General features: G+C 42.5%; 5 protein-coding genes across 8 annotated transcripts in view; 3 read left to right on the forward strand and 2 right to left on the reverse strand.

Annotated features, from left to right (window-relative positions):
• Nucleotides 1–21,105: 21,105 nt before the first annotated feature.
• On the forward strand, nt 21,106–22,053 carry LOC308655958 (olfactory receptor 2A5-like; the record flags this gene model as incomplete). Its single annotated transcript, XM_081306456.1, has 1 exon — nt 21,106–22,053. One exon carries the CDS (start codon nt 21,106–21,108, stop codon nt 22,051–22,053), a length of 948 nt encoding a protein of 315 aa, XP_081162582.1.
• An 18,380-nt stretch (nt 22,054–40,433) lies between these two features.
• Nucleotides 40,434–41,381, forward strand: LOC308655957 (olfactory receptor 2A12-like; the record flags this gene model as incomplete). The annotated part of the gene is made up of 1 exon (XM_081306455.1): nt 40,434–41,381. The coding sequence occupies one exon, from the start codon at nt 40,434–40,436 to the stop codon at nt 41,379–41,381; it is 948 nt and encodes a 315-aa protein (XP_081162581.1).
• Nucleotides 41,382–46,933: 5,552 nt separating this feature from the next.
• On the reverse strand, nt 46,934–49,032 carry LOC308655956 (olfactory receptor 2A12-like). The gene has a single exon (XM_081306454.1). It carries the CDS (start codon nt 48,017–48,019, stop codon nt 47,072–47,074), a length of 948 nt encoding a protein of 315 aa, XP_081162580.1. The 5' UTR covers nt 48,020–49,032; the 3' UTR covers nt 46,934–47,071.
• A 3,257-nt stretch (nt 49,033–52,289) lies between these two features.
• Nucleotides 52,290–57,556, reverse strand: LOC308655559 (L-amino-acid oxidase-like; the record flags this gene model as incomplete). Its single annotated transcript, XM_081305628.1, has 7 exons — nt 52,290–53,142; nt 53,726–53,862; nt 54,084–54,152; nt 54,727–54,928; nt 55,994–56,106; nt 56,446–56,660; nt 57,541–57,556. 7 exons carry the CDS (start codon nt 57,554–57,556, stop codon nt 52,290–52,292), a joined length of 1,605 nt encoding a protein of 534 aa, XP_081161754.1.
• Nucleotides 57,557–65,637: 8,081 nt separating this feature from the next.
• Nucleotides 65,638–72,089, forward strand: part of LOC308655955 (olfactory receptor 2A12-like) — a 10,322-nt gene continuing 3,870 nt past the window's right edge. The window contains exons 1-2 of one of the 4 annotated variants that reach the window (XM_081306451.1): nt 65,638–65,942; nt 67,927–68,037. The gene's annotated coding sequence lies outside the window, so the exon portion shown is untranslated. Of the gene's footprint in view, nt 68,038–69,003; nt 69,066–72,089 lie in introns of all 4 variants that reach the window. The other 3 variants (XM_081306452.1, XM_081306453.1, XM_081306450.1) reach the window with 3 other exon arrangements.

Consider the following 72,089-nt stretch of genomic DNA (forward strand, 5'->3'; position numbering starts at 1 on the left):
ACCAAAGTGTTCCCAGTGGCCCTGACATTGCATTCATTCGCTCATCAGACATTTCGATGGCATAAGCAGAGAGTCTGGGTCATACTGAGTGCACACTCTGGTTCTGCCACTCATTCATTGGGTGACTTTGTTCAGGGATTTACCCTCTCTGAGCCTACTCCCTAGGGTTGCTAGGAGAGTTAAGTAAAATACTGCAAGTGCTCAGGACAGGGTCTGGTGCATGGGCTCCTGAAATGGTAGCTGTGACTACTGTTGGCATTCTTACCATGTGGTGTCATCATGATGGGGCTGGGTATGGGGACCTCACAGCTTCATGAGAGACAAACAAGCAGTCTTGTGAGGACATAGACAAGTGAACAGGGGATGGGGCTGGTGTGACAGCAGCATAGAACACAGGCACTTCCAAGGACAAGCACAGGCACAAGTGCTGGTGCCAAATCCTGACTCCTGCCTAACTCAGGCTGCATCCCTGCCAGGTTTCTGAATCTCACTCTTCATGCTGCTCTAGGACCAAGGATGAAACACCCAGAGAGACGGGGTGAAAGTCAAGAAATGGAGGGGATGCAGAGGTGTTGATGAGTGTGGCTCCCACACTTAATAAACACTAGGAAGCACCAAGGCAATAGAGGTGGTAGCTAAGAGGGCAGAGTAGGGAGCCAGGTGGCCTGGGCTCTGCTTCCCAGGTGTGTGACCTCAGGTATAATGTTACCACGTGATTTTTAAACTCAGTTCCCCAGTCATGGAACGGAGACATTATTTGGTTATATAAGTGGTAAAGGAGGTAGTGGTTTTGGTGGACCCAGAACTAGGTCCACCCATGCCCGATACACATGGGCAGGCTACTCTGATGCAAACCAGGAAGAACAGAAAGGAGGAGGGTAAGAGGCCAATCTCAGACCCAGCCAATGCTGCTCCTGTCTACTTGGCTTCATCCCAGGTATCTTTATCCACTGAGTGATTCCAGGGTGGGCTTCCTTCCCAGGAGCTCTCTGCACCCTGCACTTCTGCAGCTCCCACTCCGGGGGCCTGGCCTTGTCTCCCCTTACTCATCTCTAGCCTCGGGCACGTGGCTCTGCAACAGGCTGCTTCATGGAGATTTGAATTCAAAACTCCTTTAGTCCAGGTTGAACCACTGAGCAGGGCAGTAATAGAGCTGCTCATTTGCACCAGCTCCTCTTCAGACATGGGGCATCGCCTCTGAGACCGGAAACTGCAGGATTCAGGCAGAAGGTTCCTGTGGGAGCCTCCACCACTTACATAAAGAAGGGGTGAGTACAGAAGGGAAAGATATGGCTAGAGGCTGGAGAAGAGATGGACAGTCAAAGGAGAAGGAACAGAGTAGGGGGTTTAAGTTTTGGTGAATCAGGGAGGAACTCAAGAAGAAATTATTCTGAACTGGGCATAGTGTCACAGGCTGGTAATCCCAGAGACTGAGGAAGCTAAGGCAGTAGGATTCCAAATTCAAGGCTCAGAAACTTCACAAGACCCTGTCCCAACAAAATAAAAAATGAGAAGGGCTGGGGATGTAGTTCAGTGGTAAAGCCCTCCAATTACAGCTAGAGTGTTAGAGTGATGTGTTTGGAGTCAGAAGAGACTTGATTGGTCCCACACGGGATCCCTGGTTTAGGGTTCAATCCCCAGTACAAAAAGAAGCATGAGGAGGATTGTGGGACAAGAAAGAGGAGGTAAAGGATAAGAAATTATTCAGACAGTTGTTGAGAATGCATAATGAATCAATTATTCAGTGATTGTCCAAGAACATAAGGAAGGAGAACCAGTCAAGGTGGGGAGAACCATTGCTGTAGGTTTGGGCACAGGATGGGGTTTTCAAAGGAGAAGAAACTTGGGGTTCAACTATGAAAACAGCATGGACAAGTGGGAGTTTGTGGCTAAGACTCAAGCTCTGGGGTCAAAAGATGAGAAATCACTAAGAGGAAGCATTAGGGGCCCAGGAGGAATGTGGCTGAACCACCTAACAGGACTCTCGTTGAAGGCAGCCAGGGAGATCTCACACCACCAGTGTGGTGGTGGAAAACAAGGAACCAAATGCCAAGGGTGATCAGATACCGAGGGTGGGACTTTCTGGTTAAACTGACTTAGTAGGATTTTTGTAAAAGTGGACAATGTGGAGATGAATATGGGAGTCTAATCAGGTCTAGTTGAAAAGGCCACAGGACAAGCCGAGGGCTGGCTGAGCAGATGTTGGTCAATGAAAGAATCTTTGTCAAGTGAGAGGAGGTTGGGGAAAATAAAAATCACAAAAATAGAAATCACGACGTTGGATAATTGGGCAATTTAATAGTATTTCGGAGCACACGTTTCTTAACATCCTTCTTCTGTCTTACAGTCTTGGGTCCCCTGGTGCAAAGTGCGTGTGGAAATGTCGCATCGCTGACCTTCCAGGACACTTTCTGAGAAGCTCAGTGAGCGTGAGATGAAGGACAAGTGAGGCTGGCCAGCCAGGGCCACCCTGCTCTAACTCCTGGGCCTTGCAAGGAGTCTCCAAATACTGCTCATTGTTATAAACTTGGGGACATTGGTGGTGATAGTGTAAGTGGCAGAGGAAGAAAATGTATCATAATGTTAGATCCATATGTTGTGGAACCACAAGGTAAAATTTTTAGCTGGAGTTTTTTGTTTTTGTTTTATTGTAGTCTAGGGATTGAACCCAGGGCCTGTGCCTTCGAGACAAGCACTCTACCAACATATCTATATCCACAACCCTCAGCTGGAGTTTTAGAGTGACATGTTTGGGGGCAGAAGAGACTTGATTGATCCCAACATGGGCTTCCTGGCCCATGGTAGAACCATAACCTCTCTAGCAGATTACCCCAAATCTCCATATTGGGACACTAGGGAAGTCACATATAATGAGCGCCTCTTAGTTTTATGTCTCCTGGGAATATCTGCTAAAATTACACCCCTTAAGTTTATTGCACAGTGCAGGTTTTTAAAGATTTGTGTATCACAGAGCTCACTTTTACTCAGTTCTTTGTGTGGCTCCTTCAACAAACTCATTATTTCATTCCACAGATGTGTACACATACCTAGTCTGTGTTGATTGCTGACTTAGGACCTGGGCTACCCTAAGGCAGATACTGCATGCCCCCTCTCTGGGCTCCAGTGTAGGCCTCAGCCTTGCACAGATTGTTCTCCTTCAACCTCATGACTCAGGTTGTTAATGTTGGTGTCTCCATTCCACAGCAGGTTGAGCAAAGAAAAGCACCTGTTGTCACAGACAAGAAAAGAGGGACCTGATTTCAGACCAGATGCACCTGCCTCAATCCCAGGACCTCTTGCATCCCCACAGGGGTCTTTCGGATCCGGCAGCCTCCCCTCTAGGTCCACCCAGAATGCCACGACCACAGGCTGAACCACTCCAGGGTCTACAGTGACCTCACTCTCTCCAAGGCTACGATGTGGAACCTGGGAGATGATCATAGCAGGATTTCAATGGTGGGGCCTGGCGCTGTATCGAATACCCAAATGTATACTGCCCAGAAAATAAATATTTCTTTTTGTTAAAAAGTAAAATTTCAGCAAAATTTATTTTATAGGTAATGGTGACTTTATTGACAATTCTCAAATAGGGCACCCATTCAGACCAAAAAATAGTCCAAAATGCTCTGCTCCATCACCTGGGTGTTTTTATAGCCAGGGAAAAGGAGGTAAATACAGAAAAGGGAACTGGAGGACAGAGAAAGCCCGGTTGGTTAGCACTTGATTGAATGTGGTTTGAACCGTTGGCCTCTTCTGATTGACTGAGTCTCAGCTACTTTCTACAAAGGTTACATTGTTTGCACATCAGGTTAAGTCCAGCTCTCTGCATGTGGAGAAACATTTACACCAAACATAAAATGTATGGGGTTAACTTTAGACAAATTTAACACGCTTAAGCTCAAGCCTGTTTTTTTCCCCATTCTGAATCACACTTTTCTCATTTCTGCCCAAGTCCACTGGTCAAACCTTTATCATATAGACCAGTGTGTGAATTCCAGGTAAAGACCGCAGACTGAGTACATGGCATGAGCTCTTCTGCCTTCCCAGTCACCAATAATAAAGGGATCCCAAGGTTCGGTATGAAGCCCCACAACAGAGAGAATGGGGGAATATTAGAAGTCAAGAAAACTAAAGACATTGAGCGGAAAACTTGTAGAGAAGGAGGCAACCACAAAAGCAGTCCAAATGGAACACCCAAGCACAGAGACAGGCCACCCAGACTCAGGAAAGAGGCTCAGGACTCAGGGTGTGGGCACTGACACAGGGTCTGCAGGTTATCCCCTCCACACACAAGTGCAGCCAGGTTTATAACTTCTCTCCCACACTGGAGGAGTATTCTTGGAAAAATGAGAGAATCGCAGGGCTCAGGGATCCTAAAACACTGGATTGAGGTATGGGCTGAAAACTATAAAGAAAAATCTACAAAGTGAAGTTTGAGTCTCTCACCCACGTGTTGCCCACACATATGCTGCAGTTTTACCCTAGGTTTGAAGCTGGAGGTTCATCTTTGAAAAATGAAACAGATGTCAGGAAAAGACTCCCACATAGGACCATTTGAAGGTCCTCTAAGGAAGAGTGGACAAGTCAGTTCCCCATCACACCACCAACCATTGCGACTGAACCTCATCCTGCTGAGCCACCCCTGGTTCAGGCTGCTGCCAGCTCAGCATCTGGGCAGTCTTTGCAGCCAGCACCACCTCCTGCACTGCCACCTGTGCCACATACCTCTGCAGGGTGAGCAAAGGTGGGGCAGTGTGAGCCAGAATCTGGCCTCCTGCACCCCAAGGCACTGCATGTCCCTGAGGAGAAGCTGGGAGGCATGAGGGATGCAGTCTCACCTGCCCCTCTAGACCTCAGATGGAAATGCCAGTGAGCAGTAGGGAGCCAACTAGGGGAAAAGTCAGAGGAGTCCCTACAGACACAAGAGCCAATGACCTAGGAATCAATCATGAAGATGTCATGAGCCAGACATGGGCTCAAAAGGAGAAATGAAACTGCAGAGGTAACTAAGGAAATAACAGAACAGGCAAATGAAATAAGCTTGGTGCCACTGAATCACCAAATGATGGGCATGAGATCCAGGAAGTTAATGACTTGTTCCCAGCTACCATCAAGTAGACCCTTAGTTGGTCACTGTGTGCACCAAGAGAGTCGTCTTTGTACTTCTGCAGCAGCCAATGCTGCCATCCAAGGGTGCACTAGAGCCCTAGATCCAGCTCAGCCTCTCAGAGTGGACACCATGCAGCAAGTCTGTGACTGCACCCTGAGGATACCAGTAAGATGAAGAGAGAAGCTCAGTCGCAGACTGAGAGGACTGCAGATTGCTTTGGAAAAGAGGAGCACAAAATGAGGAAGAGCAGCTTAAGGAAAGGCCAGAGTGTCAAGTCCTTGGGAGTCACCAGAGAGGGCCAAGGGGATAGGAAGGCAGATGGGGAGCAGCCCTGACTGGTTTTCCTTGAGAACTATGGGTAACAAGGGAGTGGGGAGGAATGGCCTGGATTAGCAGAAATGAAATTCTGAAGAAATAGAAAGTTCCCACAGCAGAGCAGCACGTAGAAGTAATGCTAAACTTGCAGTCTGTGCTCAGACTCTAGTAAAACATGCAAAATTCTCTGATGAACCTAAAGCCTATGGATCTTATCAATAAATCACTGGCCAAATTTGGATGGCAAGCATAACTCTCTTTTGAAAAACAGTCTCCTTTCCCAAGGAAAAATAATGTCCAAATCAGGTATTGAACATCACAAGAGTTAAAGTTACTGTCCTCATTGAAAAAATAATCTAGGAAACTTTATTATCTCTACTCCTCTGACTTAATGCATTAGAAACATTTTTTAAGTGATACACTATTAGAATTTCCAGATGTATTCCTATTTATTTAATATTGTAAGTTCAAACTAGAAAATGAACATTTTAGCCTCTTGTTAAACCAGAAAGTAAGGAAAGTTAATTTCTAAATTTTGAAATGTACTCATGTGGCTTTTCCTTTGACACGGTTGGATAAAGACACACTGTTGAAGATCTCTTATTCCAGAGTGAAGAGGGATGCATCTAACCAGAAGAAAACATCGTTCATTATTCATATGAAATTAGGCATATTTTGTCTTTGGATCTTGATTTTTGTTTTAATCATCAATTTTGAGAACAATGGCCATGGACTCACCAATATGTAGGTCTTACTAAGGATGGAACCCAAGGGCACATTTCTGCATCCATCTACTGTTCCAGCCACTAGGATCAGCTTCTGGTAAACCACATCCTCAGGAAGGCCCACAGCTATCATCTTCCCAGGCTGGGGGTTGTCAGGGTAGTCATTCATGACAGACATTTTTTAGAGAGTATGATGTTGAAGAGAACCTGGGGCAATGTGTTGGAAACAGTGAAGGCTGTGGTCAGGTATCCTAAAGGGCATTGTCCTCCCTATGCCATGAGTTCAGGCATCTGTAATCCCAGGCTGATCTTTGTGTTCTGTTATCTCTTTAGTTACCTCTGCAGGTACCCAGAGGAACATGATTAGCCAGTGTACTATTGAAGCTTAAGGGCTCATTGTTTGACAGTGAATTGGTAATTTTTTGAGACCAGGATCAATAAAACAGATTGAGTATCTAAGATGGTGGGGTAGAGGCAAGCAGCACCACCCAGCTTTTTTGAAGCTCAGGATTGAAGTAGCTGGAAAGGAGCTCCTCAGAAAGATGGGTGACTGAGGGAATTCACTCAAGTTCAATATTGGCCTGTCAGAGACTTGGAGAGACCCAGAGATTCTGGTCTTGGGAACAGAGTGAGAAAGTGCATCAGTGTGGAACCTGCAGCAGCCATGCTAAACATGGCAGAGGGAAGGGGTTACACAGAGGGAAAGAGGTAGTGGACAAAGTTAGCATAGAATAACTATAGGTCAGAAAGGCAGTCTGATCTTGGCTGATCCTGGAGCAGCACAGCGAGGTGGCACTGGAGAAGTGCTCCATACTTCTTATAAACAAAAAGCTGTGGCAGGGAGCCATTTTGTGGAGGTCACACCCAAGCTTGCTGCTTTAGAAACCCTGGAGACTACGCAAATATTGCCACTCTGTCCCAGCCCCATCTATTGGCCAAATTTGGATGGCAAGCATAACCTAGCATGGTCCTCATGGAATGCCACTGAAGCAGGGACAGAGAAGATCATATGCAGTGAGATTCAGATCAGCAATGCAGGAGGGAGTGCAGCTCACATTCCTTTTGACTGGTGACATGGACAATGAGCTGGTTGGGGTCAGGTATTTGACCAGATTTGTGGGTGGTAGAGTGCACGAGACCTACTGTGCCCCTCCACACAGTACAGTTGGTTGCCCCACTCTCCTAGTATGATTCTTGGGGAGATTCCCAAGACCCAGCTGCACAGCAGAGAACAGCATTGGCCCAGCCCCAGATTGCATCAATCTTATCTGTCCAAAGTAGCCTCTAGCCAAAGATACTTCCCAATAATTCCTGGCTCCAGTGCTTCTGGATTATGGTCCTTTTATTATGGGTGGGGGACTTCTTTGGGGGCCATTTTTGGCATTCACCACACATCCTTGAGTCACCTTTGGATCAGTCCTTTGCAAGTGAGTTCATATATTGAATTTCTTTTATCCATTGGAAGGTGAATACCCTCCCCAAATGGGTACTCGGGTGTATATGACTTGTTAGAACTTCCATTAAATGTTCAGGGACAAAGACTTTACCTTGCCTATAATAAATCTGTCAATCCTTGGTATATCAGTAATCGACATCCTGGGAGTGGCCAGAACCATACTCAAATTCCTATTCCTTGACCCTTTTTAAGTCATCAGGGAAATACCTCAGTTGATATTTTGTCAAATCAACTTCAGAATTCAGTGTCATTGTTGGTCTATGTGTTTCTGTTTCACAGCTGGATCTGCTCAATTATTTATTGGGCAGTCAGATGTGGGAAGCCATTCTGACACGTGATTGGGTGACTCCCGTTAAGGGCCTGAGGCGCTTTGGCTCTGTCGAAGCTTTCCCGACCCTTTCCTGATGAGAGAGCCCATCCGTGTGGGGGTGTGCCTGACCACTGACCCCGGGGACCCAATCACTGACCCTGACCTTGGAGTGCAGCCCCCCCTCAACCTTCATTGGATGGAATTCTCCCCTGAATCTCTTGTTCCCCAATAAAGGGCTACTCCCAGGCGTGTTCACTCTCTCTCTCTCCTGCTAGCCCTGAGTAATCCTCGCTGCCCTGCTGGGCGGCTAGAGGTGGGAACCAGAGAGGTGAGCCGTCTCGGACCTAGCAATATAAATAAGGTAACTTGTCTGTGTGTTTTATTTCGATCTCTTCTAACTAACTTTATGCCTAGAACCTCATTAATGAAACCACTGCGCAGGCCGCGTGGTAGAGTCAGACTGGTTTCTGATGTTGTGGACAATACATAGCATCCAGTTCTTTTGGCTTCAAGATAGCTTCTAATAAATCTAAGACATCTTTAGCATGTTTTTTCACTTAATTTTTCAGTTTTTATTGATGCATTATAATTATAATAATGAATTCATTGTGATATATTCATATATGCATATAATGTAATTTGGTCAATTTCCTTCCCCAGTACTTTCCCTTGTACTCTAATCTCCCTCTCCCTGATTATTTTCCACCACTCTACTGCTCTTCCTTCTATTTTCCTGAGATACCCTTTCCCCCTCTAGCTTCCACATATGAGAGAAAACAACAACATCTGAGTTTCTAAGTCTGGCTTATTTGACTTGATATGCTCTAGTTGCACCAATATAATTTTATTCTTCTTTATGGCTGAGTAAAACTCCACTGTGTATATATACCACATTTTATTTATCCATTTATCTGCTGATGGACACCTAGGCTGGTTTCATAACTTGATTACTGTGAATTGTGTTGCTCTAAGCATGGGTAGAGTATGTTAACTTTATTCTTTTAGAGGAATACCAAGGGGTGGTATAGCTGGGTCATATGGTGGTTTCATTCCTAGTCTTTTGAGGAACCTTCATACTAATTTCCATAGTGCTTGTACTAATTTACAATCCTGACGACAGTGTATAAGTGTTCCTTTCCCCCTACATCCTCATCAGCATTAATTACTATTTGTATTCTTGATGATTGCTATTATAACTAGAGTAAGAAGAAATCTCAGTGTAGTTTCGATTTGCATTTCCCCCATAATAGAATGTTATCTTGTAAATTCTGAGAGTAAATAACTATTAATCCAGAATTTCATACTCAGCCATTTTATCATTTAAAATTGAGTGTATACAGTAAGTTCCAGTGTTCTACAGCACAGTAGGGTGACTACATTTTTTAACAATTTATTATAAAATTTATAAAGCATTAGAAGAGAGAATTTTGAAAGTTCTCAGCACAAAGTATTGATAAATGTTTATGGAGAAGCAAATGCTAATTACCCTGATTTGATCATAACTCATTATGTATGTATATTGAATTATCACACTGTACCCCAGATATGTGGACAATTATTGTATGCCAATTAAAAGTAAAGCAGTTTTTAAAATAAAATTCTAAATAAGGACATGGTCATTATTAAAGACTAAATGCTAAATAAAGAGAGAATTCACCACCATGAAGCCATCATTAAAGCATAAACCAAAGAAGAAGAAACTTGATCCCAGGAGGAAGGAAATACAAGCAGCAAGGCTGTAGAGCAGGGAACAAGAGCTAACACAGGTAAGTAGGAAGCCTCTCCTAGGTGACAGCAGAACTTGTTAGGGGGCATGCATGCTGCCAGCAGTTCCATGCTGCAGGAGTAAGAGACAAGAATAGAAGCCCCTGGAACCAGGAAGGGAAGTCCCTTCCTCCTGCAGTGGACCTCTGGTGTTCTCCACTGTATTGTGTGAGCTGCTAAGAGAGAACTACTTATAAAGTACAGCTGTAGTGTCAGAAAACAAGGCAATGAAAATTGGATTTGGAGAAGAAAAGTAATAAATTAGTGACTGGCATGGCAATGGGCAAAGCCACTGGTAAACACAGGTAAACATAAAAAAGCACTTTTGTGATTAAGATAATAATAACTACTGTAGGAGTAGGGAATACAGTGGTGCACAACAGCAACCAGAAAGAGAAGGGAGTGATTGGAGTTAATTGTAGTTAATTCGAAGGAACTTATAATATATACTTTTAAAATTAAAATCTCTAACAATTTGCTCCTAGTAGATTGACTTATTAATGAATTGATTTTTTTAGTTTATTTCCATGAAACTTATTTTTTAAAAAGACTTGCATTTTTTCTAACATAGGTACTTAAACCTATAAATTTTCTTTTAAGCACTGCTTTAGCTGCATCCGTGATTTTAATATTATCTTTTATTATTAGTCAGTTCAAAATATTTTCTAAGTTCTTTGTGATTTTTTTTCTTTGATATATGAGTTACTTAGAAATGTGTTGTTTAACTTCTAATATTTGGGGCTTTTCTGCCTATCTTCTTTGGTTGATCTCTATTGTATTTAAATATATACTTTCTAATATTTCAAGATTTTGAAATTTTCTGGACAAATATTGGTCTATATTGATGAGTATTCCATATGCACTTGAAACAAATGTTAAAAATATGATTAATGTACAGAATTTTGTCTATTCTGTCAATAACTCTGTGATGAGTATTACAATTGCCACTATAATTATGAATTTGCTCAGTTTTCAATTAATTGTCAGTTTTACCTTATGTATTAGGCATATGGACATTTGTAACTGTACCTCTAAGACTTGTGAATTTCATCACATGAAAACTTTATCTCACTAATAATATTTTAAATAATATTTGAATGGAACTCAGGGCACAAAAGGGTGGTACTTAAAAGAGAGTCTAAAAAATAATTTTGAAGAAGTCTGAAATATCAATTACATTGTCCATAACCTGCTTCAATTAGTGTTTTTTGAGATTTCCTCCAGCCACTTAGAGAATGAATGTCAAGAACTAAGAATGATTGCATTGATGTGAGCTGGTACATACAACATCGGGTGTCTTCAATTGGTGTGAAGCATTGCTTTCTGATGTGGCACCATCTGCCCTAGCTTAAAAGTCTTTAAATGATCTTTGCTCTAATACTGAGCTCTGTGTGTTGCCTCTTACTAAATTTTGTTTCCTCCTTGATTTCCTGGGTGGTGTTATGTGACTGGATCTCTTCAGCTGCAGGAAGGTTTTCCCACACTGTAACCACCCAGAGATGAGTGGTTCCTGTGCGGGGCCACCCATGAGCTATTTTAAGCATCCTCCCAGCCTTGAGCCAAGGGGGTGTTGGTCTGGCATTGCTTGCTGTCTGGGCTGCACCAAGCAGGTGGCCTCCACCTTCACTCAGCAAAGAAGTCTGCTTTCCCACAGCTCTGGACCTGGTGTTATCCACCAGGGCTATGTCAGCCCACCCCTTGCCTTATTTGGTGAAGAACATTCTATCGAAACTCTTTTGTTAATTTTCCTATGAACAAAAAGGGATTTCAGGTGCATGATCTCTTTGCAGCGTGGAAACGTCCCCTTAAGCCAGAGCGTTCCCACCCTCGGTTTAAAAACTACTCTGTGTTGTGCGATTTTTCGCTGCTTTCTTACCTTAATGTTGTGACCAGCTCTTTTAAATCAGGATCATCTCCTCTGTGCAGGTTGTGGTCCGTGGTCCAGAGGTTCCTTAGTAGACATCTTATAAGCCTGGGGACCTGACCTGAAGGATTTTTCTTGGAGAGAAGGACAGAAGGTGTAAATGGCTCTGGATGATAAATTGTTTGAAAGGATAAAGCTGCTCACTCTTTTTTTTTTTTTTTTTTTTTTTTTTTTAGTTTTAGGTGGACACACTATCTTAATTTTTTTTTATTTTTATGTGGTGCTGAGAATCGAACCCAGTACCTCATGCACGATACCACTTAAGCCACATCCCCAGCTCCACTGCTCACTCTTATGTAGAGGTATAATTTAAAATTTCTACTGAGCAACTGAAATGAAATCAGAATGGGGGTTCCCATCTAACAGAGGAAGAATGTGTGTGATAGGGAGTGGGGATAAGATGGAAGGAAATTCCAAAACCCTCTGTGGCTAAGCAAAGTTAATTTCAATTCCATTTGACTATTGGAATTTAGTACAGTAAATCTTAGTATAATGTAAGAAAGGATAAGCATACATCTGGTTCTATCTATTTGACTGGTCTCAACGTTTATGTCTCAGAAGTAACTCAAATGCAACATGTCCTAAAGGAAATTCATCAACCTTTATTTGAAATCTACTCCCTTCATGGGTTTCCCACTTCAATTAATGGCACCACCGTCCCCTGTATTGCAAAACATCTAATGCCCCACATCCAGTAGTTACCATTCAACTCCTTTAATTCTTTCCAACTTATACCTGGATAAAAAGCCTAACAATCTCTTGCTTGGACTATTTTAATAGCCTCTAACTGTCCTTACTCCTCCCACTATTATTAGTCAAACTGGCTACCAATTTTTTTTCAAACACTCATAAGATTATTCAGTGGTGTAAATATTTAAGAACAATCTCCCCAGGGAAAATAAAATCATTGACTTGCCAATTTTGGGGGTGTAAATATTCCCACCATGGTCAGTTTCAAGCTACCAATGTGGTACTATGGAACACAGAGTTGTAAAGAAATGAGCACATTGACTGTCATGAACCACTTTGAACCAGCTCCAAAATGCTCATGAGCCACATCACTCTCTTGAATAACGAATTTCAGAAATTTCTTGATGTCCTCAGTATACAATATAGACTCTTCAGACTGGCCTACAAGATCCTCCATAATCTGGTCCTCATAACTTCTCCAGCTTCATCTCCCATCATTTGCTGACCTCACTCCTACCTAATACCCACCTTTCCCCCCCAAAAGAATTTGTGTTTTAGTTAGTGGGGACAAAGATGAGAAGAGATTTTCCCAAGATTCATAAAAGAGAGCTAGAGGTGGGTAGAAATGGTATAGAAATGGAAAAGACAGAGGCAGCTTTGAAACCTTCTTCAGCCTCAGTGGGATATACCAATAGCTGGAGAAATGAGAAATACTACATCACAGGATCAGGATATCTAGCTATGAAGCCTAGCTCTGCTTCTGTGATGTTTCACAATTGTTTCTGGACACCAAGCCTCAGTTTCCTGACCTCTCAAAAAGGCTATTTCTAGTTCTGATGTTGGTTTTTTTTCCTATGGAGGACCTAGATAATGTTTAAGTAAGGTCAAGAGAGTTGCTCAAACTAGAGTCCTCCTGTTTGCTTCCTTGCTACACTTGCCTCCAGGTGCCAAAATGGAGGCCTGAGATGAGGACCAAGTTCTACATCCCTCCTAGATCTCTAGTTTCCTCCAAAATATTTGGGTTTCTCTTGGGGCACACAAAGCCCTTCTCTCTCTCATGATTACTCCTTTGTTGTTGAAGGTATTCTTGAGTAATGGAATCCCTCAGGACTAGAATGCTCCTGAGGTGACACTGGAGTCCTCTCTGGCTACACCCTTAGGGAAGCTTTGGTCTCTGACACCCATGAGCCTCATTACTACACCAACCAGGGTATCTCCCAGGGAGCCTCTGAGATGCAGCATCTTCTGGAGAGTGGCTGAAGTAAGGCCACCTTACAGCCCAGTATATGGATGCTGGAACTTCCTGAGGCAGTTGCAGTACATGGGAATGGAGAAGGGGTATGTACTAGACCTGGAAACAGGGTAGAAGGATAGATAAGGTGCTTGAAGAACAAGACCAGCCACCTGAAAGGCTACTCTCACTAGTTCACAGCCAGCTACAGCTCTGGCTCAATATTGCCTGTGGATGGTGTAGGAACAGCAGAGTCCAATCTTTCTGGATTGTGTCTTTTAATAGCTGTGTGACATCAGGAGAGTGTGTCTCTGTCTGTCTGTCTGTCTCTCTCTCTCTCTCAATTCTCTTTTTTCTAAAAGCTCATAATTTTTAAAAAGATATGCTCTGAGGGTGAAATAATATAGAAGTAATAACTCTCTTTTTTGAATACTAACTACACTGCAGTTACAGCATTAAGCAAATTTTTATTTGTTTTAATTAGTTATATATGACAGTAGAATGCACTTATAAACTTTGATATATCATACATAGATGGAATAATTTCTCATTTTTCTGAGTATACATATTGTAGAATCACATTGGTCATACAGACATATACATACATAAAGTAATAATGTCTGTTTCATTCTACTATCTTTCTTAACCTCACATCCCCTGCCTTCCCCTTCTTTCACTTCCCTCTACCTAATCTAAGGTAATGCTATTCTTTTTCTTTTTCTTTTTTTGCATTACAATTCTTAATACACACATATACCACAATTTTTGTATCTGTTTGTATATAAAGTGTGTTGTCACCCAATTTAAGTCTTCATACATGTACTTTGTATAATGATGTCCATCACACTCCACCATCCTTGCTAATCCTCTGCCCCCTCCCTTTCCCTCCCACCCCTCTTCCCTATCTAGAATCCATATATTCCTCCCAGGCTCTCCCTCCCAATCCCACTATGAGTCAGCCTCCTTATATCAGAGATAACATTTGATATTTGTGACTTCACTTAGCATTATCTTCTCCAGTGCCATCCATTTACCTGCAAACAGCATTAAGCAACTTTTTACATATAATATTTCAGTTAATCTTTAAACCCATCCTTTGCAATAAGTCTATTATTATCAGTGGTTTCCAGAAGAGGATGTAGACACACAGAAATTGGATAACTTACTCAAGGTCACTTCGCTAATTCAGGACTAGTTACCCAGGTCTGATTCTAACACCTATTTGGCTAACCTATTATCCTATCTTTGACGTAAAGTAACTGGCTCATGGTTAGTGCTCAGTGAAAATGGGTTATATCCCTGTCCCATCCTTATGTCATCTCAAGTGACATAAAATAAGACTGGAAGAGAAGCTTATCTGAGGAAATCGAGGTGGGGTGTGGCTGAAGGAGGTAGATCACTGGGGATGTGACCTTGGACTTTATCTGTCTCTGGTCCCTTCCTCTCTCTTTCTCTGTCTGCTTCCCAGCTGCCATGAACTGATATTTCCTCCTCCATGCCCTTCTGTCATGATATTCTGCCTAACCTCAGGCTCAGAGTAATGGAGTCATCTAACCATGGACTGGTCCTCTGAAACCATAGCCCAAAATAAGCTTTTCTTCCTCTAAGTTGTTCTTGTTAGGTATTTCCGTCACAGTGATGAAAAGCCAACTAACAAAGGTTTAGTGAGATTAATGACTTCCCTTAGTTTGTGCTGTTGGTAAATGGCAAAACTAAACCCAAACATTTTCTTTGACCTCAGAGTCTTTTTCTGCCTTCCTGATATGTACTACAGACTTGTGAAAGTACCCTGGATTATTTGGAACATGGTGAACAAGCTGCAGTCAGAGATACTTTCCAATAAAGGACAAAATAGTAAATATCGTAGACTTTTGCAGGACACATGGTTTCTGTAAGAAGTTTTCTTTTTGGAGGATAAAAGCAGCCATAATCGTAGAGGAATAATTTTCAACCACATTAAAATGTCTAGCAAGACATATGAAAAGAACTGTATAGAAGTATGGGGGTCAGGGGTAGTAGGATGCCAGGTAGGTTAGAATCGGATTCCAAAGCTCTAAGGATTTTTAGTTGGGAAAATGTCATCTCAGCTCTGCTTTATGAATAGTCACTCTGGCAGTGTATGGGGTAGATTTGGATGGGAGAGAGATTAGGACAGGAGATACCAGGGAGAAGCTCTTGTTATAGTTTAGCAGAAATATTCTTTCGAGAAGTTTCTCATCTTTGCTCTATCTACCTTGCATCTTGTGATCTAAATACAGCTGCTACTTCACAATTATAATTTCATAGCTTAGTTCTTAGAACATCCTCTCAAAAGAGAAAAGAATAAAAGATTTTAGGCAGAAAAACATAACAAAGATTTAAAACAGGCTTTACAACAGTTCTTTTTGGACCCAGCCCACTCTTTTCTCCGGCTCTCTCTTCTTCAGGGAAGCAGCTTGTATGGGGCGTGTTTAGGAGGTAGGAGAGTAACCCTTCTTGGGTTCCAAGCATAGCCCCAAAGAGAGTTGTATATTTGCAAAATTAAGACAGTAGAAATTTTAAATTACCTTTTTAAACTTCATACTACAGTTGATCAACTTTTTTTATTCCCATTTTCAGATTTTCCCTGCTTCCTTTTATTACTGTATGTCTTTTTTTTTTTTACCCTGTTCTATGGTTGAGCACATATTGAGAAGTCATCCCCTAAAATTATAGATCCTATGAATCTTGATGTCACTGAGCTTTATAATCTTAGGATGTTTGTGGTAAAAGGGAATTTAAAGTCGTCCAATCTAACCCCCACCCAAACCAGCAATAGTATCCCTGAGATTGGCTTGTAGCTTGTGTATGAACACTTGTGAAGGTGGAGAGCTTACTATTTCAGTCTCTTCCTAACAGCAGCATGTTCCGTTATTGGAAAATGTGAATCACCATAAGTATTTTATAATTTTTTTTATAAATTAAGCTAAGGTGCCTCTCCATTCCCTGTAACTTTCACCAATAGTTTCTCATTTTTTCTTCTGGAAACATTCCTTACACATTTCTACCTTTTTCTGCATGGCAACCTTTGAACTATTTGATGAAATCTCTCAAGTTCCTCATAAATCCCTAAACTAAATTTTGTTAGTATTTTTTCACTATTCTTATGTAGCATGATTCCACTGGTCTTTTGTTGATAAACCGTCTTCTCTAAACCAAGCTCTAGTTTGCCATTTTTCCTTTTAAATTACAGGTCCAAGTATTGAAAATATTGTTCTGGTCAGCCATTGGACTCTTTGCTTAACTCTGATAAATGTTTCCTTAGTTTTAAGGTGCACCTAATGGTATGTATTGACTTTTCAGCATCTTGGGATAACTATGGAGAATGTATATGAATGGTCAGGACCAGATCGTTTTACCAGGCAATGGTGGCACATACCTATAATCCCAGCAACTTGAGAAGCTGAGGCAGGAGGATCACAAGTTCTAAACCAGCCTGGACAACTTAATGAGACCATGCCTTAAACTTGTAAATTAATAATAAGTGCTGGGAATGTTCCGGGATGTTGCTCAGTGATTGTTAAGCAATATAGAGATCCAAGGGAAAGCCCCAGAACAAGGTCAGCATGATGGCTAGCTCCTCGGGAAGCAAAGCTCAGCACCAAGCAGAGCTCCACCATAAGTAATCACCACCCCATCCCTGGCACCCAGCTCAGACTTAACCCATTTATCTAACATTGATAAGTACCTATTGTATATCATACAGTGTTCTAGAATCTTCCTACATTCTTGGGTGGGAAACTGAAACTTATATATATATGACAAGATGCTATGAAGATAAAATAGGAGATATGGATAAGGAAATTGGGTTGTTTTTATTTTAAATGGGATAGTCAGGAAAGACTTTTTTCCAGTCTTCCCTGAGAAGATGACATTTGAGCAAATACTTGAAGAAGGAGGGGCATGGATCATAAAGAAATTGGAGAAATAATTTCCAGCAGTGGGAACAGGAAGTTCAAAAGGTTCTGAAATAGAAGCATGCCTTCAGTGAGGTGGTGTGCTGGAGCAGATAGAGCCACCGGGGAGAGGCAGGAGGTAAGGACAGGTAGGTGATAAGGGACCTTGAGATCCTATCAGGTCTTTGGCTTCTCCTTTGAATGATGCAAGGAGCTCCTTGAAAGTTTTGATGAAGATAATTTATATAAGCTGGGCTACATACTAACAGAATCACTCTAGTAACTGTGCTAAGAAAAGACGGTGCAGGAAGAGAAAAGAAACCATGGACTATTGAGAGGATCTTTCCATATTCCTTGTAAGGGAAGACGATGATTTGGGTCATGGCAATGGTGGAGATGGTGAAATGTGATCTTTTCTGGGGTTTTTTTTTTGGGGGGGGGCGGGTGGTTGGTACTGAGGATTGAATTCAGGGGCACTCTACCACTGAGCCACATCCCCAGCCCTATGTTATATTTTATTAAGAGTCAGGGTCTGACTGACTGAGTTGCTTAGCACCTTGCTTTTTGCTGAAGCTGGCTTTGAACTCGCGAAACTCCTGCCTCAGCCTCCCAAATCACTGGGATTACAGGTGTGTGCCACCGTGTCTGGCTTGGTATTTATCTCTGAAATAAAACGAACAATATTTGCTGATGTGTTCCATGTGGGTGTGTAAGCAAGAACGAAGTTTGAAAGACTCTGAAATTCTTTTTTTTACTTTAGTCACCTCAATGGATGAAATTGCCATTAGCTGAGCTGAGGAAGACCATGGGAGGAACAAATTTATAGGGGAAGACTGGAAGTTTGATTTTAGTAAATGTTAAGTATAATTTGCTTGTCTGTAGCCCAGCTGTGGTAGGGCAATGGGGTAGGTTGCAGGAAACCCAAAGAAGGTGCCTGGAGATAGCATGGGAGAAATACGATTTACCAGGGAAAACTTACTGGAGATCAGAGACTGCTCCAAGAAGAGTTCAGTAGCAATTGGCTGAACAGACAGCACCTCCATCCAAGGTGCTTCACCAAGCAGTGCCTCCTTTTCCTCATGGCGTTTTGCCCAGTGGTGGCTGGATGAGTGACACATACTCTTCCCACTGTGCTCTCAGTTCCATCCCACTGAGAGAGGAATTTTATATACCTTAGACTGAAGAAGCAGTGACATCATCAGCATTATCTTGCTTAGTTTGCTTGTGTGGTCAGCTCCCAAGGAGCAACTGTTTTTGTATATGCAAGAAAGTCGCTTTCTACAGTTGATACTAACTCACTCAAGTGTGCATAGGAGAAAACTAGAGTTTTTTAAGGACATTTCTGGCCCAGGTTTGCTCTCATTTTCCCCTTAAGTTGGCTAGGTTTTGGGGAAACAGAAAGGGAACATTCAGGGAAATGATGTTTTACTGTCTCCTTTTTCTGTAGGAATGACATATTTGCCTATTAGATATTCCTATGGAGACAGATGTCAAGTAGGCAGATGGACTGGTGAATTTAAGAGATCCATGATGAAATTATATTTCAGCTTTATCAGCATATAGCTGGCATCTAAAGCTTAGGCTGTATTCACCATTAGAGTGAGAATTCACATTCAGATGCTGCTAATTCCTATGCTATTGTATACTGCCTTTAATGTGACCATTATTGTTTTCCTCATCCATCCAAGCCTAAATCCTGTTCATGGATTTATCATGTATTATTTTAACCTAAATTGACAGGTATTGTTTTTTTCTTTTCTGTCTGATATCTTCACTGTTGCAATCTTGATCCAAGGTTTGGGGATTTTCTGAGATCATTCGAGTTCGGGCACATTCAGGGTGGTATAGCCGTAGAGGTTTGGGGATTTTTCTATGAAACAAACCCAACAATTTTCAATGTTATGAAATACATACTTCCAGCCCTGTAAAACTGTGAGTTCACAAGGTTAGCTTTCTCACACAATGTCACTCAAAATAGGTTTGTATTTTATTGGGTGCCTTGCTACTACTAAACCCTTCATGAAATTTCATGGTGTAAGAGACAATTTCTACTTTAACGTGGTAAGAACATGGGACTTAGAGTTTGAATCTGGGCTCTAGCACAGGGTTTTCAATTTTGGATGACTGATTTTATGAAAAGAAAAATAGTTCTGCTGACTTCAGAGGTTTATGGTGATAATATAATGGGGTCACATTTATTAAAATATTTTACACAGTGCCATTTTATAAATGAATATTTCCACCTTTTGGAGTCTGTAAAAAATGACATATCTGGGTGATAGCATTGGTTTTTTTTCTATTTTTTTTTGTACTAAAAGTTTCTTTTTCAGGGCTCATTACATTATCCCATGTCATTCACAGCATCCTGTCAACTCACAATGGACATTTTTAATGGACATTAATTTTTAATATTAAACAATATAAACTAATATATTTTAACATTCTATTGCATCAGTCTGATAGTATTCTTGAGTAGCCATTGAGGGATCAGGAAAAGGATAAGAGAAAAGAAATGGTCAGTAATGTGTTCTGTTATCCAGGCTTCCAACCTAGGGTGGAGGATTGAGTCCAGACCAAAGGATCCATCCCTGCTCACCACTCGACTTTCTCCTGGAGTAGCCTAGCTATGGAGGATTCCTTACTGGTTTTTAAGGAAAGCTTCCAGACACACAGACACTTCACTCCCAGGTAAATATGTTTCATCTTTTTAAGAACTGCCAGGGACACAGAAGTTTTCTCTGGGTTTCAAGTCTTGTGTCCCTGTAGCCATTTTTATATTATCGTTATTAGTAGTAGTCATATCGTAGTAGTAATGGTGCTCAAAACTGAAACCCAAAAGTGCTTTACCCCTGAGCTATGTCCCCAATCCTTTCTTTCTTTTTGTTCCAAGAAAGGGTCTTGCTAAATTGCCCAGGCTGACCTCAAATTTGGGATACCTCAACCTCCCTAGTCACTGGGAAGATAGGCATGTGCCCCCACACCCAGCTCCTGTGGCCATTTTTACATATCAATTTATTCTTTATGGTTGTAAGCACTGCATGGAGGGCTGGGGAGGTGGGATGTTCCAGAGAAAAGATTTTCTTTTGTTACAAAAAAATTTTTTAAAATTCTTTTTCCTAAAAATTTATGGCTATGGGTTTTCAAAGGTATATTACCAGAGAAGAAGAATGCAAAGAAAATAAATTGGGTTATTTTGCTTGTTTTACATTTACACCGTCCTTTGTAGCACCTATTTCTCTTGCTATGTAAAAGAATGACTTTAAAAACTACAGGAAGGTCTAGACCTTTTTTGGTTTTCTTCAACATATTTTGCCTTTCCCTAACCTCACTATGACTGGTTTATGCTGTGTGTGTGTGTGTGTGTGTGTGTGTGTGTGTGTGTATTGGGGAGGGGAGCATCTTCCAAATAAGATTTCTGCTTGAAAATTTTTTATCATAGGAACCTTGGAATTTTATCAGAGCTAGTTAACTAGACAAACCAACAAGTGTTTATTAGAATCCCTAGTAAGTATCTGAAGCTATGCGAGGCCAATTGGATACAACATTTCCTGGGTGTGAAAGTGGGGATTTGGGCTTCAGCCCTGTGTCTGTGGATCTCACATAGCATTCTCTGAGACTGCAAAAAAAGTCCGGACTGTGTCCTCTTCTTTCATCAGAAGGAGGGCCATGCACAATCAAGGCTCAAGAAATCACAGCTTCGTAACTGAGTTTATCCTCTTGGGCTTCTCCAGAAATCCCAGGACCAATTGGATCCTTTTCTTCCTCTTCCTCTTCCTGTATTTATTCACAGTCTTGGGCAATGGGCTCATTGTTACCCTGATCAGAGTAGATGCACGTCTCTACACACCCATGTACTTCTTCCTCAGTATCCTCTCTCTGCTGGATCTCAGCTATGCCACCACTACAGTGCCCCAGATGTTGGTCCATCTGATAAGCAAAAATAAGACCATCTCTTATGCAGGGTGTGTGGTTCAGATGTACATTTTCCTGACCCTAGGCATCACTGAGACCTGGATTTTTGCAGCAATGGCTTATGACAGATATGTTGCTATATGTCATCCACTCCACTATGGGGTCCAGATGAGCCAAACTCTGTGTGTACTCCTAGCAGTCAGCTCTGCCCTTTGTGGACTTATCTGTGCCCTTGTCTACACAGTCTTTGCAATGAATCTTCCCTACTGTGGCCCTAATGAAATCAACCACTTCTTTTGTGAAATTCCTGCTGTTTTGAAGTTAGCCTGTGCGGACACATCCCTCAATGACCAAGTGGACTTTATCTTGGGTTTCATCTTGCTTCTGATCCCACTATCCCTGATCCTGGCCTCATACATTCGTATCTTCACTGCTATTCTAAAGATTCGTTCCACCCAAGGGCGGATCAAGGCCTTCTCCACCTGTGCTTCCCACATCACTGTGGTCACCATGTTCTGTGTTCCATGCATGATCATGTATATGAGGCCTGGCTCTGAAGCTTCCCCAGATGATGACAAGAAGTTGGCCTTGTTCTACAATGTCATTTCAGCCTTTCTCAATCCCATTATTTATAGCCTCCGGAACAAAGATGTGAAGAGGGCTTTCTTCAGGTTATTTAGAATGAGTAAGGATGCTCAATAGGCAATGACCCACGAATGTCTGCAGTGCCTCTGGTCTCTCACATAGACCATCAACAATTTCACTGATGTCATTGTAATGAACAGGACTTTCCAGATGAGGGAGAGATCTAAAAACAAAACCACTTACTCATTAATTTGGAAATGTATTCTACTGTCATGTATAGCTAAAAAGAACCAATAAATTAAAAAGAAAGAAAATGGAAACATGAGGAAAGAACTCAGAGAAAATTATGTTCATGGATTAAATGTATCATTGACATTCCATGGCTTTGGAAAGGTCACCTAACTTCTCTGTGATTTAATTTCATATTGGTCAAATGTGCTTCATGATATTCATTATGCCTAAATAATAATAGCTAACTCTATTGGGTTTTTTCTGTATGAGTTACTAAGTATTCTACATGAACTTATTATTTTAATTCTTACAATAACTCTAATGGTAGGTATTATCTCCTTTATTCATATTTTTTTAAAAAAACTGACACAAGAAGATTAAATACATTGCCAAATGTCACCAAGTTAGAAAATAAAACAGTTAATATTAAACCTAGAGAGCACAGTTCCATAACTCAGACTCTTATCTATTATATTATGCCATACAACTCTGAAATATCCAATACTTTTGAGGCTTATCAGAGATAATGAATGGTATATTATTGAGTAAAGTTGAAAACAATCAGAATTATTATTCTAAGTCACAACTACAGGGTCATATCCTTGAAGTCTAGAGTTATGGTAGGTGCTTTTAGTCTTCCTCACCAGCATTCTGTAGCCTAACCAAACAGCACTGCACAATGCAACAGTAACTTCTCAATAAATGCTTGTTGAGTTATTTTACCTCCACCTTCATCTTTGATCTAAAATTTCCTTTCAGATCTTCTTTACTTTCATTGGCTTCTCTCCTATTTCCATCATCTCTACCCCAACCGTGGCTTCCAGGTGTCCAGACTTGTATTTACAAGGAGAGTATCTTGGTTTCCACAACTGACTTACCTTAAGTTTTCTCTGCCACCAGAGAGACCACAGGGATAGCAGGAAGAAGACTGGGTCTCAGTGTTAGCTTAATTTCTCAAGATCTTGATAAAACCACTTCATATATCTGGAGTTCAGTCCTCTCGTACATAAAATGGAGATAAGGACCACATGTGACTGACTGCATCATAGAAGTATTTTGAATTTAAATGGGAACAGGACTTAAATAGTTGTATACATTGCCACCAGAGTCACTGCCTTCAAAACTAAGTGTCTTAGAAAATGTTCATTAAGTTCTGCTTAGGATGCAGCTCAGCAGTAGAAATCCCCTGGGCTCAAGCTGCAGTACTGCAAAAAGAGAAAGAAAACTTGTACAATGCAGCAAGCAGTGCTTACAAGAAAATTTATAGCTATAAATGTTTACATATTTTTTTAAAAAATCTCAACTCAGTCACCTTAAGAAAGTAGATACAATATCAATAGTAGTTTTGTTTGTCAACTTCAAATGTTAATATAAGGTTTATTGTGAAGTCAGGAGGTATGGGTTGGATACTTATGGTGGCAATTAACTATATGCAGAGCCATGTCTCACACGTATGTGTGTGAGGACACATGCACAAATACACATACCCCAAAAAGAGTGGGAAACAATCATAACATCAGCTGCCACATAAACCAAAAAAACTATTTCTACCACTATCAAAGCAAATCAAATTTTTATCACTTCGGTTTCAGACAAATATAAAGTTGCTTTGCAAATGGTCACACACGATGAATCTTTTAAATCAGGTATCCTTTACGTGTTTTTCTGATAAGACTCAATTACTAAAACATTCCAACTGCTTCTAATTACTTTGAAAGACGTTTAATTTGTAAACCAAGAATCATCTAAATGTTAAGAAGATCCAAAAGACCAATAAAAACTAAGAGTGTGCTTTGCTCATGAGCCAATTCATCCAGAAGATAAACTTAAGGGAATTTCTAAGTCTAGAGTATTCTTAGCATTCATTCCTTGAGCATTAAAGAAATGCAAGTGCTAAGAATGATGTAAGAGACCAGGAACATGGCGCTCGGAGCCATGTAGCAGTGGAAGAGAAGGGGATGAGCCACTGCCACTTCGCTGACAGCCAGCCACCAGGCTTTCTATTCTGGATCCAGAGCCCAGGTTTCTGTGTTATGCAGAAGCTGAAAACAAATCACAGGGAGAACCCTGAAAGCCAGGAAATGGATCACTAGGCAATGCTGAGCTGACATGGATCTGGGGTGAACAGTCTGGGCCTCTCAGAACACACACTGAGCCCTGATCGGCTGAATTCAAGCACCCGTTCGCCTGCTTCCCGCAGACGAACAGCTGTGACTCAGCACTAATCCATCCGGCTGAAACAACTGGTCAGCCCTTCTCATCCTACGGAGGTAAATGCCTACAGAGCCTTCATAGGTAGTGGCCACAGGTTTGAAACGGGGCTTGGGAGAGACAGTAAGGACCCACCCATTGCATTGGTCGTCTGGCAAAGGGAAACGAACTGTTGCCATTTGCAAGAGATACCACCATGGCAGAGAACTGACGTCATCAGACTGCGGCGGAGGAGATAACTTCATTGAAACCTGCGGCTACAGGTGTGTAATTCCCTAGCCTTCCCTCTCCACACATCGGGGAAACCTTAAGGGCCCCTCCCAGCTCTCCCGTAAGGGCCCCTTCCAGCTCTCCCGTGAGCGTGATAGCCAGCCCGAGGGAAGTAGAGGTGGCGTGGGACCGCCACGCGGAACTACCGCTCCCACCAGGGCTGACAGCTGAGGTCTCTTGCACCAGCTACTGGGGGCGTGGCTACCGGAGGGCAAGTAAAATTCGCTGAGGATTCTCAGCCCCAAGCTCTACAAACTTAGGGTCTGAGGGAATGGCAAACTGGTAGAGTGTGCCCAGTCGTTCATGAAAACAGGGCTCCCGGGAGCAGCAGACCTGGCGTGTAGCCAGTATTGTGGTGAGCGGCACCCGTGAGAGGGACCTGGCTAGAGGAAAAGTGGGAAGTGACTAGACACAAGAGGAGGCCCTAGGCACTCAGGATTGGAGACTCGCCCAGTCTGGGAAGAGGAACTGCTGCACAGTGATTGGTTCCCGCGTATTGACAGGAGAAGCTTGGCCTGGTAGGCACAGCTCCACCTACTGGAAGAGAAGTTAATCAAACTCTAAGACTGCATTTATTAGTTTTTTTTTCTTTTTTTTTTGATTTGGGTTTTTTTTTTCATTTTCATTTTTCATTCTTGTTGTTTTCTTAATTTTTAAAATTTTTTTTAATTTTTTTAATTTTTTTCTTCTAATTTTAATTTTTTTATTATTATTTTTTTAAAATTTTTTTTTCTTTTTTTATTTCCTATTTTTTTCTTCTTTTGTCTTTTCATTTCTTTTCAATTTTCTTATTCCCCCTTCCTTGAATTCTACCTGCTTACTCTCATTCTCTTTAGTGACTTCTTCCCTTCCCTTCTAATACCTTTCCTCCCAAGCATCAAATAAATTTATAGGAGTAAACAGTAACTCAGCAGTCAAACAGAACAAGAAGTAACATGAGCAGCATGCCTCGGTAGACAGAGGGTGAGGGGAAAGATAATCATGGAGAAACAAACTAAATTTTTTTAAAAAAGGATAAATAATCAAACATGGATGGAAGTACAAACCATACATCAATAGTAACTCTGAATGTTAATGGCTTAAACTCTCCAATAAAGCGACATAGGCTGGTATCATGGATTAAAAAAACAAATCTAACAATATGCTGCCTCCAGGAGACACATCTGATTGGAAAAGATATACACAGGCTGAAGGTGAAAGGATGGGAAAAAATATACCACACACACGGTCCTCGTAAGCAAGCAGGGGTGGCCATCCTCATATCGAATAAAATCGACTTCAAGACTAAGTTAATCAAAAGGGATAAAGAAGGACATTATATACTGTTAAAAGGAACCATTCACCAACAAGACATAACAATTATCAATATTTATGCACCAAATAATGGTGCTGCAACATTCATAAAACAAATTCTCCTCAAGTTCAAGAATCAAATAGACCACAACACAATAATTATGGGTGACTTCAACACACCTCTCTCACCATTGGACAGATCCTCCAAACAAAAGTTGAATAAAGAAACTATAGAACTCAATATCACAATCAATAACCTAGACTTAACTGACATATATAGAATATACCAACCATCATCAAATGGATATACTTTTTTCTCAGCAGCACATGGATCCTTCTCAAAAATAGACCATATATTATGCCATAGGGCAACCCTCAGTAAATATAAAGGGGTGGAGATAATACCATGCATTTTATCTGATCATAATGGAATGAAACTGGAAATCAATGATAAAAGAAGGAAGGAAAAATCCTACATCACATGGAAAATGAACAATATGTTACTGAATGATCAATGGGTTACAGAAGACATAAAGGAGGAAATCAAAAAATTCTTAGAGATAAATGAAAATACAGACACAACATATCGGAATCTATGGGACACAATGAAAGCAGTTTTAAGAGGGAAATTCATCGCCTAGAGGTCATTCCTCAAAAAAAGAAAAAACCAACAAATAAATGAGCTCACACTTCATCTCAAAGCCCTAGAAAAGGAAGAGCAAAACAACAGCAAATGTAGCAGAAGGCAAGAAATAATTAAAATCAGAGCAGAAATCAATGAAATTGAAACAAAAGAAACTATTGAAAAAATTAACAAAACTAAAAGTTGGTTCTTCGAAAAAATAAATAAGATCGACAGACCTTTAGCCATGCTAACGAAGAGAAGAAGAGAGATAACTCAAATTACTAACATATGGGATGAAAAAGGCAATATCACAACAGATGCCACAGAAATACAGAAGACAATTAGAAATTATTTTGAAAACCTATATTCCAATAAAATAGAAGATAGTGAAGACATCGATAAATTTCTTAAGTCATATGATTTGCCCAGACTGAGTCAGGAGGATACACACAATTTGAACAGACCAATATCAATGGATGAAATTGAAGAAGCAATCAAAAGACTACCAACCAAGAAAAGTCCAGGACCGGATGGGTATACAGCGGAGTTTTACAAAACCTTTAAAGAAGAATTAGTACCAATACTTTTCAAGTTATTTCAGGAAATAGAAAAAGAGGGAGCTCTTCCAAATTCATTCTATGAGGCCAACATCACCCTGATTCTGAAACCAGACAAAGACACCTCAAAGAAAGAAAACTACAGACCAATATCTCTAATGAACCTAGATGCAAAAATCCTCAATAAAATTCTGGCGAATCGAATACAAAAACACATCAAAAAAATTGTGCACCATGATCAAGTAGGATTCATCCCTGGGATGCAAGGATGGTTCAATATACGGAAATCAATAAATATTATTCACCACATCAATAGACTTAAAGATAAGAACCATATGATCATCTCGATAGACGCAGAGAAAGCATTCGACAAAGTACAGCATCCCTTTATGTTCAAAACATTAGAAAAACTAGGGATAACAGGAACTTACCTTGACATTGTAAAAGCTATCTATGCTAAGCCTCAGGCTAGCATCATTCTGAATGGAGAAAAGTTGAAGGCATTCCCTCTAAAATCTGGAACAAGACAGGGATGCCCTCTATCACCGCTTCTATTCAATATAGTTCTCGAAACACTGGCCAGAGCAATTAGACAGACGAAAGAAATTAAAGGCATAAAAATAGGAAAAGAAGAACTTAAATTATCACTATTTGCGGATGACATGATTCTATACCTAGAAGACCCAAAAGGATCTACAAAGAAACTACTAGAACTAATTTCTAGTACTAGAAACTACTAGAACTAGCAAAGTGGCAGGATATAAAATCAACATGCATAAATCAAAGGCATTTCTGTATATCAGCGACAAAACTTCTGAAACAGAAATGAGGAAAAACACTCCATTCACAATATCCTCAAATAAAATAAAATACTTGGGAATCAACCTAACAAAAGAGGTGAAAGATTTATGCAATGAAAACTACAGAACCCTAAAGAGAGAAGTAGAAGAAGATCTTAGAAGATGGAAAAATATACCCTGTTCATGGATAGGCAGAACTAACATTATCAAAATGGCGATATTACCAAAAGTTCTCTATAGGTTTAATGCAATGCCAATCAAAATCCCAACGGCATTTCTTGTAGAAATAGATAAAGCAATCACGAAATTCATTTGGAAAAATAAAAGACCCAGAATAGCAAAAGCAATTCTAAGCAGGAAGTGTGAATCAGGCGGTATAGCGATACCAGATTTCAAACTATATTACAGAGCAATAGTGACAAAAACAGCATGGTACTGGTACCAAAACAGGCGGGTGGACCAATGGTATAGAATAGAGGACACAGAGACTAATCCACAAAGTTACAACTATCTTATATTTGATAAAGGGGCTAAAAGCATGCAATGGAGGAAGGATAGCATCTTCAACAAATGGTGTTGGGAAAACTGGAAATCCATATGCAACAAAATGAAACTGAATCCCCTCCTCTCACCATGCACAAAAGTTAACTCAAAATGGATCAAGGACCTTGATATCAAATCGGAGACTCTGCCTCTGATAGAAGAAAAAGTTGGCTCCGATCTACATATTGTGGGGTCGGGCTCCAAATTCCTTAATAGGACACCCATAGCACAAGAGTTAATAACAAGAATCAACAAATGGGACTTACTTAAACTAAAAACTTTTTTCTCAGCAAGAGAAACAATAAGAGAGGTAAATAGGGAGCCTACATCCTGGGAACAAATTTTTACTCCTCACACTTCAGATAGAGCCTTAATATCCAGAGTACACAAAGAACTCAAAAAATTAGACAATAAGATAACAAATAACCCAATCAACAAATGGGTCAAGGACCTGAACAGACACTTCTCAGAGGAGGATATACAATCAATCAACAAATACATGAAAAAATGCTCACCATCTCTAGCAGTCAGAGAAATGCAAATCAAAACCACCCTAAGATACCATCTCACTCCAGTAAGATTGGCAGTCAAACAACAAGTGCTGGCGAGGATGTGGAGAAAAGGGTACACTTGTACATTGCTGGTGGGACTGCAAATTGGTGCAGCAAATTTGGAAAGCAGTATGGAGATTCCTGGGAAAGCTGGGAATGGAACCACCATTTGACCTAGCTATTGCCCTTCTCGGACTATTCCCTGAAGACCTTAAAAGAGCATACTACAGGGATACTGCCACATCGATGTTCATAGTAGCACAATTCACAATAGCTAGACTGTGGAACCAACCCAGATGCCCTTCAATAGATGAATGGATAAAAAAAAAATGTGGCATTCATACACCATGGAGTATTACGCTGCATTAAAAAATGACAAAATCATGGAATTTGCAGGGAAATGGATGGCACTAGAGCAGATTATGCTAAGTGAAGCTAGCCAATCCCTAAAAAACAAATACCAAATGTCTTCTTTGATATAATGAGAGCAACTATGAACAGAGCAGGGAGGAAGAGCAGGAAGAAAAGATTAACATTAAACAGAGTCATGAGATGGGACGGAAAGGGAGAGAAAAGGGAAATTGCATGGAAATGAAGGGAGACCCTCATTGCTATACAAAATTATATATAAGAGGTTGTGAGGGGAATGGGAAAATAAACAAGGAGAGAAATGAATTACAGTAGATGGGGTAGAGAGAGAAGATGTGAGGGAAGGGGAGCGGGGATAGTAGGGGATAGGAAAGGTAGCAGAATACAACAGTTACTAATAGGGCATTATGTAAAATTGTGGATGTGTAACCTACGTGATTCTGCAATCTGCATTTGGGGTAAAAATTGGGAGTTCATAACCCACTTCAATCTAATGTATGAAATATGATATGTCAAGAGCTTTGTAATGTTGTGAACAACCAATTAAAAAAAAAGAAAAAGAAAAATTAAAAAAAAAAAGGAATGATGTAAATAAAGACCGGGCACAGAGACACACACCTATAATCCCAGTGGCTCTGGAGGCTGAGTCAGGAGGATCACAAGTTCAAAGCCAGCCTTGGCAACCTAGCAAGTCCCGAAGTAATTTAGTGAGAACTTGTATCAAATAAAAAATAAAAAAATGGTTTGGGGATGTGGCTCAGTGGTTGAGCACCCCTGAGTTCAATCCCCAGTACCAAAAAAAAAAAAGAGAGAGAGAGAGAGAGAGAGAGAATGATGCTGCGGAACAGCAAAAAACAAAAAGTCCCCAGGGCCAGGGTTACTGCCTGAAGGTCACAGACTCAAAGGATGCAAGCCCTAGGGAAAGAGGAGCTTTGATTTTTTCTAAAAACAGAAAAATAATCGTCAGTGTTCCTGGGGCCTTGTTAAGAAATTGCTCTGGGGCCATTAGAGGGGGCTGAGGATCAGCTGCTGGAACTAAAGGGGCTCTCCTCTAAGTGCTCTCAGAGCAGTAAAACCCCACAGCAGGCCACCCAATGTCCCGCCTCTAATGCAGCCAGTCCTGACTTCTAGCTGTTCTGCTTCCCCTGTGCCTCCTTTTCATTCATTCACTCAGGTCTCTTCTTCAGGAAGTGAAGAGCTACCTCAGCAAAGGTGAAAGTTTTTACTTCCTCATGAACTCTTAACACCACTAAGGAAGCACTCCACTCTGGCCTCAGAAGAGAGTATCCAGCTGGGTGAGGTCTTAAAGGGTACAGCCTGCATCTTGGCCTTGAATTCCTTTAACAAAACAACTGCCAACACTATTCAACTATATTTGCATAAAGCTATTTTAAATGCAAATGGTTTGGACTCTCCTTTCTCCCATTTGTGGTAAAAACAAAAACAAATGCCCAGGGGAACTCAGCAAAAATTGGGAGCAGAAGGAAACTTCCTCACTCTTAATAAAAGACATCCACCAAAATCTACAGCTAACATCACGCATAGTGACAAAAGACTAAGTGCTTTCCCACTAAAATCAGTACAAGACAAGGAAGCTGACCCTCCCTACCCGAATTCAAAGCAGCCCTGGAAGTCCTAGACAGTACAAGAAGGCAAGAAAGGAGAAGAATAGAAAGAAGAAAACTGTCTCCATTTGCTGATAACCTAATTGTCTATGTAAAACTAAAACACAAGCCCACAAGGATTCTACATAAAAAATCCTTAATAAGTATAGCGATGTTGCATGGTACCAAGAAAATTTATGGAATGCAAGCCAGAGGCGATGGCTACACCTGTGATCCCAGCAACTCTGGAAATTGAGGCAGGAGGATTACAAATTTAACTCCACACTAGGCAATTTAGGGATACCTTCTCCCACAGTAAATATAAAAGGGGCGGGAATTAGCTTGGTGGTAGAACACCCCTGGGCTCAATCCCTAGTACTGTAAAAAGAAAAGGAAAGAACAAAATTTGGAATACAGAAAAAGCAATGCTTAGAGGAAAAGCTGTAGTTGTAAATGCCTGTATTTTTAAAACAGAAGAAAGACCTCAATTCAGTCAACTGAAAGCAACCAGAAGGAAGGAAATGAAGATTGGAATACAGATAAAATGGGGAATAGAAAAAAATTTGAGAAAAATGAATGAAACAAAGAATTGCTTTCTTTAAAAGATTCTCAAAATCACAAACCTTTGGGCTGCGGTTGTGGCTCAGTGGTAAAGTGCTTGCCTAGCATGCATGAGGCACTGGGTTTGATTCTTAGCACCACATACAAATAAATAAAATAAAGGTCCATTAACAACTAAAAAAAAAAGGCTATGTTAATAAAAAAAAATCACAAACCTTTAACTAGACTGATCAAGGGGAAAAAAGGGAAAAGACATAAATTACTAAAATTTGGAGTAAAAGAACATCTTACAAAAAAAAGAAAGAAAAGAGTATAAACAATTGTAAGCCAACAAGTTAAATAATCTATAAAATATGAGCTTATTTCTAGAAAGACATAAACTACTCAAAAGGAAATTAACTTAAAAGGAAACAGAAAATCTACCAAAACCTATGGCAGGTTAAATGATTTAATTAATGATTTATAAATTTCTCAAAAGAAACATCCAGGACCAGAGGGCTTCACTGGTGAACTTTTTTCAGACATGTAGAGACTCAACATCAAGCCTTTCAAATTCTTTTAAAAAAAGAACAAAAAGGTAGGACTTCCCAATACATTCCACAAGGCCAGCATTCATTTAATACCAAATGAATACATCACAAGAGAAGACAACAACAGATCGATCTTTTATTTTATACATATGTAAACTGTTATAGATTAAGATTAGATGTGAGATGTCCTCCAACAGCTCACGTGTGAGAAAATGAAAAAAAAAATTTAGAGGCAAAAGGCTTGGGTTAGGAGACCCTTCACCTAATCAGTGAATTAATCTGCTGATAGGGATTAACTGGGTGGTAACTGTGGGCACATAGGGTGTAGCTGCAGGAGGTAGGTTCCTTTGAGGTTCATATTTTGCCCATGGTGAGGGAAGTTCTTTCCCACTCTCTTCCTGCACCCCCTTTCCTGGTTCCATGTCCTGAGCTGCTTTCTTCACCACACTCTTCCACCATGGTGTCCTGCCTCACTCAGGCCCAGAGCAATGGAGTTGGCCATCTCTGAACTGAGACCTCTGAAACCATGAGCCCCAGCTGATTTGCATAGAGTTGAGACAGTTGTAACCCCTGTTAATGAGGTCTACATAGCAGGGGATCAAGTTTCTCCAAAATCACAGTAAAATAAGTAAACTTCAGACTCCCTTCAGAACTGTGAATTTCTTCTACTGGTTGGCTTCACCTGGTTTCCCAGGACCTTCATGTTCTTTGTTGGCATAAAGCCATCTTTGGTTGGCTGTGAAGCTGTATCTATGCAACTGAAGGCAACTACTGTGTAGGTGGCGAGCTTAACAGGAGGACCGCAGGAAGAGGACAAGGAGAAGACTGAGTGGATGGTGGTGAGCCCCTTGCCTGTGATTGAGAACAGCAGTTGTGGTTCACACCTGCACTTTTGTATGACCTCTCATGACCTCTTACTTTCCAAGGTCTGGTTCATGGGTAGAAATGACCATGAGGCCGAATAGCAGACCTTGGCTTTGGCTGTAGCTTTCAGGTATAGAATTCTCTATCTTGGAGGGCTGCATATTGTGGTCTCAGATTCTCTTTCCACTAACTTAATGCTTGTTTATCTCGAATACAGGCTGTCCACACAGCAGATCATTCACCAGGTATGGATGTAAGTCGCCCAGCTTGCAATAGGAATTGCCAGCGCCTCATTGTGTGGGTCTGTGTGGAGTTGTCTCCACTTTCTGTATTACATTAACCTTGGCTCACACATGTAACTACCTGCTGCTGATGTATTTCTCTGTTTTAAGGATTGAGACTGGGTTAAACTGGTCATTTTGTCTTCATTTAAAAACAAGCACTACTGAAGAGTGACTGTGCATAGATGTAGGTTGGCCGTCACAATTTTTGAGAAATGATATATGTGTTGTGGGTGGTAGTATTAGAAGTTCACTGTTCAGGAATTTTCTTTACCTCCTGTACAGAAGAGCAGATAACTAGCACTGCTCTGGCTATAGTTCCAGGAGCCCACAGCAGTAGTGGGGTCCCCCAATCTAACATGAGCACAGGTGCTTCATTATGAACATGACTAGCATGCTCAACTGCATAATGTTATGGCACTGTTTTTTGAAAGGCATTAATTTATCAAATAAATTGTTTATATTCAAAAAGAAAATAGCCTGCTTCTAGACTGCTTCTTCAAACTCTTTCAGCCCCTGCTCATTGCCAGTTCCAAAGTTTCTTTCACATTTTTGAATAGAAAACAGCCCCACTTCAATTTTCTGTCTTCTTTGTTTTATTTTGTGTGTTCAGACAATAGCACAGACTGAGTAATTGATAAGAAACAAATATTTATTGGCTTGTGGTTCTGGAGTCTGAAAATCCAACATCAGGTTCCAATGTCTGGTGAGGGCCTTCTTGCTGTCATCTCATACCAGAAGGAAGAAGCACAGAAAGGAGAGAGAGAGAGAGAGAGAGAGAGAGAGAGAGAGAGAGAGAGAGAGAGAGAGAGGCGCGCGAAAAAGGGAGCAAACTCATCCCTTTATAAAGAACCTGTTCCCACAATAATGACTCCCCCCTCCCCTGCCATGAAACAGCATCATTAGTCCATTCATGAGAGCTGAGCTCTCACGGCCTATTACCTTCTTAGTCTTTGGTGGTGATGGCAATTGAACCCAGAGCCTAGCACACATGCTCTAATATTTGATTCAAATCAAAGCCTACATCAGACTTCCCACATTATGTCACCCAATGGGCTATCTCCCATCTATGCTTGGGATTGATTCTGACTGATCACAGTTATGAAGTACTTGTCATATGCCCCGACCCGTTTAAGAAGTAGAGGGGGTGGCTGAACAGGAAATGTTGTAGCCCCTCATCACTCAGAATCTATGGATGCATACGTTTGTAGGACAAGCAGAAGACCCACCACCTGACATACACTGGGGAGTCAGGTCAAGCATGCATATCTTACTCTGTTTCATGCCTGAGCATACTTAACTCCCGTCACTACCCTATTCTGTCAGTGCCCCATTTTGCTCATGAGGAAACTGAGGGGCGTTCGGCATCTTGTGCAGAATTACACCATGAGTAAATGGCAGAGCTAGGATTTGATCCCAAGTCTGCTGACTGTCCAGGGTATGGCTCCCATGTAGAATATTTGTCACTAGCTTCACCTTGATCAGGTTCAGGGAGGGATCCCACAGTTACTTAGGGCACATTTCTTTCCCTGCAGGAAGTCACGGTCTTTGGGGGCCACACTATGCAGGACACAGTGCAGGCTGGAACTCAGCCAAGCATGGTAGGGAGGGTGGAGTGGGGCACTCTGTAGGGGCTGAGAACAGCCAGGACCCGGCCTTGGCCCCCAGCCCATGGGAAACCCTGATTCATTCTTTAGGGCCCATGGAAGGCTTCCCTCACATCCTGCCCAGCCCCGGGCCCCTGAACTCCTCAAGCCATGCACTTACTCCAGTGGATGCTCACATGCTGTTCCCACTGGACTGTCAGGCAGAACACAGAGAGGCCATGGGGAGCAGGGAGAGTTGGGGGCTGGTGCAGAGACCTTGGTGCCAGGCTGAGGGGCCTAAATGCGTGCTTAGGGCTTTGGGGGCCTGTAGTGGGGCCTGGAGGGTCCCAAGGCACAGAGGCTCATTAAGAAGCTGCCTGGCTTGTCCTCCCTGAGGATCAGGAGCAGAAGGTTAAAAAGACCCAGCAGGCTCCTGACTCATCCTTCACACACAGCCAGGTAAGGAGGGAGGGGCGGAGGAGGGGGCCTGAGGCACAGAGTCCTCACACCTGGACCAACCCTTCCTGATGCTCCCGCCTGTCCTTGTCCCTGTCTCTGCCTGACCGGGCGCCTGCCTGCCTCTACCTCCTTCCCATTTGCATCTGGCCCCTCAGACCTGGCATCTGCTCTTCCCCCAACCCCTGGACGGCTCTGTTCATGGGTTTCCTTCTGTCCCACTGTCTACTTATGGCTCTGACTTTCTCTCCATTTGCTTTTGGTTTGTTCTGAGGAAGGAAGGAGGAAGGAGGTGAAGACGTTGACTGTGGAGCTAAGGCAGTTGGCTCTCCTCTGCATCCCAGCCAGGTTGGGACCTTGGATTGAGGATACAGGACAAGGGGCTGGTAAGCGAGGGAGAGGTCAGGGTAGCTAGTTCCAGGAGTGCAGAAAGTGGGGTTGGAGGCTACAGGAGAGTCGGGGAGCTGGGGGAGATGCTGAAACAGGGAAGAACTAGACACTCACACTGGAGAAGGGGAGGAGGTAACAAACCAGATATTGCTATCTCGACACTTCTTTCTCCTGGACGGAATCATAAAGATGTTAGAACCTCCCACCCCAGCCACCTTTCACTGCTTTCTCTTTTCCACATTCTCTTCTCCTCATTTTCTCCATTTTGCTTCCTTTTCTGGTCAGTTTGTAGCAGAGAGTGGGAGAGGGAGGCCTATTGAGACACTACTGCAATGGCCCAGGCCTTGGGTCCAGGTGAAACAGGCAGGTGAGAGGAGAGAGGATGGCAAAGTCCTCAATTCTTTCAGTTGGAGTGTACCAGAGACCCTCCTGCACCGCTGTGAGCATGTCTGGTCACAATGCATCCTTGACATGTGGTCTGCTACATTTTGTTGAACCTTTCCTGGGATTTAAACGCTCACTACCTTCCAGGATGGTTGACTCTGTCTGCACTGCTTCCAAGTGTAGCTTTCCATCACTGTGACAAAATACCAGAGGCAATCAACTTAAAGTGAGGAAAAGTTTATTTTGGCTCACGGTTTCAGAGGTTTTAATCCATTGACCCTATAGCTTTGGGCCTGTACTCATCATGGCAAAAGTTCATGGTGGAGGAGAACGTTACACTTCATGGTGGCTGGGAAGCAAAAGAGAGAAAGAGGAAGGGCCTAGGTTCCAATATTCTCTTCAAGGGCACACCCCCCAGTGACCTAACTTTCTCACACTAGGCCCCACTTACACTTCCTGAAGGTTCCGCTAACTTCCAATAGCATCATGGGCTTAGGACCAAGCCTTTAACACATGGGCGTCTGGGAAACATTCTAGATTCAAATTATAGCTAATATAAGTCAATATACTACCACTAATATAAGTTGGTCTAATTAAATTGAAATCCTTTTGGGGACCACCCAGAACAAGACACATAAGTCGTCCACATGGAAGGACTCATCTATGTTTCCACTATTTGACAATTTTCAGTCCTCTCTGCATTTGACACCACTGACACTCAAGCTCTCTGGGTTTCTGCATCAAACATCTTTGTGACTTGCAAAGAGTTGGTGCTCAGCTCCAGAACATCTCTCACCTTTCAGATTGGTAGGAGCATCCTATTTGCTTTAACTCTTTCTCACACAATGTGGTTTCCAAATCTTTCTCTATAGCCTATTTCAACTTGTCCATAGTCAGCTAAAAATATGGCCCAGGAGTGAGAACAATGTTCTAAATGTGGTCTGGCTGCTGCAGACACAGCTCCAAGCTACCTCCTGTGATCTGCTAGGATTCCTTCTCAATGATGCAGACCATTGTTGACTTTTTGGAAGTTTCTTTATGTAAATCCAGTTTAAGTTCTCAGTTATTTCCCAACAAGTGCTTCCCCATCTGAGCTTTGTACAACTGGCTTTTGAGTTAAAGAGAAGGGACAGGACACTTGACATTTGGGCTGTGTCTTTTTGTTGTTGTTGTTGTTGTTTCGTTTCTGGCATCAGCCTCCTTCTATTCAGTTGAGACTGGATATCTGATTTTCAACCTCTGGGTCACTTCCTCACTGTCTACACAACCTATTGTCAAGAAGAGCCTATGACACTGGCTGGTCCACAGGAATGTTAGCTGTATCTGTAGCCACCTTGCTCTCACCTCCTCCCTTTGCATTTTGACTCTGTTGGATTTTCCTGGTCCTATTGCTCCCTGCTTCCTCAGAGTGTTTTCTCTTTCTCTCCCCCTACCGCCTCCCCTTATGTGTGGGTTCCTCAGAACCCACCACAGTCTGACATCTGCCTTCATCACAGAGATGCCTCATCTCTGAACCACTCATAACTTCCATGTTATTCCATTTTTGACAGTTTTCAGTCCTCTTTGCGTTTGACACCACTGGCACCCAAGCTCCCTGGGTTCCTGCATCAAGCCCTCCTGCCTCCCTGGATGCTCTTCACAAGCCTGTCTCGTCCTCTGCCCATCTCTCCAGTGTTCCTCTCCGGTGCTCCCAGGTGCCATCTCGGCCCCTCTGCTCTCTCACTGAGAATTCCCATCATTCTCTGTCCTCATTACCCTCCAAATGCTGGTGCAGCGGAGCTTTGATCTTCCACTTAGATCTCCTTCCTGAACTCTCAGGCCACACAGCTCAGCCTCTGACCTCCCGATCCTCAACATGTGTCCCAAACTCTGTGTGTCTGTAGAGAATTAATTAGCCCTCTGCCTTTTCCTGCCCCACCCCACCTGCCCTTCCTTCATCTCCATCTCATTTCTGTGTTGTTGAATGGTGCTAATGACAATTTATGTTCCCAGTTCTGGACCTCAAGCTCATCTTCCTTCCTCCCTTTCTCACTTTCTTCAGGCCTCAGTTGCCCTGCGCTGTTGGGTCAACTCCACCCCTCCCTCTACCCTCTCCTCTTCCTGGTGGAACACGAGCCTTCTGTGTCTTTTTCCTTTACCTCTCACCTGGTCTTCTTCCAATGCCTTCTCTTAACTTCCAGCCACACAACATGTTTCTACACCCGAAGCCCAAACAAATTATTTCACTGCTTGAAACCCACCATCACTCACCACAACCTAAAGGATTAAGTCTGTGATTCTTAGCGGATACACACACTATTTATACCCAGTTTCCTTCTTAATTTCAGGACCATCTTCCGGAATCCCCTTTCCTAATACCCCTGTGTAGACTTCATCCCTGGGCTCCCTGTTTGTACAAAGCTCTCCCTCAGGCCCTTGGCACCTGCTGTTCCCTCTGTTTGCAAAACTCTTCTTTGAATTCTTTGCTTGGCTAACCCTGCTCACCCTCTAAGATTCACACCAGGTGTTCTGTTCTCCAACACAGCACTCCTCACTTGGTGGCTGTTCATCATCTGCCTGTCTCTTCACTGTGTGCCCTTTGAGAGCAGAGGTTTTTACTTCTCCACCCTTAGGGCTCAATAGAAGTACAGATCCATGGCCAACTGCACGCATTCCCCTCATGATGCTAAACACATTGGGAAAAGTTTTGTATATTTATTCCTCTATTTTCCCTACTAGACTGTAAGCTCTTTAGGATTAGGAATATACCCTGTCCTTGTCCTTGTTTATCCTTGTCTTTCCAGCTCCTATACCTGCATACGACCATTCACTGAATGACACCATGAGCAGGAGCACTTGATGGGCACTGGCATTATTGAGCTCCCTCTCTGTGGCAGTCACAGTGCTGGTTGCCTCATGAATAACCTACCACTACTCACAGGCTATCTCCCTGGTGGACATCATATCCATTCCACAAGGAAGAACACTGAGGCTCAAGAAGATTAAATTACATGACAAGGTCACAGTAAAAGCATCAGGACTTGCCCTCAAGTATTCCATTCCAAACCCCATTCTTCTCCACCAGAAAATTCCATCTCTTGTGGCTCCATGAACAAGAGAATCACCTTTAATTTCTAAAGGTATAAACTAAATCCAAACTCAGTCTTTATCCCAGGCTACCTGCCAATCATCAATCTCAAGGGGAGAAAAGGATCCTAAGGGGTTTATTAAAATTGTGAGGGGTATCCCCACCAGGCTGGAGAGCTTGAGATGCCAAAACTGTCTTTTTTATTATTGGTACTGGGAATTGAACCCAGGGCCTTGTGCATCCTGGGCAAGTTCTCTCCCAGTGAACTACATCCCCAGCCTCCAAAGCTATCTTTTTTTTCAAAGATCTTTATTTTATTTGTTTATTTTTTTAATGTGGTGCTGAGGATTGAACCCAGTGCCTCACACATGCGAAGCTACAACCCCAGACCTTCCAAAGTTATCTTTAAGCAAACAAGACAGCTGTTATTCTACCTCAAGTCTATCCAAGTTTTAGAGTCAAGTAGGAAGACCCTTCCCTTAAGAATTAGGTGAGGATAAGAAGCAGCAGAATTGCTGAGTAACCCCATCTAAAATAAAATCTGAGAAAGCTTCCAGGGAATTGAAAGAATCAAAAAATGCAGGCTCAATGTAAATTATCAAGGAACCTCTCATGTTTGTGGAGCCACATATCTACACCCACATTTCTGATTCCCCTAGTTTTCTAGAGTGATCAAAAGTAAAGCTGGGCATGGTGGTGCATGCCTGTAATACCAGTGGCATGGTAGGCTGAGGCAGGAGAATCATGAGTTCAAAGCCAGCCTCAGCAACTTACCAAGGCCCCTATACAACTCAGTGAGACCCTGCCTCTAAATAAAATACAAAAAAAAGGGCTGGGGGTGTGGCTCAGTAGTTAAGCTCCCCTTGCATTCACTCCCCAGTACAAAAAAAAAAAAAGTTGGAGGCACCAAATAGAAAGAATTCTAAATATGTATTTTGAGACAAGGGGAAGAAGAGAGTTTGAAATCTTCACCATCTCACTGTGCAGCCAGGTCTAGGGAGAAGAGCCCCCAAGCAATGCACTATGTGATGGTAGCTCCTGAAGGAGAGAAAGGGAGGTGGCCTTTAGGGGGCTGGTAGAATGGAAGGAAATGAGACTGGAGTTTTTCAGGAAAGATTTTGGCCAGATAAGTTAAATATTGACAATTTCCCTTCCTTCCCCCAAAGTAACCTATCCCAGGTAGACCCCAGTCTCTGAGCTGACATTAATCCCAACTAGGACCCAATGGCTACTGACCTTGGCAGCAATGGAATGGCCATGGCACCTGAATATGGCTTCCAAACTGGGCCAGTAGGTCCATTTCTCTTTCTGCAGCTGAAGAATAATGCAGGCGTTTCCCTGGGAGAACCGCAGCTCTGTGTCTGAGTTCATCCTTCTGGGCTTCTCCAGGGATTCCCGAACTAATGTCATCCTCTTCAGTCTCTTCCTCTCCCTCTACCTCTCCACACTCCTGGGCAATGGACTCATTGTCACCTTGATCCACCTGGACTCCCGCCTCCACACACCCATGTACTTCTTCCTCAGTGTCCTTTCCCTGCTGGACATGAGCTATGTCACCACCACTGTGCCCCAGATGTTGGTGCATCTGGTCTGCCACAAGAAGACCATTTCCTATGTTGGGTGTGTGGCCCAGATGTACGTCTTTCTGGTGTTGGGTATCACTGAGGGATGGCTGTTCTCTGTCATGGCCTATGATAGGTATGTGGCCATCTGCTATCCACTCAGGTACAAGGTTATCATGAGCCCATGGCTGTGTGGGGCAATGGTCATCTTTTGTGGACTGTGGGGTGTCAGCTGTTCCCTAGTCTACACTGTCTTCACCATGCGCCTGCCCTACTGTGGCCCCAATGAGATCAACCACTTCTTCTGTGAGGTGCCTGCTGTTCTGAAGTTGGCCTGTGCAGACACGTCCCTCAATGACAGAGTAGATTTCATCCTGGGCTTCATCCTTCTCCTGATACCACTTTCCTTCATTCTGGCTTCATATATCCGTATCTTCATTGCAATTCTAAGGATTGGTTCCACCCAAGGGCAGATCAAGGCCTTCTCCACCTGTGCATCCCACATCACTGTGGTCACCATGTTCTGTGGACCTGCCATGTTTATGTACATGAACCCTGGGGCCAATGCTTCCCCAGAGCGGGACAAGAAACTGGCTCTGTTCTACAATGTCATCTCTGCCTTCCTCAACCCCATCATCTACAGCCTCAGAAACAAAGATGTAAAGAGGGCTTTCCTCAAAGTAACAGGCTGGGGCAGGGTTCCTGAGTAAGACCACTGGAACACAGATGGCTACATCCAGGCCTGAAAAGAGGAAGGTCTGTAGCCCTTCACTCTATCCAACAGCATACAGGCAAGAATCATTCATTGGTGATTAAGAAAATTGAGGTGCAGAGGTAGGTACCTGATATGGACCTGCTGAGGCTTCAGATGCTAGGCTATGCACAAACATCAAAGGACACAACTGTAGACAGATTGCCGACTATGACCTGTGACTGATTCTTTTCTGTTTCCCTGGGAGTATCAAAAGGTCTCGCATAAATAAAGCAGGATTAACATTTGTGAATTGAGTTACAGAGTGAATAAGAAATGGACATTTTAAGTCAAATCAGGATGGCTGGGACAAGATGACCCAGAGGACCCCAGATCAGTAACTTTCTTTCTCAGTCAGGAGAAAGACTAGATCTAAAGATTCATAGAAGAAAGGAAAAGGAACCTTAGGAATAGGACTGAAGGGTTGGTCACTGTCCATTCAGCACTGTCTAGGGGAGTTTGGGCCCAGGATACCGGCTTCATCCTGTCCCTGGGGAGGTGAGCCACTGCTGTGGGCAAGAGATATTTTGAGGGGTCTCTCGGTACACAGATGAAACATTACCCAAACTATATCAGAGTGTTTAAGAGCCAGACTCTAGGGGCTGGGATATAGCTCAGTTAGTAGAGTGCTTGCCTTTCATGCATAAGGCCCTGGGTTCAATCCCCAGCACCACAAAAAGAAAGAAAAGAAAAAAAGAGCCAGACTCTTTGGTATCTGTAGAGTTGGGATGACCATAACAATAGCAGACTAACACCTTATAGGATTGCCGTGATAGGTAAAGTTCTTACAACAGTGCTCGACACATTGAATGTTCCATATAAACATGGAAACTTTTCTATTCTACTTTCCTTTTGTAACACCACAGTTACCAAGCAGACATCTGAGACCCTTTCAGCCGAAGGTAAATGGCTATTCCACTCTGGGGGAAGAGATAGCTAACATTATAAATAAAAAGAGCTGGCCTTTGTTTATACTTTAGTCTGCTGTGGATTTGGTTAGCTTGGGTCTGTCTCCCAAAAGCTCATGAACTCAGTCAGCAAAACTATAAGAAAACTATGACAGGCCCTCAAGATATAGCATGAAGAGGTTCTGATGACAACCAGCCAGCACCCTGGGAGATATCCTTATTAATATTCCACTTTAAAGCTTTTTTAAAAAAATTATTCTTAAGTTTTAGGTGGACACAATATCTTTATTTTACATTTATGTGGTGCTGAGGATCAAACCCAGTGCCTTCTACATGCTAGGCGAGTGCTATACCACTGAGCCACAACCCCAGCCCCCCCCCAATTTAAAGCTTTTAATAAACCTTTATTCAAATATGAACTGGGTAATCATTGGAGTACTTGAGTCAAGAGGTTGCTGAGAGGATGGTAGCTGGTGGTGGTCATGATGGTGGTGGCTTCCCTTCCCAATGTCAAAACCATTCACCCATGGCTTCAGCCCTCAGAGCCCCTTACACCTTGGACAAGGCACAGTCAAGTTACTCATAGAACCTTAGGAAATTTTACTGACCACACAGTCTATCATTCCCTGAACGGCAGCAACACTCCAGTGAAGATTAACTTGAAAAGAGAAGCTTTCTCAAGGGGCTCTCCCCACCTTTATACAATCCCCTCCAAATTTTACCCTCACATTTTCTATTGCCAGAGGAAACAGAGACAGAAGGTCCTAGCTAATCCTAGTTGGCATTCCCACATCCTTAGGACTAGCCTAGACGTTTTCTGCTCCAAACTTGGCTGTGACTTTTCAAAGTTCAGATCACCCAATGGACACAAATGACAGGTCATTCAAGGAAATACTGCTGTGGAGAAACTCGGTCAGACTCTGGCTCTGAACACAAAGGAAACTTAAAAACTCTTCATAGTTCACCTCTTTAAGGTCAGAATTATTGAACCTTTATCAACCGATAGTCTTCAGTCTTCGATGAATGAAGGATGGATCCAATGAAGGTGATAGAGAATCGGTACAAGCAGAGGTCAGTGAAGGTAGTTTGAACTCAGTAAGAAAAGAACTGATGATTGTGTGTGTTGGTGAGAGTTATGATAATTATTCTTGGTATAAGATGAATATTTGGCTTTGCATTTCACAGCTAGGTATAGAGCAATTTCTAAGCACACTTGAGGAAGTAGTAAGGAAGAGGGCCTCAGGGAGATGCTAGGGGCAGGGAGAGAGAGACAGAGAGAGAGAGAGAGAGAGAGAGAGAGAGAGAGACCTGGAAGGACCTATGTAGAAATACAGTTTAATTCAACCAGCCCCCAAGTCATAAGAGAAAGAGTAGTGGAAATATCTAGGGGTTGATGTGCTATCCTGCTACATCAAGATTGGACCAGGTGGTACACTGGGAAGACATGGCAAGATAAAGGTATGTAATTAAGCCAGAGAAAGATACAATGGGAGTTGAGGATGAATGGGAACTGGGGGAATTGCTAGTGAGACACAGAAAATTTAGACTTCAGAGCAGGAAGTGTTCTAGTTCATTAGGAAAAGGGCCACCCAAGGATGCTGCACCTGGGGGAAATTCAGATTTGGGTAAAGAGATAAAGAAAGCATTCAGTGCAGAAGTTTTGAATGTGCCTTAATTTCAGGAAAGGGATTTCTTTTTTTTTTTTTTGCAGCTGTGCAAATATATAACTTTATTTTTATATCCATAATTTTTCTTGAGACTCCCTCCACAAACATAAGTCAGTGCACAATGAGCTCAGTCCAACCAGATCGTGCTCAACCAACCAGATTGTTCTCAGTCAATTCATGGTTTCTCGTGTCTTTCCTTTGGCCTAAGTTCCAAAGGAAGGAAGAAGGTGGGAGGTGAGGTGTGGCCTAAGGCTGTTGTGTGCCCAGGATGGTCTCCACACAGTGTCCTTCTTGCAGTCCATCTTGGGTCATAGCACCTCTTCTCTATGGCTTCTATGGAAATGCCCAAATTACAGGAAAGGGATTTCATAGAGAATCTTCAAGAAAAGGAGACCAAGCTCAACTTGTGAAAGAATATATGGGTTGGAGCCCTAGCGAGGACATGCTGGGTGATAATGGTAAGAGATGAGCAGAGGTGACAGTCTGGAGTCCCAGCTCCCTGTTTCTGGCTGTAGGACTTTGAATATGACCCCTAATTCCCGTGAGCATTCATTTTCTCAGTTTCTGGTTTTTCAGTAAAATCCAGATAATGATACTTTAAAACATTAGAGAAACTGCATCCCTTTGGGTCCAATCAGGAGACGCAAAGGACCCAGAGGCGAAATAGGGAAAAGGTAACATAAACAAGTATCAACTATGAATGAATGGGACCCAAGGGACAAGAGAGAGGGGCTGAGGAAGGACAGACTTGGGAGGGGTTAGACCTCATTAGAGGAGGTGTGGTTCAAGCACTGAATTGCAGAGGAATTAGCTGGTGAGCCAGGCCCCAGATGAGAGGCAAACTAACCAGGGGGCAGGCCATCAGCAAGCAGGGCTAGGGACAAACAGCTGGGTGCTGGCTGCCACAGGGGGCACAAGGTCTTCACAGTATGTGGGCCTTACAGAAAGAATGACGTCTATATGGGACACTACACGCTTCAGTCCCCATGGGAGGGCTTGCTGAATGAGTCCACCAAGGAGCAGCACGCAGGCCACTCTGGGACTAGCTGAGGGGCCAGGCAGGTGCCTGGCTGGGGTGGAGCTCCGGTTTCCATGTTGAGAGGGTGGCCAAGACCTGAGGGGGCAAGGTTGCTGGGCATTCTGAGCCTGTGGCCCAGGCTGGAAATGGACAGAGACTCCCTGGTAATTCATTATCCCTGACTTCCTTTCCTCATGGATCACTCTGCTCATCCCCTCATGAGCTGACCCTCCTACTTGCCTGCCTTTCCCCAATTGTCCCTTGTTTGTCATCTAAACTCATCAGCATAACCAACACCCCCCACCCCAGGTCTCACATCTCAGGACTCTCCCTGGGATGCCATCACGTGCTCTGCAGCCCTCCGAGGGAAGGGTCCCCATCCACACTCCTGCACTCTCCCCTGTTTCTCTCACTCCCTTTCCAGCCATGGGCTCCTAAAGCCACTCCCACACAGGAGGTTCTCACCCTAAAACTGCACCACTTCTCCAACCAGAATCTCACACTCTCACTGCATTGAGCACAAAGTACACCATTCCCAGAGGGCTTTTGGGACCTGGCCTCTGCCTGACTCCCAAATTGTCTCTCCTGTCCTGCTCAGTGTCAGGACCATAAGAACCTTCCTCCTGTTCCCCAGACCATGGAACTCCTTTCCTAAGGTGAGGCCTCTGAACCTGGCTTACCCTTCACTGAAAGTGCCTCCTCCTGCTCCTTCCTTGCCCGACCCCTTCTCACCCACAGGTATCAGCTAAATCTTAACTCCAAGCCCTTACTTGTCTACTCTGGGTGAGTAGGTTTCTGTCCTCCATTTTCTCTACCACAGAAAGCTGTTTGTTTTCTAAAGAATTCTGCAACCTCATTTTCTAGTAACTGACCTTGATTTCTCTATTAAGTTTTTGTTCCACTGGTAGAAATAATATGAATCTTCTCGGGGCAACCCTCTGTTATTAGTCAACTCAGGCTAATAACACCATAACTAGCTGGGCTTAAATAACAGAGGTTTATTTTCTGGAAGCTGAAAATCTGAGTTCAGGGTGTCAGCCCCGTCAGGTTCTGGTGGGGGCTCTCTTTCTGAACTGTTGATGGCCCCGTTCTCACTGTGTTCCCCTGTAACAGGGGGAGAGAGAGGAGGGCGAGGAGGGAGGGTGAGAGAGAAAGCATTCTCTGGTGTCTCTTCTTATAAGGACACAGATCCTATCAGATTAGGGATCCACCCTTATGACTTCATTTAACCTTAATTATTTCCTTATTCCAGATCCAGTCCCATGGGGTGTGAGAGCTTCACCATATGAATTTAGGGGGGAGACAGTTCAGTCTCCAGCATCCTCCCTCTCTCCCTGACTCCAAGCCCTGGAGAACTTAACAGGTGCTGAGGTCCACAGTGTTGGATGACTGTGGAATGATGGGGATCCTGGCCCTTTGTGTCTATCAGCCACCGAGAGAACCTCATTCCACTGAGATCATCAGTTCTCACCAGCCATTGTGGCATCTTCTTGGGTTGCAGAAATAAAATTTCATGACTATAAATCTCTGCATATCTTTCTATGGGTCTTCAGAGTTCTGGAACTAAGCATGTCTGCCCATTGCCATGTAACTTTGTTACTTCTCTGTAGGAAAAATATTTCCTATCCCTTTGCCATCAGCCTTGATCATGTGACTTGCTTGGGATGTGTGCAGTCATTTCTGAGAAGCTTTAATAGTCATCACATGCTTTGTCCATTATGTCTTCCCCTCTGTCTTGGAATAGCATGTTCCACAATAAGGGCTCCTCCTTATGAGGTGATCTTAGACTGCAGAGAACTGCAGTCAACCTACAACTAACATGGAACATGAGCAAGAAATGAATGTTTGCTGTTGTAAACCAGAGATTACTGAGCTGTTTGTTACTTCACCATGGGTAGGAAATTAATCAGGACACCCACGTTGGTTTCATGAACATTTGTTCCACTAACCAAGTTCTATACTTATTCAAATGCACAAAGTGGGTTGCAGGTATTATAGATGATCTCTCTTTCTTTAGCATTGGACATTCTATCCCAACCTTCTCCTGGGTCCCAGTTCACGAGGCCACCCTACCACATCCCATAACCTTAAGAAAAGCCCTCTTAATGTCCTTATTCCTCAGACTGTAGACCATGGGATTGAGCAGGGCTGTGAAGACATTGTAGAGGAGGGAGATTTGCTTGTCTTGCTCTGGAGAGTAGCTGGAGTTGGGCCTCATGTAGATGTAAGTCACTGGAGCACAGAAGAGAGTGACCACAGTCAGGTGGGAGGCACAGGTGGAAAAAGCCTTGCAGCGGCCCTGGGTGGACTTGATCTTGAGAATGGCCAGGGTGATACAAATGTAGGAGGCCAGAATGAGGGAGAGTGGGGTGACAACCACAAAGACACTGATGATCAGGTCCACCATGTCAATGAGCTGGGTGTCCGTGCAAGCCAAGTTCCGTATGGAGGGCCCTTCACAGAAGTAGTGGTTGATCCTATTAGGCCCACAGTATGGCAGCCTCATAGTGAGGAAGGTATGGACCAGAGAGAAGAGGAAACCACAGGCCCATGTCCCAGCTGCCAACTGTGTGCACAGTCTCCAGTTGAGAATGATGGTATAACGCAGAGGATAGCAAATGGCCACATAGCGGTCATAAGCCATGACTACAAAGAAGATGCACTCGGTCAGTCCCAGAGCACAAAACACGTACATCTGCAGCCAACAGCCAGCAAAGGAGATGGTCCGAGAGTGAGCCAGAAGATGCACCAACATCTGGGGCACGGTGGTGGTGATGTAGCTCGTATCCAGCACCGAGAGGACACAGAGGAAGAAGTACATGGGAGTGTGGAGATGAGGGTCCAGGCAGATCAGGGCAACGATGAGCCCATTGCCCAGCACTGAACTCAGGTAGAGGAGAAGGAAGACAAAGAAAAGGACCCTGTTGGACATGGGGTCACTGGAGAAGCCAAGCAGCACAAATTCAGAAACCCAGCTTTGGTTTTTCTCTGGAAGCATCCCCATGGTAGGGCCTATAAGAAAATCACATTCATCGACATGTCATCTAAAGTATGGTAGCATGCCACCTGTAAAAGCAGACAGCGAAAGTTTTAATCCTGCTCGTGATGCTGTTTCTGGGTAATCTTGGACAAGTTACTTAACTTCTCAGAGCCTCAGTCTCTTCATATATAAGATGTGGCTAATAAACATCTTCATGGATTTTATCAGGAGTAGAGACAATGTATATGAAGCAACTAATGAAGACTTAAAATACTGAATAAGGGCTGGGGTGTGGCTCAGTGGTAGATTGCTCGCCTAGCACGTGCGAGACCCTGGGTTTGATCCTCAGCACCACATAAAAATAAAATAAAGATGTTGTGTCCATCTACAACTAAAAAATAAATAAAATAAAATATTTAAAAAAGAAACACTGAATAAGACACAAAATGTTCATATGAGCTCTTAAACTATCATTCCCCACCCCTCAGTACACAGTTGGTCACTCACGTCTAGCAAACCAGTTGGCCCCAGGTCAGCCCCAGCTCCCAGACTCCATAGAGAGGAAGTTCTGCTGTGCCTTGGAGAACATTGTCAGGGTGTGAGGAAGCAGGCCCCTCCTCCTCACACCCTGCAAACATGCTCCTTGGCCAGCTGGCACAGTGTGAGCTCCAGAATAGTGGGCGCTGGAGGGCACTGGCCGCAAGAGCAGCAGGAAGGTCCTTCTGCTGCTGGCTGGGGTCCGCCTTCCTTATTCAGCTTAGAGCTGGAGGAGTGGCCTGTGGAAGAGCCAGCAGTGCTCTCCTCACCTGACCTTATTGGTGGACTCCAAGCAGGCACTAGGGCCTCAGTTGCCCCACCCAGTGGCCTCAGGTTGGCGGCTCCAGCAGCTGCTTGTACTCTGTTGTCCCACCTGGCAGCCAGGTCTACAAACCAGCCCTGACTCATCCAGCAGCACTGTCCCCACCCCGGGGCTCCTGCTCTGCAAACTCTGCCTGTGTCCACTGGAAGGTCATCTATTCCTGCGAGCGAGTCACACCAATCTGAATCTTAGGTATTTTTTTGTCCCCCTTCCCCCCCACACACCTTTTTTGGTCAGGAGAAAGGGAAAGAAGAGAGGTGCCTCCTAAATTTAAAAAAAAAAAAATTTGTTATTTTACAATATACATGACTGTAGAGTGATCTTTGTGACTATAACCTCTCATTCTTGTGGTTGAACGTGATGTGGAGTTACACTGCATGTGTTCATATATGGACACTGGAAAGTTATGTCTGATTCATTCCACTGTCTTTCCTATTCCCTTTCCCCCTCCCTTCCCTTCATTCCCCTTTGTCTAATCCAATGAACTTCTATTCTTCCCACCCCGCCCCACCACTTATTGGGTGTTAGGATCCACATATCAGAGAGAACATCCATCTTTTGGTTTGGGGGGACTGTGGTATATATTCTCAATGCAATATTACTCAACTATAAAGAAGAATGAAATTATGGCATTTGCCAATAAATGGATGGATATAAAGACTATCATGCTAAGTGAAATAAACTAATTCTTCCTAAAATCTTTAGTCCCTTCAATACGTTCTCCCCTTCAGCCTAGAGATAGTAGACCTGCCGCCGAGTCCTTGCCTTTGTTCTTCCTGACTTGTTTCTTTAGGACCCTCTTCTTGGGGATTCATGATGGTTCATGGTGGGCTCTTGCCTAGGCCCCTCCCTCTCCTCTAGTTCTGCCTTCTGCTCCTTTCTCTGATTAGACCTGTTGGGTCAGACTTCCTCCCAGGCTGACTCAGAATCCTAAGGAAGAGATGGCCTTTGTCAAGATACTGAGAGGCTACCAAATCTAAACAGCCCAGGAGACAGTTTGGACAAAGACTCCTCCTCCTCCTCCTCCTCCCTCACATTCTGGGTGTAGTTTGGCTTCTGGTTCACCACGTACATTGTGAGCTGGCTTACCAAGCCCTGGAGTAGCTCAGTGTATTCCTTAGCCCAACCCTGAGGTCTAGAGGAGTTGCAGTCTGCAGTGTGTATCTGCTGCTATCCCCTTCCCAACTTCTGGTGGCTACTGGGGCTGCCAGCTACAAGACCCACTTTCTAGGCCAAGGGGTGGGCCCCTGAATAAGCAGGTGGATGGCCAGAATGGAAACCCATATGAGGACTCTAGAAGAGAGGAGCCCTTTCTTTACTTTGTATGGCAACCTATAAAATCATGATCCTGAAATGGCCTTCTTTTAAAAAAGGTTTTTTTTAAATTTTTGATTTATTATTTATTTATTACTATTGTTATTCTTTAATTTATTAGATTTATTAGTCTTATTCTGAAATGGCTTCTGATTATTTTCTTTTCCAGAAGAAAAGCAGAAGAAAGAAGGGAACTGAATTGATTTCCTGGGGCTGTACTATAACATATTATCACAACATTGGATGGCTTAAACAATAGAAATTATTCTGCTCACATTTCTAGGCTAAGAGTTCAAAATCAAGATGTTGTCAGGGCTGTGTCCTTTCAGGAGCTTTGAGGGAGCATCTATTCCATGCCTCTCTTCTAGTTTTTGGTGGCTTCAGGAAATCCTTGGCATTCTTGAACTATCTTCCCCATGGACTCAAAATTCCCTTTTCTTATCAGGATACCAGCCATTGGATTAGGGCCCTTGCTAATCCCAGTTGATATCATTTTAACTTGATTACACTAACAAAGATTTTTATTTACAAATAAGGTCTCACTCATCAGTTCTGGGTGGACATGAATTTGGGGACACTATTCAAGCCACTATAGAAGCTACGTGTGGAAAGTAAGACCAAGGGGTGGGAGGAAAGGGGACCTAACTCATGTCTTTTTAGTCATGAATCTATTTGCTCTGAGTGAAACCAGCTTCATCCTGAACTTCCTAGACAGGGAAGCCAAAACATGTCCTTTTTTCCTAAGTTAGTTTGAATTTGGTTTCTGTCCCGTGGAACTAAATCTAAGGTACCAAATAATATACTGGTGGATGGAAAACCAGAAAGGAGCCTTACAGGGTTTTAACAAAGTTTCCTAGGAAAACTTCCTAGGAAATTCTCTATTCCTTCTGCCATACCATCTGCCAGTCTTAGCACAGGACACTCCATATCAGTACTTTACTGTGCTCCACCAGGGTCTTCCTGGTGGGGATCTTCTCCAGGGAGAGGGTTTGTGACTTGATCTACTTTTCCTTTTGTCTACTTGAGCCCCAATACCTAGGAGTGGTTCTTGCCCTCCAAGAATTTGAGAAAAAATTTGAGCCCGATTTGGGAGCTGATCTTTGGAAGCATGGGGACATGGGAGAAGTGGACTCAGTTTAGCAATGCTGCTCATTTTTTATATTTCTGGTTCTTCACACAGCAGCAGCCATAAGATAAAGGTTTGATAAGTGTTGACGGGCTGAAGGACATAGTGTGTGTTTAGTGACTACCAAAGAAAATGCACCAAAACATAAAAAATTAGATCTTAGCCCTTGGGGGCTTTCTGTCTAGGTGGGGAGATAATACACCACCATGACATGATTATCTGTCAGAAAAATAAGATCTGTAGTCCACATGGTTGGGATTCTAGAGGGGAAGAATTGAGGTTCAAAGAAGAGAGATCCCTGGGAGTTGGGTGGCTATGAAGGGAAGATTTGTGGAGGGGGAATAATTTGAATGGAGTGTGGAAAGACAGGTTGGGTTTAGAAGAGTGGGGAGCCCTCCAGGAAGATGTGTGGCCTGGGCAGGTGGAGGTGGGGGATTCTGTTTAGCAATGTGGATGTGGATGTGAGGATAGAGGCCAAGATCCCACCTGTACACACTAAAAAAAAGCAGAAAAGAATTTTTTCTGTCCTGTCTCCATGCTGGACTAAGATATGGAGCTCTTGTCCAGGCATGCAATGATGGGGTTTTTGTGTTGTGGTAGTGCATGTGTAGTCAGTTTAGCATCACTGTGGTTTGGGGGTTGTCTGTTCTTTCAGGGACTTCTAGTTGTAGGTGATAGAAATTAGGTATTGTTGGACCTTTTCTTTTTCTCCTGTTTTGATTATGCAGCAAGAGACTATTTCCTCAGTCTAAGGCCTGACTTTAGTATTCTCTGCCCTTGATTCTTCCCTTCCCCCTCCATAAGCCCTGACTCTGCTGCTTCTTTTCTGTAGGTCCAGCTGGGGAGAGAAACAGGGAAGGGAGTGATGTTTTTTGCCCACTTGCTAGCTGAGTTTTTTGCCTGGCATTATTGGGTTCAGGGAGAGACAGATGGTAACCTCTCTTCTGCGTCTCTTCCTCCTCTTTCCACCTCCCAGCCTGCTGGTGCCCACTACCTTAGGGATTGCTCTTGGAGGAACTATCCTGGACGTTGGCAAAGGGTTGGTGCAGAGGCGCCTTTTCCTGAGTGGCCTCCTTGTCCACAGCAGCCTGGATGTTCCTGGCAGCCTGGAGACCTGACTTGACGGCAGTGTCCATCCAGCCATGGGGAAGGGAGGTATGTTCCCCTGCAAAATGGACACGGCCTTCTGGCTGGAAGAGCTTTTGTGAGTAGTCTACAAATTGGTAGGGTGTGAACTCAGCAAAGGCGCCGATAGTGAGGGGATCCAGAGACCAGTGCTTGACCACGGAAGATGGGCACAGACGCCGCAGCTCCTCCTTGGGTATCTGGTGCACTGCCGCCAGGTCATCCAGGACAATATCCACCACCTGGTCATGCTTCATGGCAGTGAAGAAGAGGGAATCGTCATCCACAGTGTAGGAGGCGAGCAGGACACCTTTGCCGCTGGGGAAGTTGTGGCTGGGGTAGTGGATGTAGCGCGATGGCCGGTCAGTGATGGAGACCCCGCCTCCGATGCCATCCCGTTCCCAGAAGCGCTCATCACAGGCCAAAACCACCTTGGTAGCACTGGTGTAATGCACGGAGCGCAGAGCGTTTGTCTTGTCTGGGGACAGAGGTGGCTGGAAGGCGATGAGGCGCGTGGCCTTGGCAGAGGCTGAGATGATGATGTAGTCAGCAGTGAGGTTGCGCAGCTCCGAGGTGGGCCCACCTTTGCGGTACAAAACCCGGACCTCAGGCCCATCCCTCACTACCATCTCCACCTTGGATCCCAAATGGATGGTGCCAGGTTTTAGGCTGGTGCTGAGGGCTCTGGGAAGCTGGTCAAATCCCCCGGTGATCTCATAAAAGCTGCCAGGGAGAAGGGAGGGGAGAGTGATGGGGGGGAGGCGCCCAGAGGCCCAAGTGCCTCCTTGTCTCCAGTGTTCCTGGTACAAAAAAAGAGGGAACTAGTTCCCCGCACCCTGTGCAGAACACTTCACATACAGCCCTTAATTAATATGCAGCACTTCGTCATGAAGGGATTGTTACTTAATTTGACAGTTTGGAAAACTGACACCCTAAAGTGACTTTCCCACCATCACATAGGCAATCTAGGGCTGAATCTGGGGTAGTGGATGTAGCATGATGTAATATCTAACAGATATTCAGTTACCCTGAAATTCTACTTTGCAGGTAGAAACCTACAAACCTGGGTTTGGAGTCTGACTTCAGCCCTTGCCTAAGCTGTGTGAATTTGGATAAGTTCCCTAGTCTGAGCATCTTCACCTGTAGAGTGGCTCTGAATAATGCCATCTACTTTATAGGGGATATTAAGGATTAGATGTGACAGTTCTTGGAAAGTGCTTGGCAGAGTGTCTGGCACATGTAAATACCCAGTAAATCAGTGTTGGGGAGGGGGAGGACTCTCATCCTGGCCCCAGATCCCCCTTACTCATCACTTTTGGAGAAGATATTAGCATTCCTCAGGGACTCCAGGAGGGACTTATAGTATCCAGCGTTCTCATTCATCACATCTCCAATCATCTGCACTGCTCCTCCACTCAGCATCCCTTTCTTCACCAGGTAAGCCTGTGGGGAGGTACAGAAGATGGAAATGTGGGGTGGAGGGCCCAGAGTGTAGATACAGTAGGCGCCTGGACGCAGACCAGTGTGGGAATGGACTCCAGCAAGAGGAAGCCTTTGGCAGTGGGAAGAGAGCATCCTGGTTGGCAGATGACAAGCCAGGAGGCTAGGCTGAGCACAGAGTCCACCATCCCATCTCCATCCTGGAACTTCTTTGCCACTCTCACCTTGGTGGAGTAAGAATCATAGAAGGACATCAGGTGACTGCAGTTGAACATTTTCAGACTTTGTTTGAGCTGCAGAAGGGGAAGAGAGATACCACCATCAAGTTGGGCCTCCGGGACATCAGGCTGCTGGGGACAAGGATGTCTGGGGACTGGGGCTGGTGCCTCTGCATTCCTTTAAATTAAAGGCAGAACTTCTGGGTTCTCTGGATGTCGCTTGAAAAAAGTGGAGACAAGGAGGTGGAGGGGTGGTAGGTAGTTCCGGGAACTCCTGCCTGTTACTCTTTCTCCAAGCATCTCCCCTTCATTTAAAGACCTTTTGGAGACTAAAATTTAAGTCAGAGAACTTCACTATGATCCAGGAGGACTGATTCATTACCAAAGACTGGCTAATCTAGGATTCCCTTTCCTCCCACTTCCGCTGATCAAGTAATGGGCCATTGGACTACCCAAGGACAGAGGGAAAAAATGAGGTTGGAGTGGGGTTGGGAGTGATACGTTCTTAGCAGGTGTTAGAAGGAAGGTGGATCCATCACAAGAGCACCAGGTAGGAGTTGGATGACCTGAGTCCATCCATTAACTTGCCAAGTAGCCTTAGGTGAGCCCTCTTCCTTCCCAACCCTAGCTGGGATAAGGCAGTTGGCACCTTGATAATGGACTGGTGGAAGAGATTCATGGCACTCTTGCCCTTCTCTGTGGGGTTCGTGGAATAGCCCAGGATCTCTGGGTTGGCCTTGACCTCCCAACTGCGATGTCGTTGTCCATTGATGAGGTACCAGGTATTGCCATCATATTGGATGAACTTGTTCAGCTTCAGGCCAAGCTTCTTGACGTAGGTGTGGATTAGCCTGGAGCAGAGACAGTAATAAATTGACCCCCATCCTTGTTCTCGCTGACCCCACAATAGAAACCACTTCCAGGAAAACCAGTTTCTTCTTGCAGCCAAGGAGCCCAGACTAACTGGTTTCTCAACTCTATTCTCTGTTTTTTTCTTGCTGTGGGCATTATTTTTTTTTATTCTGTTTTGTCCTGGGGGATATAGGAGATGGGAAGTTCACCCATCACTGAATTAGGGCCCTTAAGGGATTCCCAGTTTATGAGACACAAAAGTGGAGATGAGGCCTTTTGTTTCAGGCAGTATTTGGAATTGTTTGCCTTTTCTAAGTAGTGTGAGGCCACATCTAATGACTCCTAGTTTGGGCTGTTACAGATAGTTTTTTGCTTTGGTAGTTTAGAGAGAAACTGGGTTTTAATTTACATTAAAGGCAAAAAATAAGTCATATTTATGGAAGCATATGGGATACCAGGCCGCAGATCATTTTGTTTTGGAAACCTCAAGAGTCAAATATAGTTTAAGGACTCAAGCATCTGTTTTTATGCCAGGGCCAGGTACCTCCTTGATTTTGATGAGGAGCTGTGTTGCTTCTCTTAGGAGAAACTTGGGTGAGTCACTTACTATTTCAGAGCCCAGATTCTTGATATGTAAATGGAAATCATAAGAGTTTCAATTTATAGGGTTGTAAGTATCAAATAATGTAAATATAATGCTTAGCACAGGGCTTGACACAAAGTTAGTGCTTAACAAATGGTAGGTATTGCTAATAACTATTATAATTTCACAGCTTAATGTGATATGATTGTCATTTAAGAAACTTCCCATATTAAAGCATATAGTTTGATGAGTTAAGGGTAACTATTCTAACTGTGGGATCTTCCACTTTCTGTGTGACCCTGGGCTCTGAGCCTTGGTCTTCTCTGTTAAGTGGGAGACAAGCATTAATCCTGACTTACAGAGTTGAATTACATGACACAGTGAATCTGAAAGGGCTTTGACATGATAGCAGCAGGGCCCCTCCCACCTCTCCTTTATCTCTCCTACTTGTCCTTTGTTCCAATTCTCTCCTAGGACTTACCTGTGGGATTTTGGGATTCGCATGGGCCCCAGGTCAAAGTACCAGCCCTCCTCCTTGTTCCTGAATGTGACCACTCGGCCCCCAACATGGTCACTGGCCTCCAGGATGGTTACCTAGGATCCAGAGAAACTGTCATTCCCAGATACATGTCTCCCTTCTACCCACCCCCTATTCCCACTTCTATAATGCCACACGCTCTGGCCTGGAATCCCCATCATCAGTCTTCAAACATGCATGGCAACCTCACTGGGCATTTCTTCCAGAACGGTCCTGAGAGATGTGAAACTGAAGAGCTCCTGGTGAGCAGGGACAGGGCACTTCTTGGCCTTTGTCTGTCAGCATAGCTCTTGGCTTTTGTTTCCACAGGAATGCAAATGAAAGTTAGCAATGATTAAATGTTAGGGGTTCCAGGGGCCCAGCAGGTTACGTGCCCTTGTTCAAGACCTCCTCACCTGATGGCCAGCATCCTGCAGGGTCTTGGCTGCTGTCAGGCCTGACATGCCAGCTCCCACTACTACTATGCGCTTGGGCAGGGGGGAAGTGCGGAGTCCCTCCTGAGCTGTGACAAGGAAGGACTCATAATTCGGGTCCTGGAAGCACTTGGCCAAGTCCTCATAGTAGGCAAGGCAGCTGGAGGTAGCCAGCAGGAGTGCCAACACCAGAATACCTGGGGGAAGAGAGAGCAATCAATGCGTGTGGCCTTGCTGGGGCCCAGGCTCTGTGGGTCCTGCCTGCCTTGCCCAGGAGGAGCCTGGCTGCATGAGTGAATGCAGAGTGGTCAGGGCAGGGCAGTGTCTGGTGGGTGTGTGGCCACGGATAAGTGATTTGTGACTGTGTCTATGTAGGGATGGTGTATGTGTGAACTTTAATGGTGTTGGTTGTAAAGTTAATGTGTAATTGTGAATGTACTCCTTCTACTAGTTCTAGGTTTTTTGGGGGGTAGGAAGAGGCAGGTGAGGACCCCCTTAGTCTAATCTTTGTACTGGTGGGTAACCAAAGTTCCCAGAAGGAAGGGGATCTCTAAAGAAGGGTAGGAGACCCAGCTGGCTTTCAGCACATACCCTTCTCCATGAAGAGAACATTCCACTGGGACAACTCAGAAAAGAGGGGACAGATGACCAAGCCCAGAGGAAAGAACCTCCAAGCTCCCTCCCCTCTTTCTATCCCCCAGACCTACTCAACCTCCCTAGTCCATCCTCCACCCCTGAAAGGTTTCCCCATCTCCCTGAGGTATTGCCATTTCTGTCTCAGTCCCCATGTCCTTCTCTTAAATGAACCCAATCCCAAAACTCATTCTCCAGATCCATTTTCATTCAATTGACTTACTTTCAACACCTCGACCCAGCCCCAGCCCCCAGCTGAGCTTCTATTCCTGTCTCGGTCCCCAATCTCCTTGCCCCTTCATAGCCCTTTACTCTAACTTTTCCTCAGACCCTCATCAAAGCTCCTGGACCCCTCCCCTGATCCAGTTCCTCTCCCCATCTCAGTGTCCAGCACCCCTTCCTCAGGCCTTTCTCTCTACCACCCAGAGGAGGGACCCCACTCACCACTCATGGTGGCCATGGCCCTGCAGCTCGGCTGAATCCTGAGCAGCTCTCTCTCTCCTTATGAGGAACCAGCTCCACTCCAGCAGTACTTGGCCCTTGTCCCACCAGCATGTCCTTGTCCCTATTGGCTGGGCCAAGCAGGGAAGTCCTGCCCTGAAGCCTGGACTGTCAGGTGAGATGACCATGGTGATAGAGCCCAGCCTCAGCCTCATCTTCTGCATTCCTGCATTCCTCCTGACCAGCCTCTCTCCTAGGGAAAGCTCCTTCTCTCAGCTCAGACCCTTGCTATGGTGCCAATGGGGAAGAGAGAGGCCATCCCAAAGGTGCTGTGATCACCTCCCACCAAGGGGTGAAGGCTGGGCTAGGCATCCAGCGTCTGGGCTCCCAGTGGAGAACATCCCTCTTCCCACCGCCGTTCCACGGTGGTGCCTTCTGCTCTGCTGTGGGTTTGTCCAGGGTGGGATTCTGGCCAGGAGCTCCTGTGGAAGGACCATGACCTCCTTGCCCCTCTCAGGGGCTCCCTGGCAGGTAGGACAGAGGTCTCTGTTCTGGCCCACTTATACTGGAGAGTGGTTTTTGCCCCTTCTTCTGAGTCGTCCAGGTCTTCCTTAAGTACAGATGAGCTTCTCTGGCACTGAAACTTCTCCCCCTAATTATGATTATGGTGCCAAGTTTACCTTTTGTTCTCTGTGCATAGTGCAGGTGGTAGCAGGTTGACCGGCAAAACAAGATGGCAGAAAGCATGCACCAAGTCAGCTGCATGGGACTGGGCAGAGGCCAGGACGGGGAGCAGGTAGGGCACTTAGGAGCAAGGGCCCAGGACTTGGATCCTGGTGTCAGGAGGGGCACAGAGGGAAGGACATTAGCTGGAATTCGACAGGACTGGATTCAGATCCTGCTTTGTCCCATTGTAGCTGTGGGCTTTGGGACAATGCATTTATGTCCATACCTCCCTGAACCTGGGTTTCCTGTGTGTAACACGAGGCCAGTAATAGCTTTTCCCTAGGGTATTCTAAGGATGACCTGAGATGACGAGCCTGAAGAGTCTAACACAGCATTTTGCTCTTGGTAGTTACCTAAGCAGGTTCCCTTCTTTCTTGTTTGGTTTGAGACCAGGCTGCATGAAGCCATCGTATCTTTGGGTTTTTTTTGTTGTTGTCTTTTTTTAAATATTGATGTGGCTGTGTCACTGTAGTATGCTGATCTTTTTTTTTTTATTTTTTATTGGTTGTTCACAACATTACAAAGCTCTTGACATATCATATTTCATACATTAGAATCAAGTGGGTTATGAACTCCCATTTTTACCCCAAATACAGATTGCAGAATCACATCGGTTACACATCCACATTTTTACATACTGCCTATTAGTGACTGTTGTATTCTGCTACCTTTCCTATCCTCTACTATCCCCCCTCCCCTCCCCTCCCATCTTCTCTCTCTACCCCATCTACTGAGCCATCGTATCTTTGAAATGGAGGTGATGTCTCCACCACAGGGCTTCTGGGAGGATGCAGTGGGATAATACATGAGACCTACCGTGTGAACCGCAGGGCAAAGGTTGGGTTCTTTCTCCCTCTTTCTCTTTTGCTGCTTCCTTTTACCTTTTTTTTTTCTTTCTTTTTTAGACAGGGTCTCACTAAGTTGCTGAGGCTAGCCTTGAACTTGTGATCCTCCTGCCTCAGGCTCCAAGTTCCTGGAATTATAGGTGTGTGTTACTGTGCCCAACTTCCTTTTACTTTTGTAATGGCTTTATTGAGATACAATTAACTCACCCATTTAAAGGGCAAAACTCAACATTTTTAGTGTATTTACCGAGTTGTGCAATCATTACCACAGTCAATTTTAGAATATTTTCATCATGCCAAAAAGAAATATGAGAACCAGGTGGTATGGTGGTGCATGCCTGCTTTATTTAGGTTTGATCCATTCTGAAGTAATTTGTATCTGATATGTGGTAGAGGCCCAATTTCATTTTTCTGCATGTAGATATCAATGTCCCGGCAACATTTATTGAAAGGACCTCCTTTCCCCCCATTGAAGGTCATCAGTGAGTTGATGGAATTTGAGGGTTTAAGTCTGGACTGTCAATTTTAGACTGCTAAATTGCATGCTAATCCTTATGCCAGTACCACTCTGTTTTGGTTACTATAGTTTTTTTAGTAGGTTTTGAAACTGGGAAGCATATTTCCTCCAACTTCTTCTTCCAAATTGTTTTGCCTATTCTGGGACCTTTGAACTTCCTCATGAATTTTAGGATCAGTTTGTCAATTTCTGCAAAAATATCAGGATTGTGGCAGATTTGCATTGGATCAATTTAGGGTGAATTGACATCTTGACAATATCAAGTCTCACTGAACCTTCCTGGACCTCTCTCTTAATTTCCTCATCCATTCTTTGGGGAGATGAATCCCTCTCTGAAGTAGATTACATCGTCAGAGCTGAAATAAGGGTCAGTGACAGTGTTGTGAAATAAAAGCTTAAGACTCCATCCTGGAGGGAGCCAAGGTAGGAGACAATTCTGATTGGTATTGTTCAGCAATTTCAATGGCGTAAATATACTCATCAAGGTCAATATTAAGCAAGAAACATGATGTCATGCACTAGGATTGAGAGTGCACAATAGCACATCATTAAGCAACATCTAGAACACAGAGGGCAGTAAAATGTAGTCGAAAAAATTAGGATGTGAAAACTTTTGAATATTTATTACCTTTGCTTTTAATGAAATTTATTTAATTATGGTTAATAATTTAGCTTTTATAAATGGCTGTGTTTGGAAGGATGTGACTCTACTTTGTGTACAACCAGAAATATGAAAATTTGTGCTCTATATGTGTAATATGAATTATAATACATTCTATTGTTATATATAATAAATTAAAATTTAAAAAAAAATTTAAGTGGCTGTTAACAATCAGCTCACAATATACCTAAACTTTTTAATAATCGGCTCTGGTGACCTGTAGCTGACTGGGAAGCATTTCAGAGTCCAATCTTCTCCTTTTGAATGGCTGGGAGACCAAAGCCCAGACAGAAGGTAGGAACAGTCACTCACAATCATGACTTGGGCCAGGAATTTTTACAAAATCTCATTTAATTCTCCCAGAAACTTTAGAAGGGAAGAGGTTGGTGTATTAGCATTTTTCAGAGGAGACAACTGAGGCAGAAACAACAGCAAGATTAAGAGAACAAATACTAGAACTTGGTAGACCAAATTCTGGTTCTGTACCTGTAATATGTTAGCTGCTGGGCATCTTCCCTCAATCCATTGGGCCTCCACATTCTTCTGTGTGTCATGGGGTTGACACTGCTTACTTTCTGATGCTGTTTACCAGGACCTTCAAGATCTGGTATAGAGTAGGTACCATAGTTAACTCTTTTTTTTTTTTTAAAGAGAGAGTGAGAAAGAGTGAGTGAGAGAGAGGGGGAGAGAGAATTTTTAATATTTAATGTTTTTTTTAGTTCTCGGCGGATACAACATCTTTGTATGTGGCGCTGAGGATCAAACCCAGGCCGCACGCATGCCAGGCGAGCGCGCTACCGCTTGAGCCACATCCCCAGCCCCAGTTAACTCTTTTTTTTTTAAAGTAGAAATCATTTATTTTATTTTGTATTTGTTCTAATTAGTTATACATGACAGTAGAATGCATTTTGACACATCAAACATAAAGATGTATAACTTCTCATTCTTCTGGTTGAACAATGATGTAGAATCACACTGGTCATGTAATCATATACCCACATAGAGTAATAATTTCCAATTCATTCTATTATCCTTCCTACCCTAATACCTCCTCCCCTCCCTTCACTCTTCTCTGTCTAGTCCAAAGTACCTCTGTTCTTCCCTAGTCACCCCTGCCCCTATTGTGAATTAGCATCCACATATCAGAGAAAACATTTGGCCTCTGGTATTTGGGGATTGGCTTATTTTGCTTAGCATGATATTCTCCAGCTCCATCCATTTACTGGCTAATGCCATAATTTGATTTCTCTTTAAGGCTGAGTAATATCCCATTGTGTATCTACTCCACATTTTCTTTATCCGTTTATCAGTTGAAGACCACCTGGGTTGGTTCCATAGTTTAGCAGTTGTGAATTGAGCTACTATAAACATTGATGTGGCTGCATCATTGCAGTATGCTGTTTTTAAGCCCTTTGGGTATAAACTGAGGAGTGGGAGGGCTGGGTCAAATGGTGGTTCCATTCCAAGTTTTCTGAGGTATCTTCATACTGCTTTCCATAGTGGTTGCACAAATTTGCAGTCCCACCAGCAATGTATGAGTGTACTTTTCCCCCCATATCCTTGCCAACACTTATTATTGCTTGTATTCTTGATAATTGCCATACTGACTGGAGTGAGATGAAATCTTAGAGTAGTTTTGATTTGCATTTCTCTAATTGCTAGAGATGATGAACATTTTCCACATGTTTGTTTATTGATTATATTTCTTCTCCTGTGAAGTGTCTGTTCAGTTCCTTAGCTCATTTATTGATTGGGTTGTTTTGTTTTGTTTTGTTTTGGTGTTAAGTTTTTTGAGTTGTTTATATATCCTAGAGATTAGTGCTCTATCTGAGGTGCATGTGGTAAAGATTTTTTCCCATTCTGTAGGCTCTCTCATCATGTCATTGATTGCATCCTTTGCTGAGAAGCTTTTTAGTTTGAATCTATCTCATTTATTGATTCTTGATTTTACTTCTTGCACCTTAGGGATCTTGTTAAGGAAGTCAGGTCCTAAGCCAGCATGATGAGGATTTGAGCCTACTTTTTCTTGTATTAGGTGCATGATCTCTCTTCTAGTGTCTGTCTTTGATCCACTTTGAGCTGATTTAGGTGTAGGGTGAAAGGTAGAGGTTTAATTTCATTTTGCTATATATGGATTTCCAGTTTTTCCAACACCATTTTTTTGAATAGGCTAACTTTTCTCCAATGTATGTTTTTGGCACCTTTATCTAATATGAGATAACTGTATTTATATGGGTTTGTCTCTGTGTCTTCTATTTTTGTATCATTGGTCTACATGTCTATTATGATACCAATACCATGTCATTTTTGTTACTGTTGCTCTGTAGTATCATTTAAGGTCTGGTATTGTGAAGCCTCCTGCTTCATTCTTCCTGCTGAGGATTCCTTTGTCTATTCCTGGGTCTCTTATTTTTCCAAATGAATTTCATGATGCTTTTTCCAGTTTTATGAAGAATTTCATTGGGACTTTAATAGGAATTACATTAAATCTGTACAACAGTTTTGGTAGTATGGCCATTTTGACTGTGTTAATTCTTCCTATCCAAGAGCATAGGAGGTCTTTTCATTTTCTAAGATCTTCTACAATTTCTTTATTTAGTGTTCGGTAGTTTTTATTGTAGAGGTTTTTCATCTCTTTTGTTAGATTGATTCCCAGGTGTTTTTTTTCTAGGCTATTGTGAACAGTGTGGTTTTCCTAATTTCTCTTACAGCAGATTCCTCGCTTATGTATAGAAATGCATTTTATTTATGGTGTTGATTTTACATCCTTCTACTTCACTGAATTTATTTATTAGTTCTAGAAGTTTTCTGGTGCAATCTTTTGGGTATTCTAAATATAGGATCATGTGATTCTCGAACAGTGGTAGTTTGAGTTCTTCTTTTCCTATTCATATCCTTTAAATTTCTTTTGTCTGTCTGATTGCTCTAGCTAGAGTTTCAAGGACTATGTTGAATAGAGGTGGTGAAAGAGCGCATTCCTGTCTTCTTCCAGTTTTTAGGGGGAATGCTTTCAATTTTTCTCTATTTAGAATGATGTTGGCCTTGGGCTTAGCAAAGATAGCTTTTACAGTTTGAGGTATGTTCCTACTATCCCTAGTTTTTCTAGTGTTTTGAACATGAAGAGGTGCTGTATTTTGTCAAATGCTTTTTCTACATCTATTGTGATGATCACATGATTCTTGTCTTTAAGTCTATTAATGTGATATATTATGTTTATTGATTTCTGTATGTTGAACCAACCTTGCATCCCTGGGATGAACCCCACTTGATCATGGTGCACTAGCTTTTTAATATGTTTTTGTATGCAATTTTCCAGGATTTTATTGAGAATTTTTGCATCTATGGTCATCAGGGATATTAGTCTGATTTTCTTTCCTTGATGTTTCTTTGTCTGGTTTTGATTATCAGAGTGATGCTAGTCTCATAGAATGAGTTTGGAAGGGTTCCCTCCTTTTCTATTTCATGGGATAATTTGAGGTAATTGGTGTTAATTCTTCATTGAAGGTCTTGTAGAACTTGGCTGAGAATCCATCTGGTCCTGAGCTTTTCTTGATTGGTAGACTTTTGATGGTATCTTCTATTTCATTGTTTGAAACTGTTCTGTTTAAAGTGTGTTTGTCCTCCTGATCCAGTTTGAGTCTCTAGAAATTTGTCTAGGTCTTCAATATTTTCTGTTTTATTGGAGTATAAATTTTCAAAATAGTTTCTGATTATCTTCTGTATTTCAGTAGTGTCTGTTGTGATATTTCCTTTTTATCATGAATTTTAGCAATTAAGGGTTTATCAACTTTATTTATTTTTTAAAGAACCAACTTTTTGTTTCGCCATTTTTTTCTTTTTTTATTGATTATTTAAAGCATTACATAGCTCATGATATATCATCTTTCATACATTTGACTCAAATTGTGTTTTGAACTCCCATTTTCACCCCAAATACAGATTGCAGAATCACATCTGTTACATATTCACATTTTTACATAATGTCATATTAGTGACTGTTGTATTCTGCTACCTTTGTTTTGCCATTTTTTAAATTTTTCTTTTGTTGCAATTCACTGATCTTAGCTCTGATTTTAATTATTTCATTTCTTCTAAAGCTTTTGGTATTGATTTGTTCTCTTTTCTCTAGAGCTTAGAGATGTAATGTTAGGTCATTTATTTGTTGACTTTCTATTCTTTTAATGAATGAGGTCAATGCAATAAACTGTCCTCTTAGCACTGCCTTCATAGCGTCCCTGAGATTATGATATATGTATTGGTTTTCATATTTACCTCTAAATATTTTTTATTTCATCCCTGATTTATCGTGCTATCCATTCATCATTCAATAGTGTATTATTTAGTCTTTAGGTGTTAGAGTAGCTTCTATTTTTATTTTATCAGTGATTTCTAATTTCATGCCATTATGATCTGATAGAATGCAGGGTAATATCTCTATTTTTTTGTATTTGCTGAGAGTTGCTCTGTGGCATAAGATATTGCTGATATTAGAGAAGGATCCCTGTGCTGCTGAGAAGAAAGTGTATTCGCTCACTGATGGATGTAATATTTTATGTATGTCTGTTAAGTCTAAGTTACTGATTGTATCATTTAGTTCTATAGTTTCTTTGTTTGGTTTTTGTTTGGAAGATCTATCCAGTAGTGACAGAAATGTATTAAAATCACCCAGTATTAATGTGTTGAGGTCTATGTGATTCTTGAAATTTAGAAGGGTTTGTTTGCTATACATAGATGTTCCATTGCTTGGAACATAAATATTTACAATTGTTATATCTTGCTGATTTATAATTCCCTTAAGCAGTGTGAAATGTCTTCCTTTTGCCTTCTGATTAACTTTGGCTTGAAGTCCACTCTGTCTGATATGAGGATGGAAACTTGTCTATGACATCTGTGTGGGTGGTATGTTTTTTCCTCCCATCCTTTCAGATGCTCAAATCTTATTTATCATCACAGAGGTTGGGAAGCTTATCCATGGTATTGTGTTGCTAGAGAAAGAAGGAGGACATTGATTTGCCCAAGGTAGCTAAGGAAGGAAGAGAGATGTGACTCAAATATGGTTTAATTGACAAGTCTGGGCTCAGGGGTTTGGACAGTAAAATAAGAATCAGAATGAAGATTTCAGTTCTTGACATGTCTATCAAGCTGCTCACATCTCTTAAAAGCCTGAAAAGAAAATAGGTCACTACCTCTCCTCCTAGAGGTTGCTTCCTCTTGCTCTGTACCCAAGGGACTCTTCCTTGTAAGGTTCTTGTTGACAACATTCATGGAATTCCGTCTTGGCATCCGCCCTTGGGGACAGGGATGGCCCTTCCCCAGTTCTCCCAGAGGAGCCAGCTGAGGAGGCCAAACCATAAAATCTCAACAGCTTGTCCCACTGGGAAGGGCCTTGGATAACTGAGCTTCATCTGCACCCCAGAACCCGTCCAGGAAAGGTTTTCAGGAGCCACAGTTGGCCTGGCTAGGTACAGAGATCTGCACCATGGAGAGAAGGTGTGCGGCCCCAGACCTCTCAGAAACCTGGGGATTTTCGGGAGACTCAGCTACCTGGAATCTTGGCTCCCTGGATTTAGTCGCCCAGGGGCCTTCCTGCTTAGTGTCTTCCTCTTCAGAGCAAAGGGCAGCATCTCAGTGATACATTTCTGTGGATTCATGAGGGGTGAGATGGTCTCTGGGCCTGGGGTTGTGGGTGGGTTCCCAGGCACCTGTGGGGCTGGAGGTCAGAAGCAACTGGGCCACCCACCCATCCCCAGGCCCTCTCTGTGCCTCCACCCATCTCTCCTCTAGCCCCTGCCCCATTGCACTGTGTTCTTTCCTCACCACCTCACATCTCAATCCCCTTTTATTCATTTCTCTTTCCTAGTTCCTCCTTTCTTCTTTACTCATTTAATACATTTTTACTAATAGTTTCTCTGTGTCAAGCCGTGTTTAGATATTAGAAACAGGGAAATGAGTCACACAATGTCCTGAGCTCAAGGATTTTTGAGTAAGACTGAGACACTTAGCCATGCCAGGACCGTGATGGCCCATTCATTCCCTCTGCCTTTCAATACAACATCATGGATTCCCATGGTCAAGTACGGGGGCAGCTGGAGGAAACTTGATTATGAGAAATAATTCATGCCTTCCACTTCAGCCCTTTGTCCTAGAACATTTCTGGTCCTGTCTTGTACGGTGACCTTACCTTCCTCTTCTGAATTCCACAAGGCCATAATTCTATGGTACCCCATGACAAACCTTAATAAGCTCAAATTGAAGTGCAGATGGGAGATATTCACATTATTCACCTCTCCCATCTACCAGTCTGTTTGCTGGAAGTAGGTTAAGGATTTAAGAGTAGCTCTAAAGTCAGATGGACTCCATTCAAATCTCAGGTCTACCAAACCAGCTGGTAATCTGGAGCAAACCACTTATTCTCTCTATGCCTTAGTTTTTTCAATTATAAAATGTAGGTAAAATATTTCTCTCAATGATTTGTTGTGAGGTTGAGCTAAAGTTAGTGTAAAATGCCGGGCACAAGTAAATTGCTCATGAACTTTAGCTGTCATTATTATTGAAAAGGAGATTGTGACTCCACCCCCATATCCATCTTTATTACAGCTATTCCATCTCAGTTATCTGGCAATTCAGTTAATAGGAAAGGAAGAAAGTTTTACCAAGTGGATAAGTCTCAAAATTGATAACAGAACCCTTTAGGATTCTTACGACTATAACTTGTGGGTAGGCAAGAAATTGAGGCTGTATCTAGTCTGGGTTGGGAGTAGGAGGAGGACAGGTCAGGGAAGGCTTCCTGGATGTGGGAAAAGGATTGGACATGCCACAGAGTGTTTGTGGGTGACAGGGCTGTAGGTGGTGATCCTCCTGCATGCTGAGGATGTCTTCAGGGGTCTGAAGGTGGGAGAGGAATACAGATATGCAGGATACCGGGAGGACTTGCCTGGGGATTTGTGACTGTGTCGAAGGAGATGATATGGGAGGAGATAGTCAGGTGCTACAGCTGAAGAAGTCTTCAGACAGTGGTTATTTAGGATTTTTTTTTTCCTGCAGTGGGGATTGAACTCAGGGCCTCTACCACTGAGCTACATCCCCAGACCCATTTTTTTTAATTTAAATTTTGAGTCAGGGTCTTCCTAAATTGCCCAGGTGACTGTAAACTTGTGATCCTCCTGCCTCAGCCTCCTGAGCCTCTGGGATGACAGGTGTGCACCACTGCACCCAGCACCCGAGGCATTTCACTGCAGCCAATCTGGTGCATGTGTAATAGGGTCACACGGTGTCTTGTCTGTAATTCTCGGCTAAGTCTTTTTAACCTTTGCTCTTAATTAAAGGTTATTTTGATAGCCTCACTTCAGAACTGTCTTTTAAAATCTCTTGCCCATTATTCCATTAGGTAGTGTGTTTTCTTGTTGAATAGTAGGAGTTCTTCATACTGAACATACATCTTTAGATGTGTGCTTCCCTTTAATACATCCCGGTTTCTTACTTTTCTCTCTATGGCTAGAACATTTTTCTGTTCTGTTTAAGAAATCTTTGCTTATGCCAAGAGGATAAAGATATTTTCCTGTGTTTGATTCTAAAAGTTTGCATTATCTCTTAAGCCTATAGTGTGTCTAGAATTGACTTTTGTGTGTCGTGTGAGGTAGGATAAACAGACTCTTTTTACTTGTATGAATCTCTACACGGTCCAGCAACATTTATGGAAAAGACCATCTTTTTCCTCACTGCATTGTAGGATCCACCTTGTCATATATCAGGTGAGTGCATGCGCCCAGGTCTGTTTGGGAGTTTGTTTCGCTACACTGATCTATTTATTTATTCTTGTACCCTCTTTGTGTTTGCTTAATTATTATAGCTTTCTAGTAACCCTTATATCTAGTAACCCCTTCAACTTTGCCTTTTTCTTCTTCTTCTTCTTCAAGATTCTTCAAACTTTTTAGATGAATTTTATGACCAGGGTGTCAATTTCTGCAAAAACCCCAAACAATAGGTCTGGGATTTTGACTGCAATGACAGTGAATCTGTAAGTCACCTTGCATCCTTGCGTTCAAGCCCTGCACACAGCATATCCCTCCACTTACTTAGGTCTTCAATCATTTCTTTAAATAGTGTTCTTCTACATATAGATTATTTTTCTATTAGATTTATTTCTATTATTTTATTTCAAAATATTATCATACATTATTATTGTTTGTGTGCACTTGTGCATTAGTTTGGATTCTTTTGGATTTTGTTACCTACCCAATCATGTAGCCTGCTGATATTGACAGCTTTATTTATTTCTTTCCCATCACTTGACCTTTTATTTCTTTGGATTGACTTATTTCACTGGCTAAGACCACCAGGACAATGGCAGAGAGCTGGTAACAGGAAACGTGGTTTCGCTCCCAATGTCAGGGGGTAATTTGTCAATATTTTGCCATTAGGAATGACATTGCTGTAGTTTTTTTTTTCTTCTTCTTTTATTGGAGATAACTGTTATCACCTTGAGAAGTGTTTCTAGTTGGTTAACTTCTAGTTGGTTAACTAGATCAGGTTTGTTTCTGATCACAAGTGATTGTTGAATTTTCTCAGTTGCTTTTTCTGCCTATCTATTGAGATATTATAATTTTCTCCTTTTTATATTTATATGGTGAATTATATGATTATTGAGTGCTAAACCAACTTTAAAGTCATGTAAGAAACCCAATTTGATTGTGATGTATCCTTTTTATATATTGCAGAAATTACCTTGCTAATACTTTGTATAGTACCCTGCAACAATGCTTGTGAGAGAGATTGGTCTGTAAGTTTTCTTTCTTGTAATGTCCTTGTTATTTTCTGATATCAAGCTTGCACTTGTCTGATAGAATGAGCTATTTTTACTTTTTTAAATGTTTTTTTTTGGGGGGGGGCTGGGGATGTGGCTCAAGTGGTAGCGTTCGCCTGGCATGCATTCGGCCCGGGTTCAATCCTCAGCACCACATACAAACAAAGATGTGTCTGCCGAAAACTAAAAAATAAATATTTAAAAAAAAATTCTCTCTCTCTCTCTCTCTCTCTCTCTCTCTCTCTCTCTCTCTCTCTCTCTCTTTAAAAAAATTTTTTTGGGGAAAGTTTGTTGTGAGTAGCATTTTTTTTCTTCTCTTAAATATTGGACAAATTCACCATTTAAACTACCTGGGAATTTTGTTTTTAGAAAAGTTTCATTTATTTATTTTTCCATATTTTTATTAGTGCATGATAATTATATAGAATAGTGGAATTCACTGTTACATATTCACACATTCACAAATATAACAGTACTATCGGGTCAATATTGTTCCCCAGTATCTTCCCTTTTCTTTCCCTCCTCCCTTGACCTGTTTCCTGTCTAGAAAAATTTTAAATTAAATTATAGAGTCAATTTTTTCAAAGACATTGGACTTTTCTGACTTTTATTCATTTTGTGTCGGTTTTGATAATTTGTGTTTTTAAAAGACATTTGTCTACTTTATTTAACTTGTCAAACTTACAGACAGAAAAAATGTTTAGTAATGATTTGAATGATCTTTAAATGACTCTATAGGAATGTTTCCTGTTTCATTCTTGGTGTTGGAAATGTGTGTTTTATTTCTTATTCTTCATGAGTCTTGCTAAAGACTTATTAACTTATTGTTTCAAAGAGTCAACTTTTGGTTTTGCTGAGTGTTCTCTACTGCAAGTTTGCTATTTCATTTTCTGCTTTAATCTTCATTATTTCCTTTATTAATTTCTTTTTGGACTTGATTTAAAGTTCTACTTTCTGACTTTTTGAGGTGGATTAATTTTTAGCCTTTCTTCTATTGTAACATCTGCACTTAGGGCTATGAATTTCCCTAAGCACCAATAATGTATTATTTTCATCATAATTTAGTTCAATGTATACTAATTTCATATTTATCTTTCTTTGCCCCAGACATTATTTAGAAGTATATTGCTAATTAAAGGAATTAGGTACATACATATTATATTTATTTTAATAGTGATTTCTAGCTAATTTCATTGCCTTCAGAGAACATGCTCCAAGGGATTTCCATGCTTTGTATTTTTTAGAGTTTATGTTTATGATGCATATGATCAAATTTGGCAAATGTTCCATGAAGTTAACATTTCTTTTAGTTGATATTTTCATGGTATATTTTCTTTTCCTCTGTTCTCCTAGTGTGTTTTTGTCCTTATATGACATAAATGTTCCTCCTAGTGTGCATGAGGCCCTGAGCTTGTTCCCCAGCACTGGGAAGAAAAAAAAGTGGTTATTGTAAGGAATATGTAGGTTGTTTTTTTTTTAACTTACTCTAAACATATGTCTTAATTAAAATACTTAGTCAATTTGCATTTAAATTAATTACATACATTTTTGGTACCAAAAAAATTGAACCCAGGGGTGCTTAACCACTGAGCCATATTCCCAGCCCTTCTGCAACCTATATACTCAGAAAAATGAGAAATTATATCCCATCTGATTCAAATGTATGATATGTCAAGATCATTGTACTGTCATGTAACTAAGTAGAACAAACTTAAAAAGTGTTTTTTTTAGTTGTAGTTGGACACAATACCTATATTTTATTTATTTATTTGTTTGTTTATTTGTTTATTTATTTATTTTACTACCAAGGATTGAACTCAGGGGCACTCAACCACTGAGTCACATCCCCAGCCCTATTTTGTATTTTATTTAGAGACAGAGTCTTACTGAGTTGCTGAGCGCCTCACCATTGCTGATCCTGGCTTTGAATTTGGGATCCTCCTGATTCAGCTTCCATATTATTTACTTATTTTTATGTGGTGCTGAGGATCAAATCCAGTGCCTAATCCATACCTGGCAAGCACTGTATCACTGAGCTACGACCCCAACCCCCTTTTGTTTGTTTATTTTGAGACAGGGTCCAGCTAAATTGTTCAGAGCCTCATTAAATTGCTGAGGTTAGCTTTGTACTTGCAATCCTCCTGCCTTAGGCTCCTGAGTGGTTGAGATTACAGGCATTTGCCACCATGCCTGGCCTTACATACTTTCTTAAGTCATATTTAACAGCTCTCCATTTTCTGCTTAAATGTTTTACCTCTCTATAGCTCTCTATCTCAAGTTACTATTGTTTGGATTAAAGACTTTTTTTTTTTTTTTTTTTTTTGATGGTGCTAGGGATTGAACCCAGGGCCTTGTGAATGCTAGGCAAGGCACTTTACCAACTGAGCTATATCCATCCCCTAAAGACATTTTTATCAATCCATTTTTAAAAACTATAGCTTATTAGTGAGATACCCCATTATTTATTCTCTAATGATTTCTCTACATATTAAACATGAATCTTTGACTTTTCACAGTCTACAAACATGATTAGTTTTACCACTTTTCCAATTATGCTAATATTTAGACCACTCTAACTCCATTACTCACTAACGTTCTTGTATTGTTATCATTCCTTTAATTTTTCTGTTTTAAGTCTTGTAAGACCTCATGATTGTGTTATGTTCATTAATAACTTATATTTATCCATTGATTTGCCTTTTCCTTGAGGTTCTTTCCTTGCATTTCTGTTTCTTCATTTTCTTTCTGCCTAAATAACTCCCTCTAACTTACCTAAGTTTTGTCTGAAAAAGTTTTTATTTTACATTTAAAATATTTTTAACTTTAAAAACTTTTCATTTCAAAATAATTTTGAACTTATAAAAAAGTTGAAAGAAAAACACAAAGAAATCCTGTGTACTCCACACTTGCATTTATTAATTTTAAACATTTGATCACATACACTTCATGTTTCTTTCTCTGTATATAAATATATTGTTTTGTTATAATTTTAGAATCATT

This window comes from Spermophilus citellus, assembly GCF_964194105.1.
Source record: "Spermophilus citellus genome assembly, chromosome: 9".
Classification (NCBI taxonomy): domain Eukaryota; kingdom Metazoa; phylum Chordata; class Mammalia; order Rodentia; family Sciuridae; genus Spermophilus; species Spermophilus citellus.

Coding starts and splice junctions, on each gene's coding strand:
- LOC308655956 (XM_081306454.1), bottom strand. CDS start 48,019: ATGGGGATGCTTCCAGAGAAAAACCAAAGCTGGGTTTCTGAATTTGTG.